Source organism: Ciconia boyciana, chromosome 5 (genome assembly GCF_034638445.1).
Source record: "Ciconia boyciana chromosome 5, ASM3463844v1, whole genome shotgun sequence".
Lineage (NCBI taxonomy): Eukaryota > Metazoa > Chordata > Aves > Ciconiiformes > Ciconiidae > Ciconia > Ciconia boyciana.
Genome location: NC_132938.1, coordinates 31,288,151 through 31,360,239, shown reverse-complemented (window position 1 = coordinate 31,360,239; position 72,089 = coordinate 31,288,151). Strand labels below are relative to the sequence as shown.

Sequence of the window (72,089 nt, the reverse complement as noted above, 5' to 3'; positions counted from 1 at the left end):
AATTGCTTGCTTGATTATGTAGCCAAAATAATAATTTTCAGAGATGTTTGATTTTTGCCTGGTGACTACATTTTGTATCATTTTCAGGGCAACAGATGCTCATCTATTTGTTCTGGTTCAAAAAACAGCTCTAAATTGGAAGTGAATTACTGTAAGCCACAGTTTAATTCCACAGGCATCTAATTTTACTTTAAAAATACATGCAGCCTAAATGGTCTTATACTCAGGAGGGAAAAATCCACACACAAAGTCCATGTTCAGAGAACTCAGCACACTGCAATTATCATCACACACTGCTAAAACGGACAAATTACGCACCCAGAGAATACGCATTCACACACACATGCGCAAAAACATGTGCTGTCTTTCAAATCTGGTTTTTAAATGTTGATTCTTCTTCTTTGCCCCAGCATGACAGTGTTTTATGTAAGTTTTTTAAGTACGTGCCTATTTCACTAAATAAAGTAAATAAATAAAATGAATAAATTAATAAATTAATAAACAAAGGTAAATAAATAAATATAAGATATAAATATAAGTAAATAAATAACTAAATAAAAGTTAATAAATATAAGTTGTGATCTTGGCTTGGCTAAAATGTATTTGAAAACCTGTTTGGGTAATGATTTGGAGAGAATGGACTATGCAAAACCTGACCTCCAAAATGGAACCAATCCAAACGTACATCTAGGGATAAAAAAGTACAAAAAAGAAAAAAAGAGAAAAATTTATGATTTTTCCCTAAAGAGAAGGGAAAAATCCAACAATAGAAAGCAGGACAAACCTGAAGCTGGTTAGTTTATCTGCTTCACGTTTGGGGTTGTTATAAAGACACTCTGCCTAAGGTTTTGAAAAGTCATCACCTTTGAACTGACTGTTTCCACCCACTTCAGTACCAACATGACCAAGGCTTGGTGAAAGCCCCAGTTTACAACCTTGTCCACACCAGCTTTCTTTTTGAGTGCATAGGGGTGTTTTCACTGCTTGAATTCAAGGGCGAAGCTCTCTGCAGAAGAGGCTTTCCTACCCCTGGTCTGATCCTGTGCAGCAAGAGCATCAAGGACAGCAAGGTGCCAGCTGGCAAAGAGGCGGGCAGAGAGGACGTCCACCCTCAGGCTGAGGGCCAGCATGGCCGGTACGTCACCTGGTGAAGCCGAGCCTCCCGCTACGGGCATTCCTGCCCCAAGGAGAAGGCTGTTTGGAAATCAGATCGCACCACGGACTGTTGATTTTTTATTCAATTCTGAGAACTTCTGCTTGGTTTTGCCAGCTACTTTTTTTTAAACAATGGGCAAAGTGCTTTATTTTTTGTGTAGATATGAGTCCATTATTTTCTAGTTGTCTTCTCCCTTATTCAAGTGTATTTTCACCATGGCCAGGCCTGAGGTAGGAGGCAATTTAGGGCTTGGAAAGAGAGTTGTAACCAGATGTAGCCTGCAGTGTAAATGGGCTCCCTTCTACTCAACCCCACTTATCAGATCCTCATTCAGGGTGTTGCAATTAGATGAAGTAATGTCTGGGACTAAAAGAGGGAGAATGACCCTGTTCTAGGATTTTTTTTGTAAATAAGACATTGAAATGAAAACAAGGCAATGTTGCATTGGAGAGGAAAATGCAAGAAAGAAGTGGCCAATCTGGTTAGCGAGAGGCTACTTAAAATCTGTTTCTAAACGGGAACTTGGGTTGGAAAAGGAGAAGGAAATACGCCAAAAGGTACGGTCGGTCATGGCATGCAGGCTAAAGATAAGAGCATCAAAAAGAGAATCTGTGCACGGCAGGTGGAAGAGGTCGGTGCTCAGAAATGACCCCGTACATTTTGGGTGGGAGGCGAGGAGAAGCCGCTCTCACCCCTGCTCCTGTGGGCATCTCTCCCAGCCTGGCTGCACTGCAGCGCCTCCTCCTTGTGCTGCCTCTGCCCAGCTCCCTGAGACCATGGGAAAGATTTCAATAAAAATGCTAAATCCTGAGAGACAAGCTTAAAAAAATTAAGAAAAATAGAGGCAATCTACGCAGTTATTAACCACCCAATTTAAGAGGTCATTTTTGCAGCCATTATCTACCTGATTTCAAATCTTCAAATATAATGAAATATGGTTAAAAAAATGATCTGCCTCCAGTCACAGCCACAGGTTGCTGTTCCCTGAACCACAGACAAATGTAGATTAGGAAACAAAGTGGGAGGCAAGAGCTATGACACTTTTTGATTTCAGCTGGTTCTTCATACCACGCAGCACAAAATCCTACCTGCTAAAGGACCAGATGCTAGTTTGTGTTGTGTCTAAGCATGAATTGAAACCTTCTGTAAACAAAATGTAATGGGAACTACCTCTGTTTCAATAAGGCTCTTAATGGAACGGCGCAGGCATCAGTATTAGGCCTGTTTTTATTTAATATATTCTATTATTAATGATCTAGAATTTTACAAAGGAGTCAATTAATTACAGTTGCAGAAAAAACAATACTGGAAGGTACATTGCTATGCTGCTGCCAGTAGTTAAAGTCAACTATTTCTTTGCCAGGAAGATTTTTTTTCCTTCCAGCCAAAATTAGCACTGCAATTGCCCCAGATTGCTCTGTCTCCTTGTACCCAGAGCAACTCCTTCAGGTGGTGGAGCTGGGTGCCATCGATCCTGTGAGGTGCCTCCCAAGGGCGTTGTATGTCTGATGGCGATGCCTGTACCAGGCTATCTCAGGAGCTGTGTGACACTGCTTCGAGCTTGCTTCTTCAGACCGTGCAGACAAAATAGTACAGAATACGTGCCTTTCGAGCCCTCAGTACATCTAGCTGATCTACTTTTTTCCTTTCTATATACTTCTTCCCACATACTTCTGAGGCAGACACGGAGGAGAGGGGAGCAGATGCGCAAGGACTACAGGTGGGTGCTGGAAAGCACTGGTGGGCACGTAATGAAGAGGAGGCTTTGGTAGGAGCTGTCCTAGTAACACCAAGCATCCTCAGAGGCAACCGGTTAGTTCAGCAAGTCGCATCTGTGGGCAGTTGGTAAAACAGTTCTCTTGACGGACTTCTCAAAAATGATCACACCTTTTCATGACAAAAGGCCTCTGGACACCAGGATGAAAAATGCTGCACGAAGGCTAGGTGGAAGAATAATGTGAATTCTGAAGTATTTCTTCTTCTTGTAGAGTCTCCACAGTAAGTCTATCATGCATACTCATGTCATAATATGCATAATATGCATAAGTCATAACGCATAGACTTGTAGCTGGCTGTCATAGCAGCCCTGTACAGCCCACTTTCTACACTTGGGTTAAAATGCTAAAATCTATTGCAAAAGGATTATATTGAGTGTGTCTGCTTGGAAGTGATAGACTTTCTGAAGCTGCACCGATGTTCAGGAATGGTCTTTTCAAGTTCAGCATCTACTTAGCCGGGAGAGAGGATTTGGACATTATTAGACAAAATGAACCGTATTCATATGGTGTTTATAAAATACATTTGGTTGTTATTTCCCACTGCAGCAGATGGTACCCAAAATAAGAAATGACCTGGAACCTCATTACCAACTGCATCAAGTCTGCGCAAAACTGCTCAGGAAAGTAGGAAAATATTTGACTCGTTTTCTTTTGAAGAAGGCTTTGCTTACTTTTGGGCTCTTAGAAAAGGAAGTTTGTGGAAGATATTAATCACAAATATCCACCGTGACACTGGGAAGGATGGAAAGTTAGAAGAAATACCCAGCCTCATGCTTCAGGGTACCGACTGTCAGTCACTGCCTTGGGTTAAGAAGACACATCCCCGCCATGAGGCAGCTATTCCTGAGGTGCATGTGATGGGCGACTTGTTTCCAACCTCCCCTGAAGCAGCTGATGGGGCCATTGCCCAAGACTAAATGCTAGCATGCATTTTCCAGGGAAAAGATGTGACCATCCCGCTTTCCCAGACACAAGGGATGCAGATAAGGGTAATTATCCAAAGATCCAGCCCTTGAGAGGGTGCCCATCTCTAACACCTCCCTATTTTTGGCATCATGCGCTGTAGATTGCTGGAGTTAGCAGTCAAATGTGCAATCTCCTGTTTCCATTAGTTTCTGCCACTGTCATGAGTTACGGGGGGACAAGGATGAGCACAGAGCACAAAGCACAAAGCACAGGATAGGTGCGGTGCTAGGAACAGTAGGATTCAGCCAGGGAAGGAGCCTGAGCCCTTGCAGCAGCTCTTGAATCTGAAGCTCCTACTGACCATCTGCAGCTGTGTTTGGCCATACAAATGTTGAACACAGCATTGCGTGGTTTTGCTTCATTTGCTCATGCTGGTTGACCCTTCACCATGTCCTCCCTGAAGGACGGCGGCTGCTGTCGGCAGGGGCTAAGCCAGCAGCGCCCAGGGTGCAGGAGCCCTGACTTTCTCCCAGATGCTGGGAAAGCCTTTTCCCTTCCCTCTGAGTTTGCTCCCCGTCCTGTGATTGCTGTAACCTGCCTATATAGATGATAAGCTTTGAGACTGGATCTCCCCATGTTTTGGGTCTTTGTTGGGTGTTGTGACACCACAGATGCCATCCTCAGTATGGCTCTTACAACTCAGCCTCATTGCGAGCCTCCGTCACTCCTGCAAACTGCTGCTGTGGTGGCTTCCCCTTCCACATGGGTTTACAAAACATCCGCTCCCCCCTTCCCCACAGGGTGGGAATGACCTTCAGCTGGATTTCACAGGAGGAACAACCAGTTGCCCCAGTACTGGCCGCCTGTCTGTCTGGCCAGCTGTCCACCCCTCGTGGAGGGTCCCCACTGCCCTCTCAGGGAGGCTCAGCCCAGCCCAGCCCAGTGAGTTGGCTCCGAAGTCACAAAGTTTGGCTTTCCTCCCTCCTCTCCTTCCCAGTTCTTGACACATTGCACGATTTCGTATTTTGATATGCATTTGAGCCTAGACAAATGTGGGCCAGTGTGTAATTCGAGCTTAATCTGCCACCAGAAAAATTACTCTTTTTAATTTAAAATAACCTTCTATCTGATGGTCAAGCTCTTTAGTAGTTATAACTGGAGAAAGAGTGATCCCAGAGAATAACGCTTCAGTGTAGGAAAGCTGTTTTTAGCCTGTTTTCTAAAACTTTCACTGAGCCCCAGGGGCTGTTTTTTGTCACAGAGCAGAAACAAAACAGTTTTTGTTCAAGTTCCTTGTGCAAAGGAGCAGAGACGTTTCCTTCTCCAGCTGATATGTTGTAGATCAGCTTTAACCATATTTGCAGGTATCGCTGCGGTTAGGCTTGTACGTAACCACAGATTACAATTTGGGTGCCAAACCATCTAGATAGCTCGTCATATGACTGTAACGATCTCACGGCACAGCGCAAGTGGGGTCCATGGTTTTCTCTGCCATCTTCTTTGCTTTCACACTGGCCGCATGCAAAGATAAAACTGCAACTTCTTCGTATCTGTTCTTCCATTGGAAGGAGAAGGCTTGGGCAGGCAAGCAAGGTGTGCTGGTACTCGCCCACAGTCCTAATTTGTGCATATCCATGAGCTCAGGTGAAAATTAGGCTCTACTCCAGAGAGGCTTTCAGTATCAGAAGAAGAAATCTTGAAAAGACGACGAATCTGCACGTGCTCGCTGGGCTGGTGACACCGGCCGCGTGTTGCTCTACAAGACTTGCAGGCATCAGACCAGAAAATACGCTTGGTGATATTGGGACATTATTTCTGAAGATATTTCTCTTGTAATATAAGTGGCTTAAGATATTTCTCATGTAATATAAGTGGCTCCTTGGACTGTCCAGATACTAGATGGTAAATGAAACAGTTGAAATTCTTACTTTCCAACTGGTTAACAGATATTTTCTTCATCATTTGTAATTACATTACTAACGGCCCTGCACTGTACAATGCAAAACACTTTGACCTTCTGTCAGGACCTTCATTTTTCTCTACCCAACTCTGAACTAAGGGTAAAGTGTGAGAAAGCAGGTGTGATGTATTTAGTCCTAAATAATTTTCTGCCATGAAAAACATGACAAAACCTGGTTCTCCTTCAGCTGTCCCACTCCCTCCCCTCCTTCCCTTCAGGAACTGATGTTTTAAAAGCTCTTTGCTTTGAATAGATGACAAGAGCAGGTCCAAGCCACCGTCACATGGTCACTCGCACAGGCGTTGCCGGTCTGATCCCGAGGAGGTAGATGCATCTATTACTTGTGATTAGAAAAGTGCTGGGTGATCGGCACGCATGACTATCACACGGCCTGGGGAGCCTACGTAATGGCAACAATAGCTTACTAAGATGGTTAAAGGGAAATTTGTTCCTAAGGCCATTTAAGAGGAGGCCAGAGGGGCTTGTGTCAAACTGTGCTGCCTGCTTCCGCAGTGTGTTTGCCTGTGGGACTGTGCTTTCTGCAGCTGCCCTCCCCTAACGCGCGCACACACACACACCCACACACACACAACCCAAGGAGGGAGCCAGAGCCTCCCCGCTGCTAGAGAGAGGCCTCGAGCACTTTGCCTAAAAACAGGATCTTCCCCAATGTTGTACTGCTTGGCTTTCATAGAAAAATGAAAAGTATTAAACACAGCAAGATCTGAGGCTGGTGAGGCAACTGTATTAAGCAACAATAAAAAAATAAATTAAAAAGCGCAAAGAAGTATTAAAGATCATAAAATATTTTTTTCTTCCCAGCTCTTTGGGACAGAGGCTTTAAGGAAGCAGGTAATATGCTTCCTGCTGGGATTAACTGGCAGAGTAACAGAGGCCACCTGGGAGGCAAATCCTCTGGCTTAACTCCTACACTCCAAGAGGAATTCCCGTCCCCTGTCAAGTGCTGGTGGCTTCTCTGCAAGGGGCCGGTGAGATATAGCGCGGACATCCTCCTTGTCCCTTGAAGTGCCGTACATGGTCCCAAAGAAAAGCTGGCTGGTGAGCCCAGGGCCAGCACTGCTGGGGATGCTCGTCCCCACGCTGGGGTCCCAGCACTCCTGCTGCCCTGCGTCCTGCCGATGCATTCCTGCAGGGGCCGTGCAGCGCAACATGCAGTCGCTGGAGGGATCTTGCAATATTTTTATGATAAAAAATATTGTTTTGTTTTTTCACTTAAGTGGCCAAAATAATCTTGGCTCTTTTCGCTGCAAATTTACAAGTGAAACCCAAACAACTGCTGCCAATCAAAGGAGCTTGAGAAATCCTAGGAAGTCTCTAATGAGCTGACAGTCAATGGCTGGAGGGGACGCAGAAAGGCAGCGGTCAGCCGTGTCCTCTGGGCTGCTGCTGGAGCTACCTCCCTGTAACCCAGGGCTCTGCTGCTGCTCAGTGGCTCCCCATCACCAGGCTCAGGCACTCCCTGACAATGCCCCAGGCCTCTCAAATCTCCAGTGGCTTAACCATGAGCTTTTGAAAAGTAATTATAATCCCGGGTTTCTATTAATTTCCTTGGGGTTTTTTTACCGGTACTGCTCATATTTGTATACTTTCTCCATGCCCTGAAATGCTGGAAGCTCTAAAAGAAAAGATCAAAACTTCCAAAATGAATTATATAACTAATTGTAAAGAAGCGATTTGATTTTATCCTACTTAATTAATTTCATCAAGATAGTTCAAAGGATGCTGACAAACATGCTCTACAAACATTTATATTATTAAAAGAGAAGGTATTCTAAAACATACGTCATTTTTTCCCGCCTTTTAGTGTCTTAGTTCTCTCAGATTGAATAGCTAAAATGTATTACACCAGTAATTTCCCTCCCTTCCTTCACAATGAAGCCACTTGCAAACACCAGCATGAGTGAGGACACCTTTGCAGGCCTGCGTTATGAAGGAATAAAGCCAATGTTTCTTCCTCCACTGCTGCCAGGCTTGCCCACATGCTGGTACCCAGCACGAGAGGCTCGTCGCGCTTCTGCTGCTCTTAGCAATGCAGCAGCTCAAGGCTATCCTCAGGCAGGCAGGGGGCTGTGCAACTACTTACTCGTTTTTGTGGAGCAATTGCCATTTTTGATCTGTTGTTTCTAGTCCAAGGAGAAGTCTTTCTTTTGGTGCTTTGGTTCAGAGATATCCTGTCTACTAGAGTGAGTTGAAACCCAAAACATGTTGCACAAGAATTCTGGAAATTTTCAAATAACACTAATTTCTGGAACAACATGACTAGCTGTTTGTTCCCAGCAAAAGAAGAAAAATGCAAACAGCTTTTGAATAAAAAATGGCTGAAGGGGAGAATACAAAAATGTTTTCATCTCATAAAAGAGTTTGAATTATTTTGCTATTTTAACTCAAAAGAGAAAATACAAAAAACAGCATTTGGGAGGTTGCTACTGCCCTTTTTAAATTTTCTTTTAATGCACTGAATGGGACCGAGGCATGAGGAATGTCTTTTACTCCTTTCATGCTCAGCCCACCAGGCAGCTAGACCCGGGTCGGCTGCCCTGCTCAGCAGCCCGCCTCCCACCCTGAGCAGGCAAGTCAAATGTCACATGTTATTTCAGGCACCAAAAGTGAGTGCTCAGATGTGCCACTAAGCCAACTATTTTTTTGACGACCACACCAAACCCTGCCACAACCACGTATTAAGAGCAAGGCCCTCTGCCCGGCAACGATACTTAGACCAGTCAGTAACGATCCTTAGACCAGAAAAGCACATGCAGTTAATTCACGGAAGTGCAGCCAGCACTGGTGCTGGTACTTCTCAAAATAGACATATTTGGGGGAAGCCAAAGATTATTTTGCCCTTTCTTCTGCAGCTAGAGAAAGTACGGGGGTAACTTGCGCTACACACTGATGTGTACTGATCTATAGGGGAAGCTACACACTGTGCCTTCCGGTGTGGCGACCTGATGGTTGGATAGTGTTAAACCTGCCACGAGAACCCCTTATCTGATGCTGCTGACATTGCTTAGCAAGGAGTGCAGGCTCAAAGCCCAATGGGCCCTTCGGGGTCAGCTGGTTTCTACTGCCTGTCACAACCTAGCTAAAATGATTTCCAGGGCACGGACAGAAAAATCAAGTCACTGGAGCTATCGCTGCTAGTAAATAATCTCTGCTGCCTGGTTGGCAGCTGACAGATAATAGTTCTCACCACAAAGAGTGACTGATAATCAATTTATAAAATCTGGACAATCTTTCAGAAAACATAGCCTCAGAGCAATTTTTTTATATAAACTTACTAGTTACGGTGTAATCTTTTAAGAAATTAAACAGGAAACATGGCAATTGAAGGTCATCTGTAACCATTATTCATAGTTACAGAAGTTTCTGGAAACCACACCAGAACTGCAGAGTAGGTTTTCATGTTTTTGTTATAGCTTCAGTTCTAAACCAGGGGCTAAAAAGTCTATGCAACTGCTCCTTGTCCTCTGTTGAGACTCAGACCTCCCCACAGGACAAGCAGGAAGTTTCCTAATCCACGTACAGGAAGAGGGAAATGTTTCACTCTCTTGGTTTCAGCCTACAACGCAGTAGAATTAAGGATGCTGTTGTCCAACCTCTCCAGCGATCGCTGTGAACTTTTCAGGCCAGGGTGTGACTGGTCATTCCCTGATGACTTGGCCAGGCACATCATGTCTCCATTTACAGACAACCTCCCCAAAGACCTATACGGCATACAGATGTGAAGGAGAACCAGAAACAAAAAGATCTGGTGGTGGTGATGCATATGATACTGGTCACTAACTCCATGTATACTGTAGTGTGTCCACAATCTTTCTTCCTCTCTCCCACAAAGCCTCCAAGAACTTTCTTCTCTAACTAGTGAAGAGAACAGAGTAAGAATCATTCTATAGTGTTCAGTACAAGGGTGGGATTTCTTTTCTACTTCTGGCCAAGTGAATGTTACAGCTGAGATTCTCCAAAGTGCCCACGCTGACTGCAGAATCACAGAAGGGTTGAGGTTGGAAGGCACCTCTGGAGGTCTTCTGGTCCAACCCACCTGCTCAAGCAAGGCCACCTAGAGCCAATTGTCCAGAACCACATCCAGGTGGCTTTTGAGTATCTTCAAGGATGGAGACTCCACAACCTCTCTGGGCAACCTGTGCCAGTGCTCAGTCACCCTCACAGTAAAAAAAAGGGTTTCCTGATGTTCAGAAGGAACCTCCTGTGTTTCAGTTTGTGCCCACTGCCTCTGGTCCTGTCACTGGGCACCACTGGAAAGAGCCTGGCTCTGTCCTCTTTGCACCCTCCCTTCATATATTTGGTCCATGATGGTCCATGGTCCCGATGGTCCATGCTGGTAACATGGTGCTGGTTTCTCTTTATATCTGGATACAATAATGCTTTGAAGGACAGATAAAATACATATTAAATGCCTTCCTGATGTGCTTTTCCATGTAAGCTATTGCTTAGAACTGGCACAAGAAAATAATTCAGAGGGAAATGGTCCATGTGACCATGAACAGGAACGGAGGCAGTAATCATTGCAAGCCTTGTAATAAGAAAATAGGAGAAAGATTTTTTCAGGAAGCAGAGATGCTATATTCTAGGTTGCTTCAGAAGGGGAAACATTTCAGGAAAATAAAATTAATGGCATGCTAACCGAATAAATAAGTAAAATAGCTCCTTTGGCTATGCTAAATGAGAATTCACAAATTATTTCTACCAATTCAGCTACTGGGATGCTTCAGTATGAAGTCTACTTTGCTTGAATGGCGGGGTGGACAAGACAGGAAAAAACCCAGTACAAAATCAGCCATAATCTTGGTATCTTCTGAAGCATTATTAGAAAACGATGACAATGCTAATTGTGGCAAAGCTTGCACCTCCTGGCTCCTGACAAAATTAGTTTTTAATTTTCTTAATTAGTTTTAACAAACAGAGTCAAGACCTGGGTGGAAGCAAAAAAGAAAAAAAAAAAAGGTGTTTTAAAAAGGAAACTCTGAAGGAGGGGGGCTCTTCAAGGAGGTCTGTTGACAGAACAGAAATGTTTAAGGACCAAAACAGTCAAGCTCTGTCTCTCATACGAGTTGTTAGTACGAGTTTTTGGTAGGATAGTTCTAGAAACATTTGCTTATATGCTCTGTACCTACTATTAAACCATGCACCAACCATGCTGATGCAAACCCATATGCAGCAGAGGAACAAGTGTGAGCAGGCGAGTCACAGACTTCAAACCTGGAGTAATTAAAGCAGAGGGTCTCCCACTAAGATGCAGGGCACCTGCTCAGCAAGGGAAGCATTAAGTTTTCTCTTTATGACCTCCCCCAACCCAAGCAGCACTAGGTATCTCATGTTGCCTCCCCTGTGGCATTGCATTTGACTCTAGTGCCAGCGTGCAGGATGGGACAAGAGCATGTGTGTGTATATGTGTTCGAGCGAAGGGGGAATATTCAGCATTATTGCAGCCTTTGAGTGGCTCCAATTGCCTCTGCAAGCATACTCTTAGTAACACTGAGATATTTTCAGTCTTAAATACTACTCATGACATACAGACTATATCGACAGTCTACAGGATCAATCTTCTAGTTGTGATTTTTTCCAGAATAAAGGTGCATCCAAGTTTCCAAGTATTTGTCCCATATATTCACAGGTAAAGAACTTTCATAACAAAGAAACATTAAGGTTTTCTGGCACACATTTGCAAAAATGTTTCAGAATGCCAAACTTGACCTCTGTGTGGCCAGACACTGAGATTTTGCTTCAACCCAAGAACTTATCAAGACTTACATGAAAATATTGCATCTTAACATAGTACACATCGGTAGCATTTGAATACATATTTACAGATTTATTTGAACTTTTCTGAAATGCAATTCTACAACTGAGCAACATACCCATAAGTGTTTCATAAACTTTCAAACACTTACATATTTATACATATAGTTTTTGCATATATATATATAAAAAAATATTTTTGAGACTCAAGGACTGAGGATAGTCAAAAGGACATTATTGCTACATTTCCATATTTACAAAAACAATGCATAAACCCATTCAAAACACCAAGCCATTGCAAAATAAGTTTCAAAAGTCCCCAAATTATAAAAATATAAATTTCAAGAACGAAAAAACCCAAACCTCTTTCAGCTAAGTGTCTGTAAAGTACCGAGACATCTATAATTATAACAACTAGTTTGTTTACAGTTGCTCTGAAAGCCAACACATTATGAAAGAGCTTTTATAGCATTAAACTGAAAATGCTCAACAAGACTTATGCATAAGAATGCCTCCAAACAACTGGCTAACTTTGGAAAGGTGCAACAGCCTAAGTAAGTTCAGTGCAAATGGCTAATTTTTTACTTAACTCTGTAACAATAAACCAAATGCACAGTCATAGAAGGAGTGTGGTATTCAACATAACCCAAAATATACTACCAGTGTGTGTGTTTACAATTACCTTGCATTTGGGCAGTTAGTTACACATTTAAATTGCATGTAAACTCAACCAAAATCCTGGTAAAGTATAAGTTACAGAGTGCTTAAGTGCATTGTAAATAAATAGGTACTTAACTAGTACTCTGCCTCTGACAAATGCTTCTCTCAATGCCTTTACTAATTTCTAGGGGACAGAAACAAAGGAAGAAAAGAACTAGCAGTGTTTCCAATGGGAAGAAAAGGGGTTAGAAGATACTTGAGCACAACCCTGGGCTCAACAGATACTGACCCCAAAAAGCCTCACATCTGTCAAACAAGACTGAAGGGATTCTTTCTTTCAACCCATTTATAAATTCAGCACTTCCCAGTTAGGCTCTTCTTCGTTATGACCTCTGGACTACTACAGAAAGATGAAACAACTTGGGGCGGGGGAAAATAGCCCTTTCCAGTTAGCACTATCCAAGCCTGCCTGTGGGAAAGATTCACCTGGGTAAGACAAGATAAAGAAAGGGCCCCCAGGAGAGAATTTTTTGCCTCTGCTCTTGCTTAGATAAGATGACTCGTTAAACGGCTTCTCCTCCAGACACACAGTTTACTGGAAGTAGCCCTCCTCCTCTATTTTGACCAACTTGGCAGGGCCCACCTATCTTTGGTGAACACTTTTGGACATAAATATTAGCAAAACAAGCATTGAAGCCCTCGGGCTCCCAAGGCAGGGGGGCATGGGAACAGTTTAGGCTCCATGGTGGGGTGAGACCCAGCGATGGGTAGCTCTGCCCCTGGTGAGGAATGGGCCAGTGGGAAGCAGTGCATATACCCACGGAAACCTCATGACCAGTCTGCAAGGCTGACAGCACGGGTGGGAAATAAAGATGAAGATCCACACTTCTCCCCTCTTCTGGTTCAAACCCCAGAGCTCCTGGAAGGGTTTGCTGCTGTGCAGACCAACTTTGGAAGGGTCTCAGTCCCTTCGCCTCTCTTGCCCAGGTACATACAGCACCCTCGTTGGCCTCCAACCTACGATACCTGCCTGGGAAAGCTTCTCAGGCTTGGCTGGATGTGGAAAGGGGTTTGCAAAGCCATTAGCTTCATATTCGTTTATTTCTTAAATTCAACAAAACAAGATTAACTAGAAAATGACTGTATGCCTTCCAGGCATGGATCCAGAGAAGGATCACTGCAGATTTGGTTTGATCTGCAGTCATCTCATTCCACACCCTGGCTCAGGATTTCTTTTGTTGGTTGTTTTTTTTTCTTCAGATCTGGTGCTCTACTGCAAATACACACAACATAGCAAAATATATACAGCTTCAGTTAACATTGCAATGATGCCTGTAACCGTGCTCAGCAATTAAGTTTATGTGTAACAGTGTGTGGTAAAGGACAGTATTACAACAACGTTTCAGCTACACAGTGGTAGTAGTGAGTAAAAGTAAGAGAAATTATTGAAGTCGTCCCTCTCTCACCCCCTGCACAATAAAAACAGCTAATACATCTGGGCTCCTCTTCTTCCAGATGCCACTCAAACATCTTCGCGTACCAGGAGAGGCTGAGTAGATGAAGCACGGCTACCCACCGAGTTAATCCTCACAGAGTGATCTGGAGCGTTTCCTTGACCGGAAGGTGGAGCTGAGAAGTTCGCGTAAACCTGCAGAAGCCAAAGACCAGTGTCAATACTCTGCAGACTGCTCCCTTCACGCATACTTGGAGAGCTCTCCTTTCCTAGCCTTTTCCCACTGCGTACTACACACTGCCATGGAAGGGTTCCAGCTTAGGTTGTCTCTTCACAAATCTAAAGAGAGTTTCAAAAGGTCTTGGGCTTAACTGCTCTTTTAAAGAGTCAAGAACCTCAATCTCAGTTATTAACAACACCGCGGCTTCCAACTGCAATTTCAACTGAGCTTGAAAAAACACAGCTCATGTTATTACTAAGCTCCCCCAGAAACCTCACTAATATTTCCTTTGCATTCTTGCTTTTGTTTTAGTAATGCCTGCACCTGCCAAAAATATGCTACAGGATGCAATCGAACACCAGCAGCTTTCAGTTTCCTCTTTTCTCAAATTGTCAGGAAGCCATGTATTCTGTGCCCAAACAAGGCATCCAGAAGGTAAAAGGAAGCTTTATTTTTAAACCAGGTTTTAAACTTACTTTTTTAAACCCCAGTAACACACAAGTTATTGCGAGAGAAAATCCAAGTTTCTGATGTGTCTCCAATTATTCTTTGGAATGTTTTGTCCAGTTACCCTCTCAGAAAAAGCTTTTACTAGGGAATGGTCGAAAGAGCAGTGAATACAGTTTGTCACGACATACCTCCAAGGTTACGTAAATAGAGCTAGGGGAAGCAAGTGAGAAGAGGCAGAAGAGCACTGAAAGCTCAACCCCTTCGACCAGAAAGCTTTTCTAATAAAAGCTAAATATACGTCACTTCTGAGATGTTTCCCAGATTAGTAAAATTTTTCATAGTTTAAGATAAGATGAATTTATGCAGTACCACTGCATTTTGTAACATCAAAATTGTTGTGCCAGGTCCATGTTGAGTGAGAAACATCAACTGTGCAAAGAGTCTTCTCCAGCTGGTATGTTTTGGGTATGGGCTTAGACAGCTACTGTCTAATGGCACAACTAAGCAGAATTGAGTAGCCCAGACATCATTCCTACCACCCAAACTGACAGTGCAAAGCTACATAAATAACACTGGAAAACCAGTGAAGCACCCAGGCTCTTTGCTCCTCACAGCTCTAGTCTAATGTCTTGCTTGAAACTGCTTTGACTACAAAAACCTGATGATCCATAACTTACCCGGGGAGCATTATCTGAAAGCTGCTGCTCTATCAGCTGCACGATTTGTTTAAATGTGGGTCTCTGTAAAGGATCAGCATCCCAGCAACTCTTCATTATGTCATACCTGCAAAGGTACTGAAATTAAGTACCGCTCATGAGGAAATCCTTAGAGCTCTTATCTCACCTCCGTTATTATTTGAAAGAAACGTGTGACCCAGTCCCACAGTTTGCCTTCTTTAAACGACTTTTAAGAATAGAAATAGTGCTGCTAACACCTGTGCTTGTGACAACAAAGGACTCAATAGTAATGGGAGTCTCTGGACACAGTTTTCTTTGACAGCTTGCTAAGTGCCAATCCATTTACAAAACAGTCAATTAGGGATGGCTCATAAGGAAGATGAGTAGCCAGTCCTCTCGCTGTCAGGAAGTACAGCACAAATGCAGATGTATGACTGTCTGGTCATACATCTCACTGACTGCTTTATCTGAATTAAAAATGTTTAATTATGCTCTGCGATCTGCCAATAATTTATTGACACGTAGCAGATGCCATGACAAAGTGATCAGATGGTACAAGGCATGAGTGTATGTCATTGCTTGTAACAACACAGGCATGTATTCCACTAGTTAGAGTACACGAATTATTTAAAACATGGGAAGAACTTAAAATAAAAGACAATGGGGCAGTGCAATGAGCCTTCATGCAAGAATGGAAGCTTCCCTTCTGATGTTTGGTGATTAGAGGTGCTGGTTGCTCGCTTACATTTCAGGCGGTGCACACTCGGGGCTGAACATCCTGTACCCCTCCTTGATCATCTTATAGAACTTGGAGTCCACGGGCATCCCTGGATATGGGCTGCTTCCTGTTGAGAGAGCACGTGAGGAACATGATTTCTGCATCTGCAGTAAAACCAAGATAAAACAGAAATCCCCTGAAGTACAGATCTTGAAGGAGCTTACCTAAAGAAAAGAGCTCCCAAAGCAATATCCCATAAGACCAGACATCACTCTCAAAGGTGTAGACGCAGTTGAAAATACTTTCAGGTGCCATCCACTTCACTGGAAGGCGAGCCTTTCCAGGGAAAAGGGAATAAATTAAGACAATGGACACAAGGCATACAAAATTTACAAGATAAAATTAACCTTTTCTACTTCTTATGTGCTTTAAATACTCATTAAATCAAGAAATAGAAATATCAAACCAAAAATGAGCATCTCAGCATTTTAGAGTCTCCAAGTGCTGCATGGTTATTGATCCATCTTTCTGTGGGTCTACCAAACTCGTGCGGTTCCTTGCACTCTGATTTTCTGTATACTGTGTGATTCCTTCTGTCTTGTTTATAAGGGATGGCAGGAAGTCAGAGCAAAATAATATATATGACCATGGCATGGTTCCTTATGCAAACATGCAAGTTGACTTCTGTGGATTGGCTACCATAGGCACACAGATGAGATTCACACAGTCAAGATGCTTCAAGGCTTTAATCAACAGTTAAGACATCTGCTTTAGCTCCACAGTGTATAAGAAAAAAGAAAATGAAAATTCAACATGAAAGAAATATATATTGACATTTTTCGTAAGTTTGTGTGGGGACAGACATCCCTTGGGAATGCTAACTGGAGCAGAGGAAAAGGGCACGGAAAGCCTTTGGATTTGCTTCCACCTTCCTCTCCCTGCTTTGCCCTTTCCTTGTCTGACTGTAGGAGCCAGTCAGGCTTCTGCCCTAAGCCCTTGTCCTGCTGTGGGAGAAACCAGACCTCTTCCTTTTAAGTGGTCTTGCAACGATGCGTCCAAAGATCTATTTCAACCATACTATAGAGAAGAGCCTTGATGTCTTGTAAGGAAACGACACCCAACAGAAAAGGAAGTAAATGGAAAGGAAAAGAAACGAGGTGGAGGACAGGCAGCATTTGCCATGGGCTGGCTCACCAGAGAGGCAACCAGAGTTGTTTGTTTCCTGAACAACACAGACAGCAAACACTGTTCCTGGCCAAGCCCCCAGCTGCTGTCAGCAGCACTGCCTCCCAGCAGTGTCCATGGCTAGCGATGCCCCAGCGCTCCTGGTCTGCTTTAAGATCAGGCCAGATGCAACTAGATGCCTCCTGCAGCCACGGCTTCCTCTCTCCCCAGGCAGCTGCAGCCTTTCCTCCTCTGACCCTTTCAGTCTACGTAAAATCCTGTTGTCAGGGAACTCGGGAAACTTAAAGGGTAGCCTAGACATGTAGAACTTCATTACTTACTGCCCACTTCCCTCCTAAGCTGCTGGTCTGCACTTCACACTCCCAGGAGCCTTGACTGATCAAGCAGCTCCTGACCTGACCCTGAGCCTGAAAGCAGCTTTCTGACACTAAATGCCACTCATTATTTTGCCAGGACAGCCATTCCTGAATTATTTCTGCTCCTGTTGTTCCCTAACCTCAACTTCTAGGCACCCAGTTGCTGGTACCAACATTGTTTTTGAAGACAACCAATAAACCCTTCTCTCCCGCAGCCTAAAACAGGGATGCTGTAGGTACCTGGGACATCAGGGACTGCTGGGTGACAGCAAAGCAGCAGAGATATCTCAGAACACCTGAGGTGCCATGGACTGACTGAGGTTAACCAAGCATTTGCAAACCACTTTGGTGAGAGATGCTCAGGTGTGGGATTTTCTCTCTTCGTCAGCTTGCCCAAAGCCTGGATGGTAACTGTCCTGGTTTCAGCTAGGATAGAGTTAATTTTCTTCCCAGTAGCTGGTATAGCGCTGTGTTTTAGTATGAGAATGATGTTGATAACACACTGATGTTTTAGGTGTTGCTAAGTAATGCTTACACTGGTCAAGGACTTTTCAGCTTCCCATGCTCTGCCAGGTGCACAAGAAACTGGGAGGGGGCACAGCCAGGACAGCTGATCCAAACTGACCAAAGGGCTATTCCATACCATATGACACCATGCTCAGCATATAAAGCTGGGGGAAGAAGAAGGAAGGGGGGGGACATTTGGAGTGATGGCTTTTGTCTTCCCAAGTAACCGTTATGCGTGATGGAGCCCTGCTTTCCTGGAGGTGGCTGAACACCTGCCTGCCCATGGGAAGGAGTGAATGAATTCCTTGGTTTGCTTTGCTTGTGTGCGCGGCTTTTGCTTTCCCTATTAAACTGTCTTTATCTCAGCCCACGAGTTTTCTCACTTTTACCCTTCTGGTTCTGGCTCCCATCCCACTGCGGGGGGAGTGAGCGAGCGGCTGTGTGGGGCTTAGTTGCCAGCTGGTGTTAAAGCACGACAGTAACCTTCAGTTTGTGTGTTGTCAAGTCCCTAACTAACCATCAGCCTCTGACCATGGAGCACTCAGCAGGGCTAGGGAGAAGGGCTGCCTTGTTGAACATGGATCTTCTCTCCTTTGAAAAATGGTGCAAGTGAAAACGTGTACTCTGAAGGCAGTGGATGGCTGCATGTATCTGATGCAGACTTACAACATTAATCCAGGCAGTGCCAATCAGTTTGAGATGCAAAATACCTATAGTCTGTAGCACACTTCTCCAGTTTAACCACAGACAGACTCGATTTTCTTTTGCAGTAGGGCTCCTTTTACTACACTAGCACTTTAAAGGGGACTTCGAGTAGTGCCAAGGTAATCTGCGTCACTTCAAAGTGTCTTTGTACACCTGCAGAGGTCTAGGATGCACCAGTGTAATCGGTACTCTTCTACATAGGTTTTAAACTTTTCTCATCAAAATACAGTGTCTTGTTCCAACCGTGTTACAGGGTTTGAATTACAGCTGCAAGTTAAAGCTGTATGTTACACATACGAGGTTAAAATCTGTATATGGAATCAGATGAAACCAAGGCTTTTTTGCCTCCCACTATGCCCTAATCAATAAATTCACACTTCAGAATCCAGTTTCTGTTGACTGAGTGAAGCTTTATAGCAAAGAACGGGATGCAAACCCCTGATTATTTAGATATTTTAAAAATAAACTGCTTCAGTAATGGACACATATAGCAATGCCCAGATAAAAAGTTTCAAAATAATTATATTTAGGATTGGGCTACCAGAATATTCCAATGGCAAAACTTGCAATTACTCACAGAGCTGTAACTTTTAGTACCTTCAGATATAACAGAAAGACTAGGCGTTACATTGGTGCAGCAAAAACATCTCCACTACAACATACATTCAGACACCAGCACATTTTTACAGTATAAAAACATGTATATACTAAGGGTTTTGTCAGCACATACATCTTTGTCAGGAACTGCCCCTTCTAATGTTCCTGACCAGCACAGATATATACCAGAATTAGGAAATATAGATTTCTGCCTAAGAAAGGCTTTTCTTTGCAAGTCATGACAACAGGAACTCCCCAAACTTGAAGCAGGTGGATAAAGTTTCATATATACTTACGTTTCCTTTGACCACATAATTTGAGTCATTCCTTATATCTCTTGCCAGGCCAAAGTCACAGATTTTTGTTATCCGACCATGAGTTAGAAGAATATTTCTTGCAGCCAGATCCCTATGAATGCACTAAACAACAAACAGACAAACAAACAAAGCTATTTTATAATATCCTTAACAGGCTGTTCCTTGGTTACATGTTTACTTAGCTGTATAACTTACTGCATTATGTATTTTATGGCAAGCTGAAAGTCATAATGAAGCCATGTGTTAATAAGCTTATTCAGATGATTAAACATTCTGGTGTATTATCTTTACTATCATGACATTGATCCACATAGTTAAGGTTGTCTATGCATTTACTTTAGAACAGTCCACTTGCAGTCACTTTGAATTTTCTGGTGTTTCATGTTTGCAGCTAAAGTTTAATGTACTTCTTCTCTGACTTTTTATCGAAAAATCACTAGCCTGTTTCCTAATGCAGGACAAATAAGGAGAAAATGTGGTTTGCTTAACAATTCCAATCTTTTATTAAGTAACTATTGTGGTTGAGGGAAAAGTGCTGAAAAGCTGAAAATATGGAAAATTATGGTAACAGCTTCAAAGCACACAAGCCAGGAAACTGAATCCCATTTCAAAAATACTCCTCTGGAAGACCTGAATTATTAAGTACCTAGGAGAGTTTTATAAGCAGACCTAAGTATTTGAAAATAGTGCAAATTTTCACATGCTAGTATCTTTCAATGAACAGTCACATGTTCAGTGACCTAGCTAGCTTATAATCCGGTTATCACTTGAGAAGTGTGCATGTGTTTGTAAGAAGGGTGCCTGAGTTTCCCAGCGGTCATGTTTTCTTTGTATGCAACTGTGGAGCCCATGTGCGTTTGTTAGAGAGTGGAGGTAGTTCTCTAACAAAATGATCTCTTTTTCCATCTGGAAGGGACAGCATTAGTCTCACACTTTACTGACGGTATATTGTATGCGGGCCACAGCTATCTAAAAAATAGCTGAAGATTCAATTTTTCTCTTAATTTTTTTCCTTGAAATACAAAACTTTAGGAAAACCCTACAAAAAATGACTTAAAATACCAAGAATTGTGCAAATCAAACTCCGAAAATCATAACTGCAGGTTGCATAAGCAACTCTGTCCCTTTTGCACAATTACTGTCTCACAGGACTCTCCTTCACCTCCCAATCCAAAATATTCTTCACTTTGCATACGTAAAGCTGAAAGCATAACTGCACTGAAGCAGTAAAGTGAAGGAACGGCCAAGCATCCAGCATGTCTCTGCCTTGTTCCTCCAGAATCAGTGCAGTTTGCATTGAATAAAGACTTTGTCCATTGGAGGAAGCCCTGTCTTGTGATTAAGGCACCATGTCCTTAATAAGGGAATTATCCCCCCAGGGCAGGCTCCTATCCCGACTCCTGCACAGAGGCACTTTTATGCCTCTGAACCTTGATAAATAAACCAGTTGCAGAAAAGCAGCTGGGTACTCTGCACTGCTGGGCTGCGTGGACCTTCCTTCCCCAAGGGCGTAAGGCAATCTGAAGCATCTTATCCATCAGCCCACACTACTCTGCATTTACTAGCTGGAGCTAAGAGCGTGCATGTACACAACGACCGAAGAGGACCGAGCACAGTAATGTGTTAGCACAGAGCAACTTAATTCTGTGATAAACCAGTTAATTCTGCGCTGCCAAAGCGATACTGCACATTACTGCCCAGTCTCACAGTGGGGTGGTGTAACATTGACTATTGCCTTTGCTACTCAATGCCATGGTGACTGTATCAATGGAAAGACTACAAAGAGAACAGTCCCCAGGAATGATGCATAGTGAATCCTGGGGCTATTCTATAGGAAAATAAGAAGAAATAAAGAATATGTGTGCTAAGCCCTGGATGTCCTGAATAGTGAAGGATGGAGGAGCCTGGTGAAAACCATTAAAATCTGTAATATAATGTGTTTGCCTGTCAGGCCTGTTTTGAAGCTGTCGATAGATGAAAAATAAACTAAAGAGTTTGGAAGGAGGAACAATGGGGCAAAAAAACAAGTGCAAGAGCAAGTTTTAATGTGGACTTCCTTTGGAGCAGAATTAGAGCCACATTTCCCACTACTAACACAGGACCCCAGGATTACCTTATTTTCCTTAAATTGCATAAGTTTGGTTTTGCACTTTATCCAAGGTGCACCTGTACTACCCTGTGTCTATATTAGTTACAATGTTTCCATGTTAAATGGCATTTTTCCAATAAAATGTAAGAACAACTATAATTATGCTGTGCTTAAGACTCCTATTCTTTATAAATCCCTTTCTGTTATGCAATACCTTTCCTATGAAACCCAGAGAAATGTCTATTGTGCTCAGGGTAGCCAATGAAGATCCTTTGCGGGTCTCTAGGCTGATTTTATCTTTCCAGAAAATTAAAAACCAAGACATATCCTGTGCATTAAGCCATACTGCTAAAAAAAAAAGCACACAATGTGATAGCTCCCCTGTTTAAGGCAGTATTCTGCATGAGAGAAGTAGCAAGTGCAGCGTTGTTTAAAACTCATGCAAACAGATAGCTTTGCAGCTGTCTTCATGCTGTTCTTTAGTTTGTAAACCCTCTAGCAGTGCCCCAGAGAATAAATCTTAAACTCTCGAGATTTAATTGCTTTTGAAGGTGTCCACATGTTGGGTTTCCAGTTCTTTCCTGAATTCCATTTAATTCCCATACACCAGCGAAGACTGAAGAAATAACTCCTCGGGGTTCCTATGGGTTTCACTGCCTCCAAAGCCATCAGGAGTTCTCATGAAACTACCTGTGTGCTCCAGGCAACAAAGGAAGGGCTGAAGATCAAACCCGTAAGAGGCACCACCCAAGCCAGGCAGGGTTCAGCTGTGCCAGCCGTCTCCCAGCACACGACATTATTAATCAGTGGAGCCTCGGGGTGCAGCAAACATGCTTCGCTGCAATTCCTCTCCTGTCTCTTCTCTTGACATTTCTATGACTAGTTTCTGTTTCTGAGCACAGCCACTGATTCTACTAGCCTGAACTGCGGATACGCAATAGCACTGCTTCACGTTGACTACTGTGCACCCTATATTCTGTTTTATGGGATATAAACCACCACTTTTGGCCAATGAGCACAGTACAGAACTCCAACATTAGCCAAAGCTTCAGGTACAAGAAGGAGCATATCAGTTTGCAGTGCTTGTTGAAAAGAACACAGAAATATTCAGCATTTAAACATGTGGATCACGTTAAAACACTGAAAGAGATGCTAAAGGAAATCAGAAATCTACCGATTCTGTCCAGCTCTGACAAATTCTTAACTTACGTTTTTGGAGGCAAGGAAGCTCATGCCCTTTGCCACCTGGTAAGAAAAGCTTAGTAGATCTTCGACATCTAGAGCAAGTTCATCATCTTCCAACATAGAAAGGGTAACATCCTGATCGGTGTAGGATCCTATGCGATGTAAACAACAACAGCTTTTGAGTGGAGTAAGTGTAATCATTTAGAAACAGAGTTGTCTTAACGTTAAACAAAACAGTGATCTGAATAAGTACCAGACTAGAGTCATGTAAATAGCCCACCACCAAAAAGCAAAAAATAATCCTGATACTCCGTTTAAGTGTGGAGAAATGCAAGACACTGTAATTTAGCATATTGTTCTTTCTCAAGCCTTCTCATATCAATTATGGAGTTTTAAATGTCCCCATCCATAAGAGAAAAGTATGATAAAACTGAAAAAATCCATGAAGCCCCTCTCTCTGCACTCCCACCAGCAAACAGAATTCCTTGTCACTGTACTCACCAGACTTCACTGGTCGTTTTTTATCAGCTTTTGGTGGGACTGCGTATGACACTCCTGGTTTCATGTCCATGTACTCACTGGCAACATCACTGTTGAGGCAGCAGATGAAATGAAACGTAGTTTAGTGAAAAAGGTCTCAAAAGCCATCCAAACAAAAAGCCAAGGTTCTGAATATAACGCTTTACAAATGATCACTAGATTGGAAACTCATGGGTGTGTAAAAAAGATCAGGAAAGGCCTGTACAGAAAGGGAGGTTTGTCAGTACAGGCAATGATATATCTCAAAGTTTGGAGTTTGGCTCAGGTGAGCAAACAAAACCTTTCATATGTATACTGTTTATATAGACTTCACTCTCTATAAATTAACGTCCAGAAGTTTCACAGGATCTGCTAGTGCTTCCTTCTTCTGCTTAGGCCAACTCCTACTAGAATATTTCAGCAACTCAAGTGGCAATTGAAATGCAGAAGACAAATGGTAAAAAATGTTAAATTCAGAGATTCCCAAGTTCCAAAGGGGATTTGTACGTATTTCAAAGAATCAGTCGAGGCTTGGGCCAGCCATCTGCTACATTTTTTAAGTTTAAGTTTTCTTATTGCTATATATAATTCAAATGTACAGATCTTCATACTATATGGTTTATAAATATACAGTTAGGCACCTTTAGAAATTATGGATGTACTTTGGCATTTTTCACTTCATTGCCACTAGAACTCATATACATAGCCCTTCCTTAGCCTGAAATATGTTTAGTTTATGAACAATAAATGCAGCCACAGAGCTAACATGGAAAGGAGTAATGAGATCACTAATAGCGTTAGTCACCACCACAAACACATCTGATGCATTTAGCAGCTACAACTTTACAGTAAATACCAATATGAGAATTTGGTAAATACTCCACCGTTAATACCTCAATTTACAAAATGTGCTCAAGCAGTGAGATTCCTGCCCTGAAAAGAGGGCAGACCTCCAACGGCAAATCACAGATTTGTGTTCATCACCTCAGTGGTCCCAGCCTCTCTGGGGCATCACCAGCTATCCATATACTGCCACGGCACAAACAGCTTCACCAGTACTACGTCTTGCTGGGACAAAGGACTTTACAGCCTCCTAAGGGTCTGCCTGGTTCTTTTGTGTCTGCCAACACAAAGTAATGGGCCCACTGGGGCAATAAACCGACTAAAAATAAAAATGGGCAGGTATTGTAGCAGCCCCTAGGTTTTGGTAAATTATGTCTCCCTCACTTTGCAAAGGGAAGGAGCGAGCAGGAAATCTGCTTGGAAACGTACTTGGAAAGAGCTCTGGGCTGGTATCTAAAACAGAGCGGTTAAAAATACACAGATGAAGTAACTGAAAAAAGCCAAAGTACAAGAGCAATCTCAGAATCGTGACGTGGCTCGTGTCATCAGAAAATCCAGTGAGCTACTAGTGGCAGCTTGCCTCTGACACTGTAAGGCACTGGTTTGATTTTGTAAGAAGTCATTTCTGAAGGCAGGAACTTAGGAGAGCTCAGAGTATTAACACCCCAACACTGGGGGAATTGTCATTCAAGCTGCTAAATGAGCACTGCCAATGTTTAACAGGAACGATAAACACAAATACATACAAAGATTGGAGCCAAGGAGTTGCATGAAATAACTGCAGGAAATTTGATAAAGAAGTAAAACAGAGAGCGTATACAATCAATTGCGCTCTGTTAGAATAAACCACCCACTGTACAAATCGTCTCTTTAATGAAATTGTTTCCTTGCACAGCAAAGAATCTTCAAAGCCTCCTGCATGAAAGGTTTCTCCACGTTTCTTATCCCTAAGAAACTCTGGTATCTCCTCCTTCCCAATCTTCTAAAAATACAAGTACATTTCAGCAGGTCATACTTACGCCGCAGGCTCTGCCTGATGCAAAAGGTTCTCGTAAACTGCTGTTTCTCCATGTTCTTCATGTTTTGGACAAATAAATGAATCTCGTTTCCGTCTCAGAAAATTTAAAAGATCACCGTAGCAGCAGTATTCTGTAATGACCAGAGTGGGACCTGTAGATGTACGTGAGGTTTAGAAAGCACGTGAGTATTGTTTTCATAGCAGAAAACCTTACATAAAGATAGCACTCAGCCAAGCACACACGCTGGGCTATTAAAAATCACACTGCCTAGCACTGTCTAGGCTTGAAAAGTTATAGAAAAGTAACCAGCATCTTCCCTTTCACAGATCAGCAACTATTGTCCAGCTAAAGCTGCGTCGCTCCCAATTAATGCCCCCCCCACCTCAATAGCATGGCATTGTACAAAAATTAAACAAATAAGTCTTTTTCTCTTTCTTCATGTGATAATGTTTCTGGCCAGACACATCTGTTTGATTTTGCTCACTTCCTGAAGGAAGTTATTTGTTCCAAATGTTAGAGTAATTCAAGCTCCAAACATTAATCCTTTTGATTCACTTCTGTTTACAGTAGAGCTTCACACTCCTTCAGTAATGTTTTGGAAATGATGTAGAGTGTTATATTCTGCAGTATAATAGGAAAAATCATTCAAACAGAACAGCCTGCTGCGACAGAAAACTACATTGCACAAGGTCTTAGAATATTAAAATGAAATCGGAAAGGAGAATCAAGTCATCTCCAGCACGGATGTTTATAGATCAAATATATGTTTTCTGAGTGAATGACTCCAGCTATGGCCCTTGAATATGTAATTGCACTGTGTGTTATTTCATCTGTAAGGTTATTCTGTACCACCGTTTCCTAACCTCACTAGTTTATTTCCATTTTTCTGCAGTTAAAATTTGTAGCTTTTGTAATAGCAAAAGCAATGTTTGTGGTGGGATTTTCTTACAGATGCCGTATTTTTTTCAGCTGAGACAGACGTGCACTCAGGCCAGTGAGTCTACTTTGTCGACTGCTTAAACAAAATTGTTTAAATCATTAAATGTGAAAGTGACAAATGTTTTGCCTCCATCTAAAACGGTGAATTTTTACAAGCTCCTTTTCTTTGAAAAATGATGCAAAAACTTAAAGAGCAAATATTTCTGTAAGAAGCAACACCATCTTTCATCTTAAAATGCACATAAATTAAAAATACTATATAATAAAAATACGAATAATATAATATTATATTATTATTAGTGTTTACTAAATATTAGTATTATATTTATGTAAATATTAGTATTATATTTGCAAATAAAAAATACTATAAAAATACTACTAATAAAAATTTAAAAAGGACTGTATCACTCTGTATTGTAAAACTTCAGCTGTTTTGTAGCTTTTACTATGTATGAAAACAAACTTACTAAGTTAATATTAAACGTGAAACACTGGGGTTGTGCAATAGTTTATTTAGAAAATTCTTTTTCTCAACTTTCTGCTGCTTAGAATTTGTAACTTCAGTGGTGCCTTAACAGATACATTTACAGTTTAAACAGAAGGCTGGAAGACTATACAAGACAGGCCTGTTGACTTCACCTTGGATTCCAACAAGGAACCAGATCATGCATCTTTTCTCATTCATGAGAAGCAGAGTGGTTGAGGAAAAAACTTACGCTGTACATTTTGTCATCTCTCAAGAAGAAAACGCACAATGGCTCACATGAAAGAGACTAACAGCAACCTTCCTTTTCAGCTGCAGCTCCAGTGGTCTCATTACTGCTTTTAGGATGAGCCTAAAAATCTAGATTCAAGAATTCGCAGGTGATAGTCATGATGACCTGCAACCTGCCTAAGCAAGAAATGTATTGAAGATTTCTATACTTAGGGGCACTGGATTCCTCTTCACAAGGTTCCTCCTTCTGGCAATAAAAAAGGAACAGAAATAATCAATAATCTGTTGATAACCCCACCTCCAATAGTGCAAGCTCCAAGCAGATTCACGATATTAATGTGGTTTCCAAGGTAACTCAGCACTTTAAGCTCTGACATCAAGGCTTCTCTTTCTGTTAAATGGGCACTTGCTGCAAGGCAAAGCACAATGTTCAGTACGTAACACACCAACCAGAAGGCAGTCAGAAAAAATTGTACAGTATATTACAGCAACTTACGTTTCAACATCTTTACTGCTACTGTCATAGCAGCATCAGATTTAAATAGACCATAAGCAGTGGCTTCAACAACTTTTCCAAAAGCTCCAGCACCAAGGGTTTTACCTAATAAAGCAAAACAAAATACTCTGTAATGACTTGGAGCACTTCTTCCTGAAGGGTTCAACATTTTATTTTATGATATCAAGGAACCTATTGTAGATATGCCTGCTTGCTTTTTGTCCCAAGGTAAGTATGAGCAATTACCACTGTTTGCATTATTGCACAGCGTCTTTTTGACAAAACACTGCTGTGTTTGACCAAAGTCTCATATGAGATCTGAAGCTTTCACCTTGCAGATGAAGTTAAATAAATCTAAACTAACCAAAACTCAACCGGTTTCTAGGAAATTCCCATTTGTGATCATAAGGAAGTTGCGTTGGGTCTATGTAAACATAGTTGTTTCCATTTATTTCTTCAACAACTTTCCATTGAACTTCGTATTTGGGTTTCTGGAGAGGAAAGAGAACGGCTGTCACTACCGAAGCCTCCACAGGCAGCTCACACACTTTCCTAACTCAGGCAGAGGGACTTCTGATTTTACCTGCAAATATATGTACACCAGGATCATGACTATGATGCACATCAATCCTGCAGCAACTCCAAACGCGATTAGTAAAGGGGTGAAAAGGGTATGGGTACGGATTTGTTCTAGAAAGAAACAGAGAAAATTCTGCTTAAATACTGAACAAGAAAAACTATATTAAAAAGTTGCACGTGAAAACCTTTCCTTGGTTCTTCCTTGTGAAACACGGTTTGGGGTTTTGACTTTCCCAGATGTGCTCCAGGTACATCAGAATGGCTTTCCTGAATGAGCCGTGGGGGACAGAGCTGGCACAGAAAGCATCCGGTTTGTTGCCTCGGGAGTCTCAGCTTCATCAATTCAGGAGGTGTGACACCAAGATCAATTAATGCAAGGGGTCTGCATGATCTCCATCAAGTTAGGGTAAAGAAAGAAGCTTTTTTCTGAAGTCCTAATTTCTTCTCTTTCCCCCCCCCAAGTATGATCTCTACAGCACAGTCTTTACAAGTAGAGGTTGTGCCGAGTAACAAAGGAATACCATTCCAGTAAAACCCATCTGCCCCAAATCTGGTTTATTTGTTTATATGTTATATCTGGGTGTAACAGAGAAAAAAGAAGCAGCAGAACATTTGATTTTGCAAAGAGCACAGATTTACAAACACATTTCGAGTCATCTATGTTCTAGTGGTTTTTCCCCCCCCCAAACCCACAATACTGCTACAAAACTCATAAGCCCTTTTGCAGTATGTTGTTGTTACTTCTTTTACAACAGCAGGGCCCTTAGGCTCCAGTCAACTTTGGGACTGCATTTTCCTGAGACGTTGTAAGAACGTTTAAAAAATGCAGTTTTTCTTTCAGAAAAAATGATGTCCTAAATAGTCTAAACAGACAAAGACAGGAAAAGAAAAAGGGAGAGAGAGAAGGAAAGCCAGTGTAATACCGTAGGTGGTTTGCCCCTGTGCTGCACAGACAGAAAAAAACCAGCTAACTACTGAGCTGCAGATCTGAAGCCATAAAAAGATGATACCCAATATTCATTGAAAAATTAAAGCAATGCTTTGACAGGCAGAACACGTAGTGTAATACATTATCATACGCTCAGCCACAGTACCATAAACTTTACTATGGCCAAGGTAACCCACTTAAAATCCTCTTAGGGAAGGAGCTGAATGGCATCCACATTTTATGGTCTTACTCACTCCAGTCATTACCTTTAATAGCAAAGTTGAAGAAAGCAGAGCTCCTGTCCCCATTGCTGGAGGCCTCACAGCACACGGTGCCGGTGCTCCTGAACATGCTGGCGTTAATGGTGCTTTCAACCAGGATTCGTTCAAATGACGGCACTGATGAATTTGTGTAACTGATTTTGACATCCATGGGGGATATTGTCGGTGAATCAAAACACCTGGGAGAAACAATACTGACAGTTATCTGCCATGGCTTGCTACCTGGAATGGATGACAGGTCCTGCTGTTGAGGCAGATAGTCACTGCCAGACCATCAGATAACTAAACAACACTGCTCTACAAAGGGGTTCAGCTGAAGATCTTATCCTCCAAACTTAGCCTGCTCAGGATGTCTCCTCGTCTTCTATGTAGTGAGTGAAATGGATACATACACCAAGCCTGACTCAACTGGACACCATGAGGTCTTTGCGTTTGCTTTTGGCTAGAGATACCTACAGGTCTGTAAGTCCACTATGGGTTTTGTACCGTTCAACCTGCATCTCCAACTTCAGCTTCAAGCAGTTGTGGTCTATTACCTACTCTTGAAAACTTTCCCCAAGCATCGTGTTATTGCAGCACAAAAAAAATCCATTATATACATACAACACCATCCAGCTTATAAGCAGCCAGAAAATAGCCAGTTCTCTTCTCTCAAGATGCTGCCTCTCCTTCATATGTCACATCTTTACTACATGAGCACACAGTTAAGATAAAAAAAAGTACTATTTAAAAAATTAGGGAAATAATTATTTTAGGTATAAAACAAATTACGCAGGTGGAAGACCCATGACTTGCCAGTACGAGATCTACAATCATGGTGGAAGTCAACCAAAACCTTGAAACATGCTTCACAAATGCTCACTTCACAGTGAAACTCTACAATCTTTTTAGAAACATGGTAACTAGACATCAGGTTTTATTCATAATAACTCTGGACTTGTTTACTTGTCATACGCTTCATGTGAATAGAAATCTAATTACTTTATGTCTTGAAAAATTTTATCATTACACAATAAAACAAAAGATAACAGCCATATTCACAAGTGATTCTGTGATTGTCATTCTATGAAATTGCATACAGAACGTGTATCATTTGGGGCCAAACTGGTACCAACCTTAGCTAGCTTGCAGCAGAGAGAAAGTTTGGCTTTTACTTTTCCGCAGCAGAAAATGTTGGTTATTCCCCTTTTCAAGGACGGAACGCAAAGGGGAATAATGAAACGTACCCCTGCCTTCCCCTCAAACCACTGCACATAATGCAATGCCAAAAATGATGAAAACAGTGATGCAACATTTGAACATAACTGTTACCAAGTCATTTTATGTTCTTAATTTTTAATTATAAATTGGGTGTGTTGGATCTAGAATAACCTTTGGAGACTCGGGTTTACTTAACTCACCTCTGCTCAGTTCCTGGGCAAAAATACCAGTATATGGTAGGGGCTGGGAATCCAGCTGCTACACACTGGAGAACACCATTGCTAAGTATATCCAGAGTGAGAATCTCTGGTTTTGCTGCAATAAACAAAAACAAGAGTCACACATTAGGAGAACACAGAATTTGCATTGCCACTTGCTCTTCACCCCAGCAACTTGTGTGCATCATTGTCTGTGGAATTACTCAGGTGAACAGAGCTTCGCATGTTCAAGGGTGTCCAGGTCTGAATTGGTGTCCTGCAAGTACTGACCATCTGTGAAAATATCAGTTCTTACACTGAATTCTTGGTCTGGCTTTCAGAAGAATACCTGACCTCCACTGAGTATTTGTTTTGATGAAAGATCCTAAGCTAGCAAAGCCCAGAGCTTAAACAACCCAAAGAAGAGTGTGCTTGGAACAACAGTGCAGTTCCCGTTCCTGCACAGCATGACTTTACCCTCCTGTAAAAAGGACAGTTTCTTCACCGTTACAAGCGTACTAAATCTGTCAAACCACATCTCTCTTACATCTGCCCTTTGTATTAAATATTACCACCGCAGCCAGAAAAGGAACTACACTGCAAGGCAACCCGTGCAGACAGAGTCCCCACAGAGGACACACGCCCCTCTAAGATACCACTACCGAAATGCCCAACTGCCTGACTCTCTGAAACGTTGCATGTGGAGGAAGCTTATATTTGGCTGAATGTATTAGCTTTCCAAAGAATAATTAATTATTCCTTTGGTAGTTTAGAAAGCAGTGCAACTAGCCAATGCCTCCCGCCATGTCCTGCACCAGAGCTGGTCCTGTACTCGGTTCGGGAGCTGCTCTTTTGAGCATGGCAGGAAACCAGAGCAATCAGATGAACTTTACAGTCATTAGTCCAATGTCATAGGCTTCAGCCAAGGGCACTGCCAACACAGCAAGATGTTTTTCTTGGAGAAACTTGCATTAGAGGCCTTATTCCCCATAACTACCTTAGCTTCCTTGCAAAATCACCCCAAAAAAAAGTTAATGGGAAAAAAAACAGACTATATTCCAATGATGCTGCTCACCTGACAGGTACAAGTTAAGAGTCCATGATCAGTTAATATAACTTTACAGAAATGTAAGATTAATTTCTAATATCCTAGAAAGTTGTGAAGCCCTATAGACTACCGTAGGAAAACGCAGATTTATTTCAGATAAAATCCACGTACAAAGACTGCACAGAGTTAGTTTTTAATGAATATTCTACTTGCTGATTAAATTAGAGGCAATAAAGCACACGTATATTCTCAATCACATAGCATCTCCTCATGACTCATGTTACAGGAACCGAATGTTCTTTCATTTCTAAATCCGCATGTTGTGTTTTATGCAAACACCAAGAACCAAACATTGTTGCAAAATGTTGAGACGGATTTTCAGCATTACTCATTTGGTGAGGAACTTTTTGGTAGCGCACAGCATCTCACCCAGCCTCAGTGCTCATGGAATACACATAAGCCACATTTCTGAAACTCCTATCAAAATGGTTGGATTGTGAAATTGTCATTAGCTAATTTACTACCCATGTGCAAGCAATTTCTTTAGCTATATTCTATGTTTTAGGCAACATTACAATGCAATGTAACTCCAGAAATGAGAGAAATGAAAAGTCAAGTATAAGAGGAAAATGAACATTAAGCCCCAGAAAAAATATTGTCCCAGATTTGCACTGCATCTAACACTTTGAGTGAGGGAAATGAAAATGCCCATGTTAGTCAGGCTTTTTCTGCTGTAAAAAACTACTGCAATAAAAACCTGTCTGCACAGCCCTAAGTCCACATGGACTCATCCTGCAGCAGCAGAGGGAGACAAGAGGCTGGCAGGGTTAATGCCTCCAGCAGCCCAGCAGTGAGGGTCCAGCCCTGGTGCCATGGGAAGCTGAGCTGCAGCAGCCTTGTGAGAGCAGCTCTACCCTGACGTCCCTGGTGAAGCACTTTGATGTGGCGATTAGCATCATCAGCCTCTCTCCACCAGCACAGAGTGCTCCCAAGCCTCCCCGGCTCAGAGAAATTACGGGATGCGTTTCACTTGCGGCAGCAAAGAGCCCCCCCAGCTCCGTCCCCAAGGGGATGGAGGCGGCTGCCACCACCATCACCCCGGGCTGCGTGTATCACCACCTGCACCCCTTCCTGGCAGCCAGAGCTTCTTCCACGTCCACCAGCATAGGTGCTCCAGGGGATGCTGGAGCAAAGATGGACGGGCTTTGGCAAACAAATGCCAAGCTACCACAGAGCATCTTCTTTAAAAAACATTTTACTGTGCCAGATTTTATGACTTTCACTGCCTAATTACCCCTGGTATCAGACAGGCTCTTAATGACTAGACTTTGCCTACTGTTTTGGCTTTAACCCTTTAAATACTTAACGCTTCATTACATTGCTTGGAGTATATGCATATTGCCTTCCATAATCAGTCATTGGATGTCTTAAACTTCTAATTTCACTATGTTTATTAACCACTTTTATTAATATTGATTCTGTAATGTAGTGAAGAGGATTTATCCCATTTAATAGGAGACCACTCCTATTTTATCTCAATGCTCTGTATAATAATCTTGTGCATTTAATTGCTTTCTATTACTGATTTCTTTTTCTTCATCGTTGACAAAGTAAATGTCTAAAAAGTAACACTTAATAGGTATTGTCTGTCATTGCAGTCAAAGACAGAGGGCTTTCCTCCTGGAGCCACATTTTCTGGATCAGAATGCATCTTTTTATAATATCACGGTGACTCCTCGTTTGTTCACTGTATATTCCAATGACAGGAAAACTGCTCAGCTTGGTCTATAATACCATGTCCAGTTTTCTCTTTGTAGCATGAGCCCCAACTGCATAGGTAGTATTTTGTTGACTATAATTAAGCCCAGGTATTATTTTGCACAGAACTCAGATACTAGTCAGAAGATTCCTCCACTAATTGCTAGATATACTGTACCTTGCCACTCTGGAGATTTCTACAATTTCTTAATTGTAACTCAGTTCAGTATGCTGCTTGTCAAGTTGTAATTTTCTTTTTGGCTCCTAATTTCAGAGCTCCTTCCTTCCTTACTTTATGTCACATTTACTATGACTGACTACATTATTTTTTTTAAGCAATTTAGTATTGTTTCAGATTAGCATATGCAATTACTAAAAGTGTTTAAATCCAAGGCAAGTATTTCTGCACAGGGTTTTTCATGTCTTTCAGCAAATGCTTCAGCATCAATTTTTGTTTATGTGAAGACATTCTCCTGATTATGAATCCTGTTTTACCTGTTTGATTACTTTCTGCTGATTACTCGCCCAAGCAAGACGTGTAAACATCACGAGCTACATCCCAGCAATATAAGCAAAATCCCTGCTGACAACAATGCCAGGTCAGGACGCACCATTAGATCAGGATCTGACCCACCCACACATGACTCATCTTTGGCAGCTATTCTGCTATGTCAAATAATATGGTATATTGTCATGCAGTTTGTGTTTCATACCTAAATGATAAGCATTTTACAAGCCACTGAAAACAGGTTATTTTTCTTAAAAACAAACCCCTAGAAGGATCAATCTATTTCATCTCCTCTTTTCAAAACAAAAAAAATATTTGCAGGACCTTAGTCGAAGTGCCAAAGCAAACTCTTTTTGAGTCAAGTGAGTCAAATCCACCTGCTTCAGCAATGTCTGCGGTCCACCCAGAGCTGCTGTGCATGGCAACCTGGGCTCTGCTGAGACAGCTTAAATATCTTCATTGCATCCCAAGGCTGATCTTACAATACCAGTAGTTGAAGCAAAAGGGGAGAAGACTGAATGCTGCTGGTTGCACAGACAAGCTATTCAGAAGAACTAAGCCATCCGTGCTCCCGCCTGCCTTGGCCATACTGCTTCACCATGCTGTTCTTAGTCTGGTTGCCTAACCGTGACCCACAGGAGCTCTGCACCCAGAACTGACACCTGATGATGACAAAACTGTGGGGTGGTTTATTTTTCAGTTCTTCTGCCCAGACAGCCTGCAGAGCCTGGGAGAGCAGGGAGGCCCATGAACAGTCCCTTGCTCCAAGCACACGTATGATGTCACAAGTCGGAAAACACCATCCAGCCTCATGTCAACTGACAGTTCCACAGGCAATCTGCCATTTCTCCCATTCCTTCCCAGAAATTAAACTTCTGGCTCAACAATTTGCTCCGCTAATCTGTAAAATAGCAGAATTATCCCTTGTGACTGTAACACACACTCATCCATGGTGGCAAAGAACATCAGAGGTCGCCAGTGCCCTTGTCTCAGAAATCATAGCTAGGAAATGGAAAAGGCACAAGAATACAAATTACAACATCCACAGATGAAAGAAGAAATGCCACATTCTGAAAGGAGCCCAAGTGACATTTCTAGACCCAAACCATGGCAATGCTAATAGTGATGCTACACATGTTGACCTTCAGTGATAAATGAGAAGAATTCAGAAATAAATATCTAGGATTTTGTGCATTTGTGCAGGTCTCAACTATCCTCTGCATAAGCCTATGCCCAGAGAAGGATACATTGCTGTGGAAGCATAGCAGCAATGCAGAACTGTATTTGCAGCACATTCACTCACTTTCTATACAGTTCCTCCTGCTGGGCTTGAAGGCATCATTCTCTACCTCGCCTTAGTTTCTCCAGTTTGCCCACAGTCCCCTCCTGGTTTAATTTTCCTTAAGCTTGGCCTTTAGCATCTGCCAATATTTGTTTGCTGAGAGCATGAAATGCTCTAACAGGATGGCTCTGCTAAGAAGGACAGGGTTTCCTGAAGTTTTCATTCACTTCATTTTGAAATTTAGCTCTTGTCTTGAAAAGCTGTTCAGAACTGAGACCGATGCTCTTTTTTTACAAGCATGTCCCAAAGATGACAGCACACATATTTGCAAAGCTATGCAGATTTCTCTAAAACAATGGCGATCTATATTATTATACAGAAGTATTTAGATGCCAAAAGGCACAAGTCAATAATTATCCTAACAAGCTTTCAAACTCTGCATCCAGCTCAAACAAATGAAAGACAATTAATGCCTTAACTTGGCTGCCAAAAATGCCCATTATAATCCCTGTATATCCTGCTCCACCTTAAATTATTGAATATTTATGGTACACACTTATTTTTGAGATCATCTTTCCAGGTGCTACAGTTTTTTTCCTGTATAAACTATCTATCTGCTCTCTGGTAACCTCTGGAATATGTTCGCTAGAAAGGAAGGTCACACTGAATAGTAGGTGGATTTGTGTAAGTACTCTGCACTTTTATATCCTGACATTTAAATAGTCTTCCAGCATGTGCTTCACTTCAGAAAGCCTCTCATATGCTGAACCACACTGTGACATCTTGTGCATACATTATGTTGTATAAAATACAATGACTGTGATAATGAAATATTTCAGACTGTTCACTTGACTTACTTTTCACATAGACATTAAATGTTACAGAGGAGCTGGCATCAGAATTGGACACAAAAAAAGTGTAAATGCCTCCTTCTGTTCCTTTTAATCGGGTAAGGTGAAGTTCACTTGTATAACTGTAAAGAAAAAAAATTAAGCATTACTGATGCTCACAACTTGCGGTGAACAGGCAATTGCTGCACAGAAGCTAAGGAGTGAATTGTTAGCGCGCTGTCTTCTTCTGCAGATGCTGTCCACGCCGACACTCTTATCTTGCATTACAACTGCCTTTGCACTACAGCATCCGAAAGTTTTGCCACTTCTAACACCCCGATGTGTGCCTGGGCGACAGCTCAGCACCAGGCTCGGACCCCGTGCACGCACCACCGCCTGCTCCTTTTCCTCCTGAGGAGGGAACCCAGCCACACAACCCAGGCCACACATGCTAGGTGCCACAGAGGAGAGAACTCAGGAGAGAACAGTGCACAGCAGAGATAAAAGCATAAGCTTTTGTCCAGAGCACTGGGCTCTGCTGTGGTGGTGGAGGGAGTCTCTGCACACAAAGAGCTTTACCTTCTTATTTTTGCTTATTGGGCAGGAATGGCATCTTGTAGGTGAGTCGTGCGTTTGTGGCCCACTGGTGCTCAGATGGTGTGGTTAGCTCAATGCTACTCCAAATCTAGGTTAGCAGACTTTGCACCAGTTACTGTGGTAAGCCACGTGGACTATGAGATCTTTTATAATCACAATTTTCTCACCATCTCCACTTTTGTCTTTCCAGAGCAGACTCTAGTTTACTGTTCCAAAGTGAAATCGATAGCACTTACTTACAATCATTCATATTACCTGTTATTGCCCACAGTCTTGAACTTGACATAATGGTCTGATGAATTCTGTAATGTTTCATTCATGTACATCCAGACTTCTTCCTTCGGTTTTGGATATGCCTCATATTCAACTGTTAAATTTCCATTTTGTCCTGCATTTATATCTATTGTGGTATTCATTGTTGCAAACAAACGGACAAATCCTTTAGCTGATGGCCAAAAGAGGAGAAGAAAAACAATTGCAGGGCCATTTAGAAGATTGTCAGTACTCTAACCACACTTAGACTACTTCAAGATCTAGTGATCAAACATCCAACTGTGGAACAGGAAACCTTATCTACAAAGCAGAACTTGAACCAAAGTTCACCTGCCAAAACCAAGGCCACTAGCTATATATAGCAATGAGGCATAGGACTTAAAGCAGCCTTGAGTGCCTTAACAGAAATAATTCCACCTTCTGGTGACAAATCGCCTCTATTTGCTTTTGGAAAAATGCAAGCATGTGCTTGCTTCTACTCAAGTATTTACATTTTTCCAAAAATCAGAGTCACTAAATGTATGGTACAAAAGAAACACTAAGAAAAAAGCAAGATAAATTGATTATTTATGACAATATACTGGAGTATTTAAGGTTTCTTTGTCAAGTATAATTAAGAACGACATTACAAATGAAGCTATTAAAAACTGTAATTAGAGAAAAACGTGCTAAGTCCACAGGCCTGGATACCAATTGTCTTAAACTAAGGCATTTCTGTTCATCTACTGCTGGGTCTTAATCTTTTATTTGGCAGACACCATTTATCATTGCGCAGTTCCATTCCAAAATATCATGTGGAGCAGCATCCTTACTGCAGTGGTTTTAATTTCATTAATAAACTCATCAGCTTCAGGCTTATTCACTTTGAAAAGACAAATTTTTCAGTCCTATTACACAAATTCATATGGGAATTATCAGTTTGACAGGCAGATTGCAATTACAAGGCAACACATTTACTGAGAGAGCTTGAATTTAGACGAAAGTCAATCTCGGATCCCTGCTTCTTCCCACTTTCTAGTAATCAAACTGCTGTGGCCAGCTGGGCACCTGAGCTCAGGAAAACCAGAGCCAGCGGGGCTTGGTGAAAGCATATGGAGCTGCCAAAGCACTTGACAGATGCTTCAGAGAAGAAAGGATGAAGAAAACTCACAGCAGGCAGGTATGCTCTAAAATGCTCGCCATCATTAGAAAAGAGAAAAGCTTTTAAATCTGGAAACTGAAGATTTTTAGTTCCTTCGCAGAGCTTTTTTCTATTTTCTGCATAAACACAGGATCCTCTATGCAAACTAGATTCAAAATCAGATCCAAGAGTCTGCAAATAAAGTTTTATAATCTATTTTGTGCTAACAGTCCCTGAAACAGTTCTAGAAACTGTTTATGATTAGATAAATCAACTGTTAAAAAAAGTAATTAGGAAATTTACCAAAAATACCCATTATTTCTTGTAAACCTTTTGGCTAATGTTAAAGCTACAGCAATTTAGAAACTGATACAATCCCAGGATCTCTCCAATACATGCCATGCACCACTGCCCAGGACCCTGGCAGCTGGCACAGTTCAGATAAATATAGTCAGTTTGACAATGAATGGTGAAAGGCATCCAGGAGTCAAATTGGAAAGGGTGGGGAGAGAAAGTATCTCGAAAAGGAAAGATTCCAGCTTGTCTCTGGTATTTTTTATTAAATACAAACTTTGCATTTTACTAAATACAAACTTGTCACTTTATTTTCTACTTTTTATAATGCTGCGCTTTCTTTTAGTCCCCAGACCTTCCAAAGTCAATCCTTTTTAAAGCCACATTTGCATATGTAGTAGTCCTAAGAATTTCTGTAGTTAAGAACTTCCCTCCTCTTATAATAAAAGCTTTCATATTGTTCCCCTTGGGTAAAAGATCTTCTTTCATACTTCACACTGTTTCACTCTTTTACATATGAATTTAGTCTCTCCTGTAAAAAACTGAGGAAAACATCACCATCATTATGAGCCCTACCCCCTCGAATAGCGGAGCAAGGTTAAGGGCACTCAAACCTCTGCCACTCTGCTGAAGATCTGACCCGCACAGGTCAAATACGTCTGTCTCCTTTAAGTTACCAGGGAAAGCAAAAAAAGCAATGTTGCAGGAGTATCTGTGCAACAGAAAAACAGATTTGAAAAGGAAAAAGCATCCAAGGCTACACTTCCCTCAGTTACTACACCCTTGAACGGTGAGGAACTGAAACGATTTCAGCTAACTATACAGACTTCTTCAGAATGATCTTATTAAGTATACCAACATGTCCTTAATTGCTTTATCAAATTAGCAGGTTTCAGCAGCTTTAAAATTCAAAAGGCACTGCATGTCACCCAAGTTAATATATAGCGGACTCTAAACGAGTCTGTTATTCAACAAGAGGAGGGAGGGAGTTCACTCACTGTTAAGGGACACGATCCAAAACCTGTGGAAGTGACAGACAGTGGGTTTACCACGGGGGTGAACTCTGGAACAATTTCATGCTGTCTATGCACACTGCAATGTTCCTCACGGCATTATTTTAAATAGAGGTACATATATAGCTGCTACGTAAAAAACACTGACACGCCGATGTCAGCAGAATTTCCTGTGCTTGGAAGGCAGGTATTAAAGATACGCTTTGTGCTTGTGCTGCCAAATTACTTAAGCATAGGGATAGTACCAGGCAAAGGTAAATTACTTGCTTCATTAAGACTGGATTAAATTTAAAATTAAACCAGGAAGGATGAGACAAACCAGAGAGATGGAAACACTGTTGGACAATTGTTCTAACATCACATTCCAATACCATGCAAAGGGTTATAGAAATTAAAGTAGTCATACACACCACAATGCTTCCTCAGCTATTCCATATGGTACCAGTCAGCAATAACCCTTTAACAAAGCCACTTTACTCACTGAGGTTTGGGGGAAAGGAGAGAGGTGGATGGGAAGGCTCCCCAGTGTTCTCACTTTCCACCTCCTGCTCTTAGAAATGTTAAGATTTCTACAAGAACTACTTACCTAGTGCTTTCAAGGTTACTGTGGCATTGGTTTTTCCAAAAGCATTTTCTGCTTGGCATGTGAATTCTCCAGAATCATTAACTCCCACTGAACGGATGTTCAATGTTAATTTCCTTTCGTATCCATAATCACCCAAATTTCTGCTTTTGCTTGTAACAATCTGTCGGTAAAAAACAATTAACATCTAAAACACTGTGTATGCAGCATCTTTCCTAGATAAATTAAAAATAGAAGTAATTATAACTTTGCTATATTAATATTCATAACTTTAAACCGGAATAATAAGCCAGCACGACAAACCTGTCACTAGAATCTCTCCATGCAAAACAAGTGTGTGATCAGCTGTCTTTGGGAGATAACGTCCTCTCCTAAGTCCTATCCCCTCCCCTTATTCTTTATTTTTTTCCTCCTCAAGCTCCACTGTAAGGCAAGAAAGCGTGTGTGGGTGTGGATGTGTGTTCACCTGCTCCAAGAGAGGCCAATGGCAGAGATCAGCCCTAGCCACACAGCTGAAACTCTAATTTCTTCATTTATTTCAATCACATGGAGAAAAGGGTGTTGTGCCCAAGGTCAGACCCAGCTCACCCTGGCAACATTTCTAATGCTGATGAAGGTGAGGAACTGACAGAAGGTTTTATTTGCACTAACAACGCTTCTAGCTGTAGGACTTGATGCAAAATGAACACTGGGTCTTGACTTTCTTAACGCTGAGAAGCTGCAGCCATTGTAAAAAGTCACTGCAACTCTGAAGTGTGGTTCACCACTCAAGTGGTGCCTAAAAATCACTGAACTCTCTAACGGTTGCAATGCTTCCCAGTGAATGACAAGAGAGAATTCGAGGTGCTGGAGCTTCATTTTAAACTGGGTTGCTCTATGCCCCAAGTCCGTGGCATCTCCTCATTGCAGACATACTGCAGAGAGACCTGCTCATGGCATGCTTTGCATGGCATCCTTGCTCTGGAATCCACTCTGCTTCTCGGTCCATAGCAATCCAGATTTATTAATCTTACAGGCAACTGGAAACTTCATTTTCTTTCCAAAGCATTGAGTATATCATGACTCTATGCCTATGTATGCGTGCTGGAACTAAAGAAAAAAATAAATGCTTTGAGGTGTTGACTTTACTTTCTGTGAGAACGCTCGGTGTGGTTGGAAAGACTTATAAATTTACATTGCTTAATCCAAATGCAGACCTGGACTTGTTGTGATTTTCTAGTAGAATGATTTCAACTCTTGGAGGTGCCAAGAGGTTCTAGATAAATTTAATCTTCTCAACGCATTTTTGGTTCCTCCTGAACTATAATAATCACAAATAGCAGTTTGGTTTGTATGGATGTGCTTGCTTATAACAAGTCTCCTAATTTTCAAAAGTGGTGATAACTTCAGTCATACAAGGGAAGTGTTTTGGTTTTTTTTCCTTCAACCTGTTCAGGACAAAATGTAATTCTGCATCTATATAAACATGAATTTTATGTATTCTGTTTCAGTACAAAATTTAATTTGATAGTCAATATTTAAAAGATAGCATCCCATGCTATTTACCAGAAAGGACAGAAAGGTCAAACTTATTTGGTCAAAAATATTTTCCTCATGACTTTTACTCATAAAATGAAAAGTGATAAAGCACAAAAGCTTAAGGGAAGACCCTGATGTCATCACACTGTAACAAAGAAAAGGGGGGGGGAACAATAGAAGAAATGAAGTTCTCAGATGAAGGACTTTTAGTTGACCTTGGCACAGGACCAAAAGCCCCATCTGCATGTCCCATGCCACCTTCATGTCATTTAGACCTCCTCAACCCTTGGAGCTGCGAGGTGGGATTTCTGGAGCAGCGAGCACTTAGTAGGAGCAGCTCTGCCAGAGCCGGCAGATTAGCTAAGCACGGCATACCCAGCCCCAAGGAACGGGTCTCCTGTTCGCTGTCTGCCCAAGGAGATGTGATTTATCCAAACATCACAGCATCACAGAAGCCTTTTTTTCCATACACACGTGGACCACGAATTACGTATTCTGGTCACTACCATTAGCAGTAAAAGATCAGCCAATTAGCATGGGAACATATACGGCAGGAGTTACTAACAGGTCTTTGCAAGGTCTTTTAATTCATTTAAATTTCAGGGTGTACCCAGAAGACCAAGAAGTGTCCTTAAAAACAACCCAGTGCCTGCTGCTCGTTTCAAAGGCAGAGCTGGCCACATGCTGGCTGACCAGGGGAGGGGATCCCTCTGTCCCCGTCTGCAGAATAGCTGCACTGCTGGTAACGAACTCTCCTGGAGCACTTAGCTTGCCAATAATTTAATTTGGTGATGCCAGGCAGTAACTCCATCTATCACTACAGACAGGAGCCAGTTCACTGATTCATTTTTCAGAAGTTTCCCAGTTAGTGAGGCACACCATGTAATTTAAATGAATTAATCATTCCTGCAAATGCTTACTACTATTCCTGTCACATACAATCCCATGCTAATTAGCAGGTATTTTACTGTTAATGATAACGACTAGAATATGCAATTTGCAGTCCATGTGTTGATATTTGCAGTTCCTATTGATTGCAATGTGATGTGTAGGTACTCTGTGCTTCCGTATTTAGGCAGCCCAACAGAGGTCACCTAAACTTCACATTGAAGAGCCTAACTTTAACTTCTGTTTGGGAAGAGAAGCCTGTGTGGCTGCTTTTCCTCGCAGCCTCCGCATGGGCACGGGACAGTTGTTGCTGGCCCCTCACCAGTCTGTGGGATGCAGGACCTTTGGAAATGCAACAAATCCAAACCAATATAGCATCAGGTATCCAAGTACGTGAATGTCTACAGAGAGTTTGTGTACTGTGCTGAGGCATACATGATACAGTTAAAGGAACTCACCCCATTTTTGTGAGAAATCCAACTAGTTTGTACAGTGCTATCCACATCCGTGATTACACATGTAACTTCAAATTCTTCCCCTTCTTTCAGAAGCTCATAGCTTTTGGATAAAGTGATGACGGGAAGAGTTTTGTGAACTGGAAAACAATTTAGAAGTGCATTACTTTTCATTAGTTTCAGAGCTTCCAAGGGGGGATAAAAATCAACAGTCATTAACTTTCCAATAAAATTTCAGGCCTCCGAGAGATATTCAAATTTCTTTAACATATTGCACAGTCGTTCCTTGTTGTCAAGCACATTTCTGCTTCAATCTCCCTTTGAATTACACTTAAAGTTAGATAATACTTGTTAGAGCTTAGCAACTTGCACAAAGAAACTTGAATGATGCTGAACCGTCAATGAGACGATTCATTCTATGACAGCGATTAAAAAGTTGCACTTCGTAACCAAAAACATGGTGAGGATCAGCCACTGAAGCACCGCAGCCTAGAATTAACTGCAACTTTTAATAACAAATTACTACAGCTGACACGAAGTACTGTCCGACAGATCCCTGAAAAGCCCCTGATGGACAGCCTAGGAAGGTATGGCTCAAGGACTTCAGTACACCCACCTCTGAAGGCACCACAACCTCTGCTCACGGTGAGTGTTCACAGAGGTGGCTGGAGCCAAGACCATGGACAAGTTTGTCACCCAAGAGGTAAGTGGTTACAAGCAGCCGTGGGCTAGCTGTACCCCTGTTCTGCTTCGGGGTGTCTTTTGTCAACAGTCAAGTATATTTGAGGACTATGTGTCTCAGCTCTGCAAAACTCTTCATCTCTTCCTCCGTTCTCTCCACAGTTTGTTTTTCTGTTTTCTTCATCCTTTCTTCAAATTCTCCTCATTTATGGGACACCAGTGAACTTCCCACTAGGGCTTTTATGCAGGAAGACTCACTTTCAAACCGTGAATGCAACATATATCAGATAAGGCCTTCCAGACCCTCTTCCTGCCTCTGACACAGGCTTTGTAGTTGTCTTAGGTAAATTATACGAAACTTAGGAAAACGCCATGCTTTTCAGCCATTCATACTTTAACAATAATGTTTTCCTCATGTTCTACAGAAGAGAACAAAGAAACATGTTTGCTCTCTTCAGATATAAAGGCTCACATAAAAATCCCTCCCCGGCATTCAGCAGTACCCAAGAGACAGGAGGAAGCCGGTGCAGAAGGCATGCTGTGTTCTCACCCGCCAGCAACATCTACAGACAACCAAAAAAAAGCCGTAAGGCCATAAAGCCCCTCATTGTTTTGAGAAGAGCTGGACATAAACACTCCCTGTGCTATCGTAGCAGGGCTGGTGTGTGTCTGAGTACGCCTGCACAGCTCCCTGTTTCATGGATGCCTCTTCTGGCTTTCTGCACGAGAAGCTCAAGCCTGGGGGTCTGAGCGCCACGGTTATGATTACAAAAACAATGCCCACCAAAGGGTCTCCAACACACTTAAGTCTTCAACCAAGGAGAAGGTAGGAGTTTTACCTGGTGAACTCCACAAGGATCGAATGCTACAGCACAGTAATTACAACACTGAGGATGACAATGCTGCTTCACTGCTGATGACCTTCAGCAGATGCTTCCACTTAGTGCACGCTTTCTCCCAGATGGAGAACGTGGGCAGAGTGCCCAGGTCCCACAGGCCACCAAGGCTGCCCACCATCAGTGGGCTGCTGGCAAGAATGCCAGGTCAGCACCCTCCCATCTGAAGTCACTGCTGTATCAAGCAAGTACAGACTTTTATCCCGTAAAAAAATGAAATAGTCCAATACTACAACTTGCACTCTCCTATGTCAGAGAAATGTCAGTTATGTCAATCGACTGCTTCCTTTCTTTGGTCATCACTGAAAAAACAATTGAAAAAAACCCTTGTTACAGAACAAACAACAGAGACAGCAAGAACGGACTTGATTTTTGTCATCAAAGGAGAATGCCAGAGATGCCTGTACTGATTAAACTTTTGTTCTCTTCTCATTAATTGAAATTTAGTATTCATTAAAATTCACTATATCAGAGTTTCCAAATCACCAGGAAAAAGACTGCTTCAATTTGCAAACCACACACTTGAGATGGCCTCCGCTGCCCATCCCCTGCCTGACCATCAAGGAACATAGCACTGGGTGGGTCACACAGACCTGGGCAGGTCACACAGCCCCAGCCATGGAGCAAACATCAACGTGTCCCCTCATCACACCGCAGGGCAGCCCTACTTCACCAGCACGAGGGGAGATGGAGATGCTGGTGGTGGCCTGGCCTCAGCTCCTAGCGCCTGGCACAAAACAGGCAGCGGGAGGAAGCACACCAGCCCGCTGGCCCGAGCCGTGCACCCCCTCCTCCAGCAGCCTGGGCAGCACCCCCAGCACGGCATCGCTGGCGGCTGGATGCCTCTGAAAGCACAAAGCCAGCCAACGCAGACCCTACCCTCTCCTTTCAACAGCAAAAAACCCCAACGGGACACCTCGGCCGCGTGAACAGAAACGCACTTGCAGCCAAGAGAAACTCCCGGTGCACAACCTACGCACGTGCACGGACGGGGATGCTCCCTCCCCAGACCTCGCTGCAGCCTCTGCATCGCGCACGCGCCTTAGCGGAGACGCGCTCTCAGCTGCAGCGAGGGGTTACTTCATTCGCAGAGCCTCAGAGCTACACGGAGCATCAACTCATTTACTTGCCCCTGAGGAATGCCAAGCCAGCTCAGTTTGCTGAACCGCTCCCTCCACTTCTCCTGGCTATTTATACAGCGGATTAACGACACACGGGGTAACCCTAGGCTCTGAATTGCCCAGACAAAACCAGTCTGGAAGGTACTGCACACGCAGGTGTCGGGCTTCTCCTCCTTCCCAAACCCACTTAACCACCCAACCCTAGGGCACAAGGGCGCATGAAGGTCAAAGGTAGTCGGGCGTCATCAACAGGTTTGCAGAGCTAAGTGGTGCATCTGGCAGCTCAGCCACAACGCACTCCTCATCTTGATCTGGGCACATGGCTGCTGTTGTGACCATCCTCACTCATGAAGATGGAGACAAACAAGGGCCCTCTGCTGCCCCAAGCTCTGCCTCTCCACTGAATCCCTCTTCTTCAATGCCAGCAATCAGTTCCTCCTGCTGTCACTTGTGGGTATCAGACTTGTGAGTCAGGCACTCAAATCTCCACCTTGCCTGCACAAGCCTGTCCAAACCTCAGGGCACTGCTTTGTCCTCAAAGTTTAACAGCACAACCCACATTCCTTAGAATGGTGAAAAAACACCTGGAAATCACCAGGAACAGAAAATAAAAGTGATCACGGCCAAACCTGCTCAGCACAGTCACAAGCCAAATGCCATGACATCAACTTGTGCCTCCACACAACTTGCCCAGAACAAGCTTTCTAAGCCCACCACCTTCCTCTGAACCACCTGCAGCAGCCACAGGCATCACAGAGCAATCTCCTGGTGCGCAAGCACATCTGGCTTTGAGTAGGAGAAGACTCCAAAAGCCTCCAGAGGAGACCACCTCCTCCAACCTCCCCATGACAAGGTCTGGACACAAGGTGAGGCTTCACAACACTTCCCGTCAGCTCCTGGGAGATAAAGGGGAAAATCAGGTGCTCTACAAGAAGGTGAAAATCCTGTGTTACCTGGCCTCACATTCAGGAAAATGTGCTCTGATATTTTCTCAACTCCATTGTGCTTGGCCAAGCACTGGTAGCAGCCCTTAAATGACCTCTGTACGTTCTTTATAACGATGCCTTTCTGGGGATTGGGAATGAACGTCATATTTTTGGGGAGAGGTTTGCCATCACATTTTCTCAGCGTGAAATTTGAAACATCTGGATCTGTTAGAGGGCACACTAGCAGGATGTCACTGTCTTCTTTTCCATAGATCAGAGAATCAACAAGGAAGAGCACGTTTGGATCTGTGAAGAAACACAAAGACCTGTCAGAGAAGCTGACATTGCACAGGGGACTTCTGATGACCCTAAGTCTGCAACTGGGCACTTATACCAAATAAAGTTTTACATTCAGCCAGTAAAACCGAGTATTACCCAATTCATGTTTACTAAGAGACATTAAATTTTGTCTTAAAAGAGCAGCACAACAGGAGATGTGCAGTAGCATTCAATACCAGACATGCTAAAGAATCATGTGCACTAAAAATAATCTTACTGCTTTTTTATTTGGAGAGGGATTTTTTTTTTTTTGCCTTGTTTAGCTCTAAAACCTCCACCCTCCACCCCCAACAACAGTAAACAGATTTTCACAGACCATTAAAAGTAATTTGCTTTTAGCTAGTGGCAGGGCTGTAAGGTTTCATGCCCACAGGAGGATTTTGAAGAAATTTATGAGCAAATGGAAGCTGAAAAGCACCTAAATTATGGTTTTCACTTCTGTAAAATACATAATCTAAATGAACACACATTGCTACCAGAGGAAGCACCAAACAACTTCTCTCTCTCTCTCCCCTCCCTGAAAGCAGGGGTTATTTTTAGTCTCCTTAGGAAAAACTGGGCATACAAACAGCATATCTGATTGAAAAATCGTCAGGTAATCTTTCACAAGGTAACTTTTCTAAAGCATTTCATCTCGGCCAACCACAGCACACAAACATACCGTACTTTAAACACTTTTACAACCAAAGTTGAAGCCCATGATAGCTGGTGACCTTGAAATGCTAAGAACCTCACCATTAATAGCAAACACAAAAATAAAGGATGGTGTGGTAACAAACACTCTGTAAAAGCTTATTTCAGCTCCCATCTGCCCTCCCTACAGAATTAGAAATGTAGAAACAGAGGGAAAAGTTTTATTTCTTTTTTGCAAGCTGGCTTCATACAACTTGAATGATTAGAGATCAACAAACCATGACTTAACAAGGAAGACTGAGAGAATTTGGTTAAGATGATAGACAATGTGCACTTGGTTTAAGACACGAAGTACCAGGCTGAAAATGAAGCATGGGACATTTACGTAGGCAATTAGGAAATGCTAAGTTGAAGGTTGCTCATCACTGAACAGAGAAGTTACTAGCTGGTTTCTAGCTTAGTGAGGGTGTAGTTTTAACCTCATTTGATACTGCCACCCAAGAAGCCCCCACAAACTAAAAGCTTTGAAGCATCAGTCTAGAACTAGAGGATGGAGACTACTAACAAATGGAAAAGTAAAGCATGCCTGAACAGAACCAAAGTGTGATGTTTTGCACACAGAGATACTTAGAGATATGCTATGAATAGCTGTCACTCCTGAGCTGGAAGAGCACGGACTAGAAGAGCTCATCTAAATGCCCCCACTCACAGAGACTGAACTGATTGGTTTCCTCTCAGTCCACTTTTTCTCCAATATGGACAGAGCCAAGATATCTTCACTATACAGAAAGTATGGCTCCCCAGGAAAAAAAAGACATTTTTGAAAATAGAAGAAAGCAACCTATAGTAGAAGAAAGGAACCTGAAAATAGAAGGAAGTAACCTGTTTCACTAACAGCTGAAATTGCAGGGAAGGCCTTGGCTGGGGTCAGCACAATTGCTGAGGTGCTCCCCTCCCATCTTCCATCCCCCTCTGGAAGGGAGACATCATGTTGAGAAGACATGAAAGGATTTGCTGTAGGGAATCCAGGCACAAACAAGGCTGCTCATGGTCATGTTCTTCCCTTCACAGCTTTCCACCTCAGATACATCGTCAGTAGCACTTGCTTTCTGGGCATACCTCAGGTTTCCAACACAAGATGGGGTGGTGCTTATCATTGCTTGCGTCTGAAAAGACTTGAGATCAAAATCAATAGATTTTTCTCTCTTATGTAGGTGTCTGAACTAGCTTGATCTTCACTAAACTTGCTTAGATAAGGACACAAACTGCTTCTATAGACACAACACAGGCACCTTCTGCCAAAGCAGAAAGGTGAAAGAGGTAAGCACCTACAGTCTGTCAACACTGTGTCATACTTGGTCACAGAAGCATAGAAAATTTGTTTTTAGTAGATCCAGATGGACGTAAGAGATAAACAGCTACCACCATTTTATGTGCCAGTTGGGACTGGGCAGGATTGAGGTTCTTGGTCCTATCCTCTCCTCATTCGCAGTTTTACAAGCAGAAAGCACATGGGGTGCTTGTGGCAACCCCACAAACAGCTGAGTTCATGGTAGCATCTTCAAGGTGATGTAAGATGTCACCAAGCCACAGCCTATTGCAAAATGATGGCCAACCTCACAAACATACTTATTTTACTGCCAGGAACTTGCCAAAGTGAAGCTTGCACATTTTTCACACAATTAAGACAAAGAAATTAACAACATGTTGCATGAAGGCCACACAACTTCTCTGATGCTTTGGTAATCATGCTCAGTGGGAGGGTTGCCTGCTATCCTGAGGTGAAGGAGTCACCCGCGTAATTGAAGGCACAAACATCTCTATGATCACAGTCTGGGATAATTACCATGACCTTCAGGAAAACAGTCATGGTAGATAAAGTCAACGATGTTTGACACATATAGGTAAAATACCTGCCAGATTTCCTTTAGTCATAATCTCAGGAAAACACAGGTCAAGAAAACTCATCCATAGTAGCTGCATGGCTATTTGGACAACTCAGGAGCAGTTAAAGGAACACTCTTTAAATTGTCTGGCCACTATGTCAGATATCTTCCCTTGGGAAAACACTCTTCACTGTGCTGTGCTGGTATCTCCTTGTCTTGGAGAACAACCTTGCCGTAATTCTCAAAGGACTGGCAGGGTTTAGAGGAGGCTCTTTGAGGCAACCCCTCTTGGACAAGGAATGCTGTCTCCAAGAATGTGTATGCTGAAGGACTTTTCTCCATCAACAGGAAAGAAAGAGCACCAGAGCTATGTGAAGGAGAAGCAAACTAACTGTCTTCCTTGGAAAGGAAAAGGGAATGCCAGGCAGGGTAAACTGTCAGTTTGAGGGCAGCTGATGAAGCCAGAGATCAGGAGCCCACAAAAGAAGAGAAGAAATCTGAAGAAAACACTGGACAAAGAAGAAAGGTAATAAAGGATTGGGAAAACGTGTCAGAGCAGAGGCACTTTTTTCCCATCTGAGACATTTCTGATCAGTCACATGGTAGATCAGGAGCTGGAGGCAGAGCAATCATTGGTGCCTGCTGGCTTAAGCCTGAAAGCGCGGACTCGAAAAGCCAAATCCTTTAGCTAACTGCGTCAATAAATCAAGAGCTTGGGGCCAAACCTTACATGACTCCATACTGATGGATAACATGGAATTAAAAAGACATTTCTACATACTGCTTGCTTCCTCACAGTACAACTGACTGATACAACTGATTCAGGTCACTTGACTAGCTTCTAGAAAGAGAGCTCAGGTCTATTTCACCACAAAACAACAGGGATGTAAACAGAAACTCATCCAGAACTTTGCTCTGGTGACAAAGGCCACTGCAAGCAAAGCTGCGAGTGAGTTTTCTTTTTATTGGACAGGAAAGAAGATTTCTTCTATCAGACTGCGTTCTCTCTCTGTACCTCAAATTCATTCCCTCCTCCAGCATTTACTGTCCTATTATTTTGGGAGTGGGAAGGGGGGGGGGGGGGAGCAAAAATAATGCCCTCATAGATATTTACCTTTAACAAAAACATAAAAAGAGGTGACAATACTCCCTTTGCTTTTGCATATGTATCTGCCTATGTCTCTGACTGTTGCATTTTTGGTGTACCACTCTTTCTCATTGGAATTCCTTGCTTTTGCCGATGGGTTCGAGTTCTGGAAATTCCAAGTCACAGGTCCATCCTTGTTGCACTTCAGCCTTAATTCCTCCCCTTTATTCACAACCAGTGAAGATTCTTCATAGGGCAGTGAACCACCTGGAAAAAAAAACCACAAAATACAATGCCTGTCAATACAACGCTCTCTTTTTTTCCGCACCAAAATTGTTATTTATAGTTGTATATGTGCAGTTAATATTTTGGGATTCATTTCTTAAAAATACTAAGCTGGAATGGCACTGTGCAATTCTACAGACACCTTTTTGGCTTGTAAGACCTTTGGCACACAGAGCAAATAACCCCTGCAGATGAAAACTGGCCTTTAAAAAAACATTTGAAACTAGTTTCAGATGCACCAGTTTCTGCAATGGTTTGGCTTTTGAATGGGAACAGACCCAAGCTATTTAAAAATTAGATTCAAGAACATATGAGCCTGATTCTACATGGCAGCACTTTTAATCGTTCTTTGTCATTTACTCAGTATGTTGCCAAGAACTAAAGTTTCCTTGCTCAACAGTTAGCTTTTTTTAACTGCTCTCTCATGTATTCAGAAGCTCCACTCACACTCATAGATTAAAGTGTCCAGTTTAATGAAGGCATCGGTACATCTTTTCCATACTTATTTCTTTAGCTGAAGTGCTAATTTGTCATCCCTTACCTCCAAAAAAATTTTATGCAAAATATTCTTCAAGCTTTCATCCCAATGCTACGAAATTATTTTTACTGAGGTACCAATCTCCTAGTCACCAAAACTGCTCTAAATGACCTCTTAGCTTCTCTTTCACCGAACATGCCATAACACAACTTTTAAAAAGTTCTCAGAAAATAAAGCTGTGTAAAATTAGCACCCTCAATTCACAATTCCCAACTACTTCCCACCTTATACTGCGTACTTGGAGAAAGAAGCACATTCAGGCTTCTCTGGCTCCACTGTTAAGATAAGTCAAGCAGGGGTTTGCCAAGTTAGCACACGCCTGATATGAAAGTCTTAGTGACCCTACAAAATGGAGTTCATAAATGAAAATGCATATAAATTCTCACTACTATGGACCTACGTGAACATCAGAAGAACATACACAAACATTGAGGTGGTCTTGCAGGAGCACACCCTTCCCCTTTCAGAGTAGCTCTTCAGTCCTACATGTAATCCTTATCTTACAATAACTGTGCTGGTAGCTAATGTCCCTCTCATGTGAAGCACAGTTGTACAAGATCGTACAACAACCATATGTAGTAGCAGAGTCGTGCCACTGAAAATACTACTTACATTCAAAAACACCCTCTGCGTCTCCTTTCAGAGGCTGAATTTCCCTACCCACACAGATAACAACAGACGTTCAAGCAAAACAATCGGATAATCAGTTGCGATGAGATTATATACTCCAGACTTAATTCACTCATCTCACAGCTTTAGTTGTTCTTAAGGTATATAGTGGATTAAGACCAGGTCAGGTAACTGCTCCTCTTCCTGACAAATCTACCACAGAGTAGGAAGCAAGGATGGTCAGACCACCTGCAGAGTCTAATTACTTGGTTTGTGGCCCAGGTTTTGGAGGGAGCCCTTGTTCTCTCCGCATCTCCCTCGGATTAAAATGTATTTATCAGTGCTAAACCCAACAGGCAGTCATTTTTCCAGCACCACCAGAAATTTTCCACATGAGGTCCACTAACACTGCATATACGCTTCCATGACTGAATGCATAAACAACCATCCCAGAAATAATAATTGCCAGAAAAAGGCAGGAAAAAAACCACCTTTAATTTCAAATCTGCTACCTCAAAGTGCAGGTGTGAGCCTGAGCCATGACACAGCAGCTCAACTGAGGAGGGCGAAAGTCCAAGGTCTCAGGAGCACAGGTCCCAGCCAGCAGTGGCTCTGCAGACAGGAGTGCTGGAAAAACCCTTTGCCCAGGACAGAAGGGGGCCTGACAGCAGGATAAGGAGAGGCAAGGAGACCTCTGATTTGCAAACCCCTCAGACCAAAGGAAGCAACTTTCAGCACCTGAGAAGGCAGAAGGCAAAGACCTCTGAGAAGGTCTCATAAAACACCATGCAGGTCCTTCATGGGGATGACTTTGGAAGACTTCTCTGCTGCTTCCCACAGGCCATGGGATGCTTCAAGTGACAAATGACATGAGCTGCACAAAATAGCAAACGTGCAATGCTGTATACCCACTATGGCGCTAGGTCCTCAGACGAGTCAGGGAACGCTGGGGAAGGAGAAGATTGGGACATCCTTCACCGGCATCACTCCCTGCCTGCAGCCAGCAAGGTCTCAGCCTGGGCCCTGCCAGGGGAGCTGCGCATGTGGCTGGCCTGGGACAGTCCCTGCTGCCCACCCCTGCTCCGCCACCGAAGAGCATGGCAGCGGGCAGGTCGCACAGCCCCAGCCATGGAGCAAACATCAACGTGTCCCCTCATCACACCGCAGGGCAGCCCTACTTCACCAGCACGAGGGGAGATGCTGGTGGTGGCCTGGCCTCAGCTCCTAGCGCCTGGCACAAAACAGGCAGCGGGAGGAAGCACACCAGCCCGCTGGCCCGAGCCGTGCACCCCCTCCTCCAGCAGCCTGGGCAGCACCCCCAGCACGGCATCGCTGGCGGCTGGATGCCTCTGAAAGCACAAAGCCAGCCAACGCAGACCCTACCCTCTCCTTTCAACAGCAAAAAACCCCAACGGGACACCTCGGCCGCGTGAACAGAAACGCACTTGCAGCCAAGAGAAACTCCCGGTGCACAACCTACGCACGTGCACGGACGGGGATGCTCCCTCCCCAGACCTCGCTGCAGCCTCTGCATCGCGCACGCGCCTTAGCGGAGACGCGCTCTCAGCTGCAGCGAGGGGTTACTTCATTCGCAGAGCCTCAGAGCTACACGGAGCATCAACTCATTTACTTGCCCCTGAGGAATGCCAAGCCAGCTCAGTTTGCTGAACCGCTCCCTCCACTTCTCCTGGCTATTTATACAGCGGATTAACGACACACGGGGTAACCCTAGGCTCTGAATTGCCCAGACAAAACCAGTCTGGAAGGTACTGCACACGCAGGTGTCGGGCTTCTCCTCCTTCCCAAACCCACTTAACCACCCAACCCTAGGGCACAAGGGCGCATGAAGGTCAAAGGTAGTCGGGCGTCATCAACAGGTTTGCAGAGGAAAGGAACAGATCGGAGGTAGCAGTGCATAGATTAACGTCATAACTGACCTACTAAACAAGTGCGGATCTGTCAAATCATACACATCACTGTGATGTGTGCAAATGCTGACGGGTGCTGCAGCAACACACCCTTCTTCTTCTGAAGACTGGCTCTTTAGTCTTACAATAACCATCGCCCCATGGCCCTCTAATGCATAGCACAGTATTGCACAGTTGGACTGGATGTATAATAGCCGTGCCTGAGCCGCGGGGGAACATTTCTCAAAAACCAACACCACTTGCATGCAAAAACACCCTCTGCGTCTCCTTTCAGAGGCTGAATTTCCCTACCCACACAGATAACAACAGACGTTCAAGCAAAACAATCGGATAATTAGTTGGGATGAGGTTATATACTCCAGACTTAATTCACTCATCTCACAGCTTTAGTTGTTCTTAAAGTATATACTGGATTAAGACCAGGTCAGGTAACTGCTCCTCTTCCTGACAAATCTACCACAGAGTAGGAAGCAAAGGATGGTCAGACCACCTGCAGAGTCTAATTATTTTGGTTTGTGGCCTGGGTTTTGGAGGGAGCCCTCATTCTCTCCCCATCTCCCTTGGATGAAGATTTATTTATCAGTGCTAAACCCAACAGGCAGTCTACCAGCACCTGTTTTTCCAGCGTCACCTGAAATTTTCCACATGAGATCCACTAATCCTCTACACAAACTCACATGACTGAACATACAAACAAGCATCCTAGAAATAATAATTGCCAGAAAGATTAAGAAAAAACATAATTTCATATTTTTATGCAACATTTGTGACTTTTACCTACTCTTTCCCCTAGCACTCATCATACCCATTCAGGTCAGGAGTTCAAGATTTTGTAACACTTACTATCAGGACTATCTAGCAAGTTGGTGGAAAATTTTTAAAGGTGGTAAACAACACAGCAGAGCATGACTCCATCCAGAAGCACAGGAAATACGTTATGTACTGGAGCTGGGGAAAGAAAGGTGTAGAGGGAACAAGCACACTGTGGCACTCCACAGCAAAAGCCACAATATTCCAGTTGAAACCATCACTCATCTTTCGAGACAATCTTGTTATGGTTCCTTTACGTGGCCTACAAATTCTCAGCAAAACAGTTTACAAATTGAGTTAATGCCTTGTGCAAAGGATTCCCACAATCTAAAGTTCTTTTCTGCTGCTTTCTGAAAACAACATGTCTTCAAGAAAAGTATGGCAGTATAAGAACAGGTTGTAAATGCAAGAACTATCATCAGATGTACTTAGAATGTGCACCTAAATACCGCCTGTCTTTAAAAGATAAGAATTAAAATGGTGCTTAGAAAGATGGGAATGACTTTGTATCTCCTTTTTGGAGGAATAATTAAGTAACAGAAATCTGAGAGTTTAACCAACAACTTGTAATCCAGTGTACTAATCCCCACAGCATGTGTCCATCTGCTATCTCTTGATCTTTTCTCAGACTGCTAACGCCCGAGACTGCTCCATTTGTACCACACCTGAGGCAGGTCGGGGCTCCTCCCGGCCTGCTGTCGCTCTTGCGCACTCCAGTAACACAAATCATGAGCATAACCATGACAGTAATACTAATAATTTAGGAATCAGTTGTGTTGGCAGGATATACACCAGGGATGATAAGAGATCTCCAAGTGCCGAACCCCAGGGGATATGGAGTCTGCTGTCTCCTCCCAGGGCTCCACGTCCACCCCAGGCAGGACCATGACTTTACCAGTCACCAGTGCAACTGTAAACTCTCTGAGCAACAGGACGGAGGAACCCATGGCTATGTCTCCACTGAAGATCTTCAGGTGTAGGTATGCATCCTTACTCTGTTATCTGACCCACACCTGGGCATGCCTCCACCCTCCCTCTACCTCCTTACACCTTGGAAAAGGAGGTGGACCACTACCTCATTATTCATCTGAGCATCACCACCTCCGTGAAGCCCACCAGCCCACAGGGACCCCACAGGACAAGGGGAAGAGAGGAAACCCATCCTCTGCCCCTATGGTTCCTGCGGGTTAGGGGGCAGATGGTCCCACTGTTGGTTAAGGGCTGTGGATCCCACTGTGAAACATCCCATACCCTCCACACACTGTGTAGCCAGAGTACCACACTGGGGTTCTGGATGACCGTCCAGAGTTGTTATCAAGGGCAACTAGCAGGTAATTATTTATGCTAACAAAATATGTTGGTAATGGCAAATATTTAATAATTAACCATAAATTTAAAAAATAATAATATATATATAAAATAAGTTGCAAAGCTCAGAGTTGGACAGCCCAAGATCCATTTTGGATATTCTAAATTTGCGTCCCACAGCTGAAAAGAGTCACTTCCACTATCCTAGCTTCTCCTTGCAATATAACAAATCTAAGTTAAAAACTACAATGCTGGCATCACTTGTGAACAAGGCTGCGTAACTGAAAAAAGAAGCAGAATATATGAATATATTACAAGCAGCTTCCTAAGCCCTAAAAATCAAGGGAGAGGGAAGAAAGAGGAGGAGTACAGCAGTTGTGACTTCTGCATGCAGAAGGAACATCTGGAAAACAGGGCTGGAGGAATTAGAAAACAAAACAGCTCTAGATAATACTGATAGGAAATGCAGGTCAAATTGCAGGGATATGATTAAGGACAGCAGAATGTTCCTGTAACAATTAAGGGATGTGCAAACAAAAAAAGCTTTGGCTAAGGAGTGCACTGTCTGGGGAAAAAAAATGTTTTATGCGGGAGCTTTTCAGCCTCAGCCACAACACTGCTGTAGCACGGAAAAGCACGTCAGGTGCAAGTCCACATCATGCTCGCAAGCAACTGGAGACCATCTCCAGCTGCCAAGCAAACAAAGGATGTGGGACTGCCATGGAATAAAATGAAGAGTAAAGTGGTGTGGATTTTATTCCCAGCTCTGCCACAGATTTCCTGCACAACCTTAGGCCAACAGGGTAGTCCCTCTGTGGCCGTTTCCTCTTTCAACTCTTATCTAAACATTAAAAGGAACAAGAAGTTTGTGGCAGCTCTATAGCACAACAGATTGCTTTCAGAGAAAACAAAACAAAACAAAACAAAAAACCTCCATGCCTTATCCCACCCCTTCCACATTAAACTTCTCTCAAACATCTCCCAAGATAGGGGTACAACGCAGCTTCACAGTACAGCCACAGCCTGCTCACATCCAGTACCAGCCTTTCTGCCAAAGCCAAGGGACTGGCAGTGACCTGCCAGCGGGTTCATTGCTACCCAGCAAAAGCAAATCCCTCTCCCTGCCTCTCCCAGGGCTGGGGGGACACTGTAAGGGCACGGCAGGCTCCTCTGAGCCTCTGCCTCTTCCCCTTCTGGTTGTCCACAACCTTCAGTCACCAGCAGTCCCCATGTAAGCTGTACAAACACTGCACAACGAAAACAATGACCTGACCATGACCTGATCCTGACCATGATTTCTAAACCAGTTAATGTTCTTCTATGACAAATGCACCGAGGAGCAAGGGACAAAATGTCCGTGACTTTCGTGTAAGATTGTGGTGACTGGATACAATGAGAGAGACTACTTTCTTTTCAGCGCCTATTCATTCTGGGGCACTGGGTTCATTTCAAGGGCTATCACACAGACCTTACTTACCGCATTTTTCAGTTTCTCATCTACAACAACATAAGAGAGCAGAAACAAGAGATATGCTTTATCAGTTAAGTAGTGGCACTGTTGTAGATGCAATGGTCTGGGGATATCAGCAAGACATGGCCTGCAGGGAGGTAATATCCTCTTTCAGCATGCCCAGCACTGCTGGAAAAATGAACATGTTTTCAGACACACAAGTCTCCTGCAGGTCTGAAAGAAAAGCAGAAGCAAAAACGTCTCTTTTACACAAGTGCAGAAGTCCCAGCCAGAAGCCTGCCCGGTCTTCTTTACAGTATTAGTTGGTCTACTTGAAGAGTATTGCCTTTCCAATTCTGTCTCTCATTTGTTAAAGCCACTATGACACTTGACATATGCTATGATGGAGATGAATTTATGACCTTTTCAATTATATTTTCTTTGTCCTGCCATTTCATGCCCCAAGGAAACAAATAAAGTGTCAAACTCACATGTTAGTCACACTGAAACAACTTTAATTTACTCTGATGTATAAAATCTCCCAGATTTTTCGAAGGAGAGATGCTATCATATGCTTACTTGCTTTGTTCCACTTCACTAAACAGACACTCTCCCTTATGCTAGATGAAAAGTTTAGCAATGGCAAATGGCAATTTTAAATTATTTGATCTGAAAGCTACATCAGATCCCGTTTCAGCTATGCTGTGGGGGAAAAGAAGGCTAGCAGTACAGCCTTTTACTTCGCAAAAGAAACCATCCACGCCAACACCCATGCTACTGTCTTCCTCAAAGACATAGACCAAAAAAGACCAAAGACGTGATTGTCCCCTGCAAGCATCACGGACTCTCGGCATATATGAATGCCACAAATCCTCGCTGATAGAAATGCTGACCGGCTCCTCTGCCCCAACTTCATCTTGGAGACTGAAAAATAACTTAACTGTCACCAGCCATGTATTTACAGGGTCTAGACTGATTAGACTTCCTCGCAGAACTAAGTGGTTTGTTTCTAACCCATCTAACAGAGTCAGTGTCATCTGCTGACCAACAGACTCTTCAACGCCGTGTTTCCCAAGCAGAAATGCAGAGTTCCTGTGCTTGCGCTTGCTCTGAAGTTTTGGATCCTCAGAGGCTGTATGTTGCTAGGCAGAAAACCAGGGGAAAGGATTAGTGGGGGCTTTGACATTTACCCAGCTGCATGAGGGCAACCACTGTCTTCTCACCCAGCCTTGCCTCCCCGTAGACCCTTACCCTGAATGGGAAGGGGGCAGAAGCAGGGCACTGTGGACAGCAGAAGGCGGGAGCTCACCAGCCCAGCACTCAAAGGCACAGCCAAACCGACTCCATCTGCAGGCAGCATAAAGAAGAAAGGGGCATCCCCCTTTCAACACAAAGAGCAAGTGTGGAGCCAGCCAGCCGATTCCCACCCATGGCAAACCCAAGAGAGGAAGCGGAAGGAGGCTGGAACAAAGGTTGTCTTTATCATCTGTGGAGGCATGAGTGCGGGGAACCAACAGAGGCAGCTGGACCTTGGCTGTGGCTGTGAGACACCCGCCTTTGCAGTGACGCCCCACGGGAAGCGTTGGGATTTCTCCTACATGGACCTGCCTCACTGAACACCTCACACCCAGGGAGGGCATTCCACAGGACAAGTAAAAGGTACTTGGTGTTTACCCCTTGCAGAGGAAACAGCTCAAGCAACTGAGGAGGCACCCAGCTACACCTGAAGAGAGGTTATGCACCGCTCCAAACGAGATGTGGTTAATCAGAAACAGCCAGCATCAGAGGCAGGTGGCAAGAAGACAAATCCAGCCAGCTCTCTAGCCCCCGCACATCGCACTCTCCAAGAGAGACATTCACAGGATCTTCAGGCAGGACAAGCGTGGGCACCTGGGCTGATCCCCTGCTTGTGGGTGGAAGCCAGCAGATCCTCCTGCAGAGGGTCTTGTCACAGCTATTAGCAATGTAGCTAATCGTACTTTGCTTCTTTATTTCAGAAGCAGGCTTAGCAGAGCAGATTCTGCCCGACCTCCAAAACAAACATGTGAGAGCTGCCCTACACGTGCAAGTGCAACACTCCCTCGAGGCAGGGGGCTGCGGGAAGCAACCGCACCTTCCAGAGACAGAGACGCACCTTCCTCTTCCCCCAGCCGCTTTGTTTTCCCTTGCTGGGCTGAGGAAACTCCAGCCATGCAAACAGGCCATTCTTCCTGCCTACCAAGCAGCTTTCCCTTTCTCATTGGCACGCCTCGCTCTGCTAATACAGCTAGTAGAGGCATTTGTCAAAGGCAGACATGTAGCTGAAGATAATTCTAGTTTAGCACACATACCAAATGGCCACAGCAGGATCAAACGCCACGCTTCTTTCCAGGGCTGAGTATGAATACCTTTCTGAATCCCCTTTTTCTGGGAAGTCATCGCTTTGGGGCTTTTTCTGTTGTTTTGGGGTTTGTTTTTTGAAGGAGCACCATATGCACTATAGCAGTCCAGTCACTCATCTTGAAGCGCTATCAGCAACAACCTGTTCTAGGTGATTAATTCATTTTATTACAGCACATTGACGCACTATGGTCTCTTATACCTAAACTTCCCACCACAGAAGGAACCTACAGGCAATGTGCTAATGAACAAAATCAAACCCAAAGCATGACTGACCTATCAGGTTTTTTGAAACTAGAATGCTCTAAGCTTAAAACAACTACCTGCTAATTCTTATTCAAAGAAAAATACAGAGGACAGATAAATATGTATGTATGTACACACACATAAAGTAGGATTTGCAAAAAAAGAGCAACTGTTTGCCACAACACTTGTCAGCATTGAGATTTATACATTTAGGCTGATCCTTACTCCTACTGAATTATTGCCTTCTTCCCTCTAATTTCCAAAATTACTTATTAACCAGCTGTTCCCACAGTTAGTTTTATCAGCTGTTAGACACATAAATAAACAAATTATAATGTAAGTATGGAGAACGATTAGAAGGAATGAAAAAGCGCACTAATGCATAGTGTATTCAAATTCAGCTGTCATTCATCCAGTCTATTCCTTTAATGGCTTTTTCTTCTCACTTCTCTTTGCTGACATTTACATTAAAAGGTGCAGTATCTTTCAACTTCCATTTTGAAAAAATGTTCCTTGTAATGAGCAACACGGGCTTGAAAGCGTGTTTTCTGAAATGCAGTGAAAAGGTAGTTTTAATGAAGAGAAATGAGAAAACTGGAGAACAGTGAATCGTTTTGCAGTCTGAATTAATGCCTATTTGGAAAAGGCTCAACTAAGGAAGGAGATGTAAGACTTTTGGCAATGCAAATTCTAATTATTTCAAGTCTTGGCAGTAATTTTATCAAATAGTAGCAATTTCATTAAAAGGTGCACTAGTAATCATCTACATAAGGCCTCCAGAGGGGAAAATATACCAATAATTGTATAATTATGTGATCATTGCTCTTATGATGGACCACATTAAATACCACAAAGAGGAGCACTGCTTTTTACTTTCTCTAGATATTTCGTTCAGTACTTTTTCCTAGAAGATTACAGCAATAAACAAGAATTTCAGATTAATAAACATGTTCACCAAATTTTGCAGAAAAGACACAGCTATCTTTTGTGTCCATATTACTTTGTATTCTCTTCTCCTTCACTGAAAGAACTGACAGATTCATGAGAAAAATGCTGGTTTTAGTAATAAGATAGCTCAAGTATTTATATAGCTCTTTTACTGAAACACAAGTCATTGCATCACACGTCATGCATCCACATGGCACACAGATCCCTTTAAGAAGCAGGCTTTGGAGTATTTCCATATTTCTCCATATAAATTAACTTTACCTATTCAGTGATTTTTAATAAGCCTGCGATAAGTTAGATTTCCTTTGTCTAACTAGTGCATAAACTTTGCTGCTAATTAGGATGTTGTTAAAAAATTATTGTAAAAGCATTCTTACAGACAATACCAAATCTAATAAATGCGTTTTTAATGTGTTAGTATTAGAGAAGTATCTCTGCACATGCTTTCTGAAACTGTGTCTAGGACAACTTCTGGAGGATTCATTGGCAGGTTCTTCAGAACATCCTAGGGTGAACAAATCTCACTAACACCCAGCAAGATGTCACTGATGTTGTCTTAGAAGTACCTTGAACACAGAGACTTAGGTATTTTTCTGACAATCCAGTTTCGTTTCCCCAGTCGTCTTCTGGCAAGGAGATATGTAACTCGGCCATTGAACTTGATCTCCAATGTCCAAAGTCAAGTCCCACTTGTCGATTTTGCTTGCCAATTGTACTGTATTTCCTAGTTTACTAATAAGCCCTATCATAAATTGCATATACATGGCATATATATAGGTAGCTGCTTATTGAAAAAGTGGTCCTCCTTCCTACCCCAGGAGAGATACACAAGAGGGCATCGCGCTGTGGGCACAGCCTGCGCACCTGCCCAAGCAGGGAATCCCATTTCAGCATCACTTCTGATGGTATCTAGTTTATGGGAGGAGACCAGAAATACAGGGTTTACTTCTGCTCCTTCCATTTGACCTCTTTTATTATGCTGCATACCTCAAATCCTAGGTATGATGATATTAGCATTACTGCAAAGTCAGCAATTTTATGTATAATACCTGGAAGTCAGACGTGCTGTGGAATAGGAAACTTCAACAGCTCATGTTACAATGAACACTACTGGGAGGAAGCTTTTATTTTGTTGAAGATAACATAATTTCTTTTCAAAGTTAAAAAGTTATGCTCATCCAGGCATAGAAAGCACTTCCATGCCATATAAAATAGCAAACAAAGAGTTAGGCAGCAAAAGTAAAGAATCAGGCAGTCACTGAGCAGCAGAAACTGAATGCCTCAGAACCAGGTCATAGTGCAGAAGAGCATCTAAGGCATACGAACAGAACCACTTCGGGTAAAAATACCATACTTAACTGCACATTTAATTTAATATTACATTAAAAGTAAAAATGCAGCATTTTTATAATGCATATTTTCCTTTTAAAATGTAAAAATATTCAACACTGATTTTGAAAATGCAACGACATAAATTAAAATTTACACCTCCTCTAATCATTAAAAAAAATTTAAGACAAAAAATTATTCAAGCCGTACATTTTCTGCCGACATTTTAAAGATAATCACACTACTGAATTCATGGAAATCAGTAGCTGAGCACCTCTAGGCAGGTTGTGCTGCAGCAATAAACCAGCCTTTGGCATCTGGAGTTTCCTAGCAGGTGCAGAGAAAATATTTTCTTTATTTCGGTTCATTCAGTACAACTCAATTAAGCAACTAGTCCATTCAAAGAGGAGCTACTGATCAGGAGTTGAAAAAAAAACCATGAATGTTTCTTTCCATTGCCATTCTAAGAATAAAAGAGGATGAGATGGACTAGTTCTAAAATTTTTACAGCACAGAGATTAGAAACCACCAGTTTTGACTACAGATAGGCCTTTCAGACATTAATTCTTTATTTCAAAACATTTCTCAATGAGTTTTTTCTTCTGAATTGGCTGGCTTCTATGTGACGCTATTTATCTGATGGAAGGACATTTCAGAATTCTTGTTTCCTTCATTGTAATCGATGCAAATCATCAGTAAAAAAATCAATTATCTAATACAAGAAGTGTCAACACTTTCTATTTTCATACTAAAACATACAAATGAAGAATCAGAGTAAGTGTATATATAACAAGCTGCATAATTGCTTAAATACAGGCACAGTGATTAATCAAAGTAAGTATAACATTAAGTGCAAAGGCTATATTTAATTAAAACTCTATCTCAATGGTAATAAAGGAGGTTAAACCTTTCTTTACAAAATGACTAAGTACAAATGCAAAACAGTTAAAATGAGGCTTACTGTTGGCTGATTTAAATCATGATTAAAATCAGATTTACAATGCTTTGAATCAAATTGAAGCACACAGCACACGGGGAGGTAACGATTTTGTTAAACCTGGAAGCTCTACATTTCTTATCTGGAGTCACACGTCAATTTTACATATCGTATCTTGAGGCAATGCAAACAAGTTGGAGAGGGCTGAGAAGAAAAAGAGGAGGAGGAGTTACAAAAGATACACCAAAAGAAAAGGCTGAAGAAGTTACATCTGTTCATCATAGAAAAGAGAAGTCAAAGATGTGATATTAATTGTCAATGTGTAAAATGCTATCATAAAGATGATGGTGATCGGCAGTTCACTATATCCACCAGAGCAGGGGAAAAAAAAGGATGGAATTAAGCGACCAGCTAGGGAGATTCGGTTAGGTATCAGGAGAACTTTAACAACTAGTTATGCACTAGAAAAAATGGGTGGTAGACTCTGCACCACAAGTCTGCCTTACGGCAGGTTAAGACAAAAGTCTACCCGGGAAGATCTGCTCCATCTGACCTGGGGGAGAGCAGGGGACAGACCAGATGACCTCTTCAGGTCTCCTCCAGCCTTACTCTTACAGTTCTGTAGAAGCTTCCTAAGATTTGCTGTGTCTCTGAGAAACCCAGCTGCGGGAGGCAGGTGAATGCGTGAGAAAGTCAGATTTCATTCAGCAAAGAATGAACTTTCCAGTCCTGAGGGCTGCGGACAAAAACTTCAACACGTGACGTCGGTGCAGCCATTAACTACTGAACAAAAAACAGATTAAGAGAGCCAAGTGCAAGTTTTAATCTCATGATACCCTTCAGCAGGAACCTAGTTAGTTCTGCATGGCCTAGGTATGTAAATACTCAAAACACTTCTATTACACAGCTCATTCGAACCTTTCTTCTCCTCTGAAACATGCAGGCTCTGAATGACAGGTTACAACCAACAAGTTTGATTTCTTTTTCCAGTGTGGCTTTTGCACAAAACTTTTCTTTCAAAGAAGTCCACGCCATGTCATGAAGAGTATGTTCACCCAGCATGAGTGGAGGAGCACTCTTAGCTTAAGACAATTACTGATGGGAAAAGAAAGGAGATCTAGGACTAACCTGGCATTTGCCAGGCTTCCAAAGAACCTAGAAGGGATGCATCTCTCTGACTTTCAAATTACCCTGCCACGGTTTTCATCTCTTCTTAACTTAAATCAGCCCATGCATCCTCTTTATCACTTAGATTTACAACCGTCAGTGCCTAGCTGACCAGCAAATTCTTCTCCATATCGGATATTTAATGATTATGTTACATGATTACGGACTCAGCTGTCAGATGACATTTAAAATCATAGACATTTAATGCTGTCAGCCCCTCCAATGGCAAAACCCCCTGTAGCTGATAATTTTACTAAATGATGCCTCTTTTCAGTTACAATTTCAAGGAATTATGCATATGGAGCAGCCCAGGAGTTGCATAGCATGGTAGCAACATTAGAAACTTTTCTGTTATTTACATGCCTGTAAGAGATAATATAAAGCTAATATAACCAAGAGCCTTACGTGGTGCACAAAAAAATTGTTGCAACACGAAAAAGATCATTAAAAATCCATTTAAAGGTATATCTGAAAACCTATGTTTTCAGAATAAATCAATATAATCCCCAAGAGTAAGTCCACTGAGGGATTAACATTTACTGTGCTTTCTAATTGATATACCCTAGAAAATAGGAGTTGTGTTCTCCCTTCAAACACAGATGTTTACACTCCCCTTACGCTTTTATCACTAACGGCAGCAATCTTGGCCGGTGGACAAACAATACACTTCGGTTGCCATTAGGTTTGGCAACCAGCCAAGGAGCCTGCTCACACGCGTAAAATTACGTTCATTTATGACTGTTTGCAGGATTCATTGTCAAAGAGAGTCCTTTCAGAAAAAGCCCTTCTACTTTCCTCAAAGTCACTGAAAAAGCCAAGCACAATACTTCTGCAGTAAAATAACACAGAAGAGTAATTTTAAAATCCCTTTTATATCAAGTCCTCATAATTTGCACGTGCGTTCTCTTTGGATTTTCTTAAATAAATGTCCAAAAGATGTAACACGCTGCAATCTGCATCACCACTTTCATTAGATGCCTTTAGCATCATCTCTCCCCTTTTGCCTAAGGTTACAATGAACACCTTAAGCTCTATTAAGACTGAAGAGACTCATCGGGGGAGCTGAGGTTCTGAAGGACAGAAACAACGGCAAGTTGTTTCTTGTGCAGGGGAATATTCAGAAGGACATTCAGAAATTACAAAAAGGCAAAGTTTTATACTTAAAGTGAGAGGGTACTTACAGTAAATGCAATGCATTAGGACATTGGGCCTCATTTCCTCTAGCCATTCTCTGAACAGCTGAAAGAGACTTAAGGAAATGAGTCAAAATCCTGGAAGATGTTTGTACTAGATGAAAAAGAAAACAACATCTGTAAAATCATGTGTCACACACACAGAGCAAGACAATGTGCAACGCTTGATCTCTGCAATGGCATTCATCTTTATGGACAGACAGAAAAAGCTGAAAAGTGGCTTAACCTTGAGCAATTACTGCCTCTCTTCTACAAGACTGATATGAGATGAGATTGGTTGTCGTGTATTGTAGATAAACATGTATGCTGTTGAAACTCATTGATGCTGTGTGGTTCTTGTTTCATCCAGAATTTGTTATTCCTTACCTTCAGACTACACCAGAGTGTTGACTGAAAGTTCAGGCTAGAGAGCAGCTTTCCTTCAAACTACAAATGCGTAATATTTGGTATTTAGTTTGACAGCTCCAGATATGCCTTAAAAATCTTTCAAATAGCTTGCACTAACAAAGAATTATAGTTCAGACAGAAATCCAAAGAATATAGAGGTATCATTAGAGTCTCACAACAGATCAGAGAGATCAGTCCTACTGACTGGAACATGACTCAGATGTTCCTCCTAAGATCTGTCCTAGCTCATGTTTACATGTGGTAAAGACATATCCCTTCCGATTCCACCTGTGTCCTGGTGCAGTGTGTCCCTTCTGGAGGTGACTCAGGATCCTTTGATCAATCCAGGCACCTGCAAAGCAGTGTTACTGTCTGGACAATCAACGATAGGTTTCTGGGAGGGCTGAAGCGAGGTGGAAAGCCCACAGAGAGCCCGCATAACCCAATGGTACTACAGCTGCAGTCATCTGTCGATGAGAGGCTCTCTCTTGCAAAATGAGCACATGGAAATGCCTTCAGTCTCTATGAATGGTATTTAAACGGGATGCAAATGGGAGTCTCACTTCTTGCCAAATTTATCACATTCTTTATTATAAAGCCTGAAGAAAAACACTTACGCACTTGCTGGGAGAGGGTTCCCAGTTGTAACGGAAGGAAAAAGAGTCAAGTATTGAGCAATCTTTGCCATTTCCATTCTGTTCCTGGCAGTGGCCTTGGGCCACGTTTCTGTGCAGGAGAACCTGCACTGCTGCAGGGGAGCGAGGAAAAGGAGAAGAAGAGAGCAGAGATGGAAACGGGGGAGTAGGGAGGGCAGGGTATCAGACAGTTTGTGGGGGTCAAGGCAGCAACTGAGTGACAGCAATTAGAATCCTCATCAAGTTCAATCTTCCTCCTTCAAGCCTCCTCTCTCCTGGCTGACAGGTAGCAGGAAGCATTATGAAAACAGACATTCTTCCCTCTGGGCACAGGGAGAGCCTCCTACTACTCTACAGCCGATTGAAAAAACAGGCTATATTGACGGATGCTGAAAGGAACCATGTCCAGTCTTCCATGCCCGCAGGATGGGAATGCCACAGAGACTCAGGCAGAGTACTGGGGGGTGGGGGACAGGACAAGCCTTGGGGGAGGACAGGAGAGGCAGAGAGAAAAGATTGTTCCAGAATATTGCATAAAAGGAGGACTAGGCAATGCCCAAATGGAGGGGGAAAGTGGAAGCATATGTTAGGATGCAAGAAAAACAAAAAGTAGGAAGGGGCTGTGGACAGAGGACATGAATGGTTTATCCTCCAAGAAGCTACATCAAGCTCTGTTTTCTACATCCTCCTTCCCTATTCGCAACCAAAGGAAGAAGCTCTTGACTAAAGGCCAAAGAAAGATACTTAATATAAATTTGTATGCCGATAAACAACAGGTCTCAACAGGGCAGATCATCCAGTCCAAGCATCTGCACTGAGCCAAACCCAAAAGTAACCCAGGGTCACGCTAGCTCCAGAGCAATCCAGCACAGCAGATCAGCTCTGTCCTGCCTGTCACTTCTGATGTCCCCTGCACCCCTGCCAGGACATGAGCCATCACTCTGATACCTCCTCCAGCACAAAACTAGCCCTGAATATTCCTGCATCTGTGTGATACACAGATGATGTGCATACGTACCCAAAGACAGTTGTATTTTGCAATGGCAAGTCATTTATGCCTACTACACAGTGTATTTTTGTCTACACAAGCTTGTCTGATGTGCCCCTGAGGTGAAATGTCTCCCACAAGTAAGTGTCTGAACCCATAACCAGAGGAAGGATCACGAGAACAGTTCCCTCCTTGCCTCTCCAGCGCTCTGGAGCCTGCATCTCATGACTTCCAGGAGATGCTGCCAGTCTGACCTGTTTCTCAAGCTTTCCTTAAGGACAGTCTAACCATATGATGAAGGATAACTTTCAAGCGCAGGCAAGAAATACATGAAGTAAAGAAAGTTGGTGGGTATTAGTCATTTCAACTTTTTTTTATTTATTTATTTCGAGGACTAACCCATTGGTAGGAGACTTTCCCACCCCTGTGGCCACAGCACTAGCATTTTGCAGACTTATGTGTGTATTTCTAAACAGGAAAGTCCAAATTGTCAGATATCACACTCTAGTTCAGATTATCAATAAACAAAAGGCAGAAAACCCAAAAAGTTACCCGAACAAAACTATTAACAAAAATGTTCATAAATCAACTACTGCCCCCCTCACATCCCAAAGTCAAGTGCTTACAACGAGGAAGTGCAAATTGTCACTACTGTTAGTTCCTGGTATTTTAGTTTTATTTGCTCCCAGCAGCATGGGCAGAGGCTTACGGAGCCCTCCCCGGCTGCTCTCACACAGGGTGCTCTGCAAGGCTCCTCTCTGTTGGTGGCAGCAGACGTTCAACACCTAGCACTGTGCATCGCTTCCCTGGATCCTCAGCTCGCTCCCCGATAAGTAGCAAAATAACCTTTCGCGTTATCCGCTTTCAGACTTAGGTGCATAGGGCCAGATTCCCCCCTGGGTGCCGCTCCTCAAACGCTCGCAGCCACCTCCTTACGGCGCCTTTCTCTGTAGACCTCCAAACGCCCCTTAAGCCTACAAACCATGCAACGAGCTGCACAGCAACTCCGAAAGCCATGTGCAAAGTTGCCCAGCACCGCAGTCAGACGCTGTATTTAAAATCACTAGCCCTGTACGCTAGGGCTGCGAGGTTAGGCAAGGAAACCGCCTTTTACCAAGGAAGGGGAAGGGAACCTTTTAACCGATACCCGACACACCAAAGTTTTAGCACTGAAAGACCTCCCGAAGGCCTGAGCGGCACCGCTCGCCCTCCTCGTCAACGCGGAGGATCGGCAGCGCCAGGGCAGACCGGCTCTGATGCCTCGTCCCGCGGCGAGCCGCCTGCCCGGCCCCTCCGGACCGCGGGGCACCCACCCGCCGGGGCGCGGCGGGGCACCGACCCCGGGGCACCGACCCGCCGGCGAGGCGCAGCGGGGCACCGACACCGGGGTACCGACACCGGGGTACGGACACCGGGGCACCGACAGCGGGCCACCGACCCGCCGGCGAGGCGCAGCGGGGCACCGAGCCGATCAGCCGCCCCCGGGGAGGCTTCACCTCTGCTGGGGAGCGCTGGACACCTGACGGCGGCGGCGGCCGGTTCCCTGCCTATTGTTCAACGAGCACTCAACCGCGGGGACATTTTGTACTGATTACCAGATAGTTTATTGTCAAAACAGCCCGGCCCGGGGGGACGGCGGGGGAGCTCCCTGCCGGCCCCTCTCCCGGCCCCGCAAACCGCGCACTGCAGACAAAGGACTTTTTTCCCCCGGCGGAGCGTCCCGCAAAGGCGGCGCGGGGCGACGCCAGGGCAAACCGCGGGCTGCCGCCGCGCCCGCCCCCGCCGAAGGGGCCGCCGGCGCCGAAGTCTCCCCCGCAGCCGCCCGCGCCTGCCCCGGCCCCGCCGCCCCGCGGGGCTCCGCGCCCGCCCGCGCCCGCGGCTCCCACCTGCGGGGAAGAGGCTCAGCAGCAGCACGGCGTGCGCCAGCTCCCAGGCGAGGTACGCGCCCTCCATGCCGCCGCCGCCCCCCGAGCCCGGCGCGGCGCGGCTGCCGCTCGCACCGCCGCTGCCGCTCGCACCGCCCGGCGCGCAGAGATGCCCGAGCCCCCGCGGGAGGGCTGCGGAGTACAGCCGGCCCCGCCGCGCCGCCGTCGGCTCCGCCTCCGCCGCCCGCCCCGCGCCGCGCTGCGCGGCCCCCCGAGGCGCCCTCCGCGCCCCCGCCCCGCCGCCACGGGGATGGGCGCAGGTGAGAGGCTCCCCCCTTCCCCCCCCCCGCCCCCTAGGGAGGGGGAGCGTCCTAGTTTGCCTCGGTGGGGCTTACCATAAAGACCCCAATTACCCCCCAAAATAAAATGGTTTAAAAAAGAAAAACCCCAGGGCCCGAATAAGCACACGGTGCTGCCGTGGGGGAGAGATCGCCCTCCTCACGGGGGAGCGCTTCTGCCGAGCTGGGCAGCGGCAAGCGCTGCGAGGAGGGGTCGGGGCTGTGGGGCCGGTAAGCCCGGGGGGCAGCGTGGTCCGGGGGAGGGAGGCGGCCAGGCTGGGCACGGGGCCTGGAAACAGAGGGAGCATCCCTCAAAGGGCAGGTACTAAGCCTGTCTGCCTCTAAGATCCTCACTGCTAGCTCCTGGAGGTGTCACAGCAGATTCTGCGTGCACCAAAGGTAACGCTTCTGCCCCGGCCCACACCGCTGAGATCTCAAACCGTGCCCGCTCTGGGCTGTCACCTATTAAGGGTCAGTCAGGGCACCAGAAGTGAGACTTGAAAGTATGTGCTGCGGCACAAAAAGAAGGATTGAAAGAACTGGCTGGTTTGGTATGGAAAAGAGAAAGCTGACAGGGAGCTTAAACATGGAAAAGGTTCTTACAAAGAGGATTGTGAGCAATTGTTTTTCATGTCCCTCAAGGGCAAGATAAAAAGTAATCCGTTTAGTTCTCAGCAAAAAAAGGAATTGCTTAAATGTTAGGAAAGCACTTGCAAAGGGTAAGGAGAATTTAGTCTACAAATGCGTTGCGGTGAAGAGGTTGTGGAATCCCACAGAGGGAGTTTTTTAAGCACTGATGAGACGATTGACGAGGATCTGGGAGCGCTTGGTTCTGTAGCTGCAGGGCTGGAGTGGAGCTGCTCTTCAGGCAGAAATAATACAAACTAGAGAAATGTCTGTCTTTAACACTGCTTTGTCAGTCAGTGTCACACGCTGCTGAGGTGAAAGAAAGATATATAGGTGACCCAGGCAAAGGAGTTATCCATGCATTCACCTGCTGCGCCCTGCCCAGGTATCCACAGGCAGCACCCTAGCTGGCAGGTGGGGGAAGGACACACAGACTGTCAGAAAACCCATACCAACACTTCTGGATGTACAGAAAGATGTAGGGGACACATGGCAAAACCTTCACCCGTGAAAAAGCGTAAATGCAGACTTCTTGAAACGTGTCAGTACAGATCAGAAAAGTTATTGAAGGTAAATTATTCCTTCTTTTTTCTTCATCTTCTTTTCTTTTTCACTCCTGTCAGATTTTTTCCAAGGTTAATAGCACTGTCCCATATGGTCCAGCATGAGATGAAAGTCTTGTCTTATATGTTTAAAATGGCTCGCTCCATTTCTTTACTCTCTTTCATCTCTGACAGCCAGTCTCTTTTGATGGGTGAATCCTTCCTCTGCTGCAAAACGGAATACATCTTTGTTAGCACACCAACAATTTCAAAATCAAACATCATTTTAAAATCATATTTCTCACTAGGTGCTAGCCTCATCAAATTAATTCTAGGTAGAGGAAAAAAAATAGCTGAAATAAATACTTAAATTTTTAGTGCACCCCAGATTTTCCAGGTGTCCTTGGGTTTTGTTTTTGTAGGGAAAAGAAAAGGGAGTTGGAAATTTTTTATATAAATGCTTGGAGCATTTACAGTTTAATTTCTTAGAGATGCAAAGGCAGCGCACAATATGCTATGAGAGGTTTCCACTGAAACATTATCAAGGAGCATGTGATGTTGTTATTGTGACAGGTTTCTCCCTGCTCTTCTTGATTAGTGCTCTTTCAGTTAGTGGCCTGCCTTTATGTCCTGCACATCCCTGATCACATGAAGCCAAACTCCGCATGGCCCTGCATCATGTGTCTCATTTTCACAAGCATTAGCTGAATGTTAGACATCTCAAAATCAGAGTGGCAACAATATTCTCCGTGTACTTTGCCTGGCTATAAATAGCTACAGTAAGTGGGAAACAAAGGTGAATTGGTTTTAACCTTGCCACTTCATTTATTTCTAATAATAATAATGATAAACACAGTTGCCCTTTCCACCACTGTCCAATGTATTGCTTTGAATGCTGTAAGTTCTCTCATCCATATTCTGTTTGCATTACAGAAGAAAAATAAAGTTTCTTAAGCAGTGGAGGATTCTATTAGGTCTTTTTTCTACCTTTGCCCAAAATATGTGAGCTTAAGCCGAAAAGGGTCTTCTCTGCGTTTGCAGCCAGCCTCATATGCTCCTCTCTTCAGTTGTCCCTATGGTACTGTGGCACTATGTTAGGAGAGATGTTAGGTTACATCTCTCTTCACCATCTGCTGGAACCAACTTGCAGTAGGTGGACATTTGGGGGGGACGACAAAAAGAGAGATCTACAGACTTTGGAGACAATGGGTACAGATTTGAGGATAAGAATGATAAGCTTCGAGCAATATATAAAACTCTGTATTTGGAAAGCTCACTTCAGTTTGAAATCCTTGAAGTGATTTAACATTTATGGACCAGCTCCTTTGAATAGTCCATTCAAAAGATTGCTTTTACACATCCATGGGACTGCTTACTGGAGTAAACATTGGATAGATCGATAATATTGGTAAGATTAAGCTAATGTCATTGAAG

The 72,089-nt window shown here is 43.3% G+C and overlaps 1 protein-coding gene across 1 annotated transcript; it reads right to left on the bottom strand.

Moving 5' to 3' along the window:
• Window positions 1-13,757: 13,757 nt before the first annotated feature.
• On the bottom strand, window positions 13,758-69,236 carry KIT (KIT proto-oncogene, receptor tyrosine kinase). The gene is made up of 21 exons (XM_072861986.1): window positions 69,170-69,236; window positions 50,174-50,413; window positions 46,229-46,507; window positions 42,581-42,717; window positions 39,720-39,879; window positions 36,689-36,878; window positions 35,864-35,979; window positions 30,414-30,528; window positions 28,999-29,192; window positions 27,809-27,915; window positions 27,590-27,716; window positions 27,226-27,330; window positions 27,028-27,138; window positions 25,076-25,226; window positions 23,196-23,284; window positions 22,719-22,846; window positions 19,400-19,522; window positions 15,978-16,089; window positions 15,781-15,880; window positions 15,036-15,141; window positions 13,758-13,883 (listed from the first exon to the last, which is right to left on the bottom strand). The coding sequence occupies exons 1-21, from the start codon at window positions 69,234-69,236 to the stop codon at window positions 13,758-13,760; spliced, it is 2,883 nt and encodes a 960-aa protein (XP_072718087.1).
• Between the last annotated feature and the right edge of the window lie 2,853 nt (window positions 69,237-72,089).

Bases quoted from the DNA above. Each gene is read 5' to 3' on its own strand.
- KIT (XM_072861986.1), bottom strand. From the start codon at position 69,236: ATGGAGGGCGCGTACCTCGCCTGGGAGCTGGCGCACGCCGTGCTGCTG. The intron at 30,529-35,863 runs GTAAGTCAAGTG...TGTTTATTGCAG, and splicing joins ATTTAATGTCTATGTGAAAA to CAAAACCAGAGATTCTCACT. The intron at 23,285-25,075 runs GTAAGTATGACC...CTGCCTCAACAG, and splicing joins CATCAGGCAGAGCCTGCGGC to TGATGTTGCCAGTGAGTACA.